Raw genomic sequence first — 72,089 nt, forward strand, 5'->3', positions numbered from 1 at the left:
AGATACGAGGTAGACAGAGGGAGCCAGTATATGGAACCCGAGAAGTGTCTTTTCCTCGTGTTCGTCACGCTAATACACCTATAAAACAATACAATTTAGTGAGTTAGTGATTACACTACTCACGCTATGTGTTAGGTAAATCGCCTTTTCCCGTCGCAAGTAATACGATTAGAGCGGATCCCAACACCTCTATCGAGAGTGTTTAGCCATAAGTCTTCATGAGCCTTTCTACCCGCGGTCTTCGTTCCGAACTGTTCTCAAATCTTTCCAAGCCGGAGAGTGAACCTTTCCCAGTATAAAGTTAACTTAGTAGGAACGACTCCCATCTTATGGCTTTTCCGATACTCACACTCCTACCTTGAATACCCAGACTACATCATAGGGATGTAGGTCGACACTCAGGCAACCAATATCCGTGGCACGGGAAAAATTTATGCCTAATATAGTAAGGACAGATACGTCCAGGGTTAACCATCGTCTCACACCAGCGGTGTTCCTTTCCGTGTAGGAAAAACCATGACTCCGAAGAAGCGTAACCCATCCGCCGGCAAGAAACCAACTCTCCTATTCGATGAAGCTACTTTCCAAGCTGCAGTCTCGACAGCCGTTGCAGCTGTCATGGCTCAACTGAATGCTAACAACGCCAATGTTAGCAAGAGCCCTAGCGGGAATTTCGATCCTAGTAGTGGACAGCAGCAACCAACCTTTGTGTACCCAGCCACCCAAGAACCTCAACCAAATCCACTGAAGAGAAAGTTCAAGAACGAGGAGGGAAGTACCTCGGCTCAAGGATCTTCCGAAGGGCAACGAGCTGAGACAGTCAATACCCCTGCCAGCCCTTCCATCCTGACTTCAAGAAGACCATACCTAGGAAGCCTTCCCCACTGTAGCAAGTGTAGCTACCATCATCATGGTATATGCCGGGAACTCTTTTGTGCTAGGTGCAACATGAAGGGGCATACTACTCGCGTCTGCAGAACCCCAGTTGAGTTTATTACATCAACCACCAATGTGGCGGCCAATCCAGTTTGCCGTCTATCTGGTGAGATTGGACACTTCAAGAAGGACTGTCCAACCGAAGGAAACAACAAATACACTGGAGGAGTCTAACTCTAATGCTTGGGGAGAAGCATCAAGGAACCCGGTAGATTTTTGGTACATCTCTCAATCTCAGATAACTAACCGAAAACATTAAAAGGCTAATTCTAAATGAAAATACTTCCCCATTAAGGAGAAAGTCGCAGCACTGTTATAAAATTTAAAATTTCATCAGGTAAAACTATAATGGATATATATATATAAATATATATATATATATATATATATATATATATATATATATATACGTTACAGCCATGTATAATTGAGATGGATAGACCTAGAGTGAGTGAATGCCGCCTCATTTCCTGTTCCTTGTTTGGTTGTGGATTTAAGGCGGATTCTCTCAGTCAACAGTCCTCCCCACCTTAATTATACATGACTAGTATATGTTAGGCGATTATAGAAAGGCCTCGTGAGAATCCATTCATGAAAGGTACTCTACTCAGAAACACTCAGGACCCTCAATAGTTCCGCGTCGACTCTATCGGTCCAAGTATCCGCAACAGTGATACACGGGACGAAACCCGAGATGCCTCGAACTTGTGTGCCCGTTCGGCACATGACCCTATCGATCCTCATTCTATAACATGTCGAAGTATGCCAACTTCGACGCATCTATCAATCTGATGGGTTTTGGTCATAAGAACATCCTATGTGCTCATACAAACCCTAATGCTTGGATCTAGGTTTCTCTATTGTACATGCAATTCATCCAAGACTATAAACCCTAGATCTAGCATATGATAATCAATATAACATATAATTAGGGTTTAGATCATACCTTGATTGTTATGTAGCAATAACAATCTCAAATCCTCCTTGTATTGACTTTAGAAAGCTTAGAGTCACAAATGTCACTCCTCTAATGGTTCACAAACACCAAGAGCAAGAGGATGAAGAAGAGAAGGGAAGGAGGCTCTCAAAAACGTGTGGAAACCCTAGACCATTAGTTCACCACGTTTTTGGAGCATAAGGGTTCTATATATAGTGAGGCTATTAGGGTTATCTAACAAGAAAACCCTAATTTGGATGCTTAAGCCCTAAGCAACCCATGGACTCCTTTCCTTAAGGCCTTGGACGATTTCTAATGGGTTTTACCCATAGAATTCGTCCACTCCTTAATATAAGGCAATCCATAGCCCAAATTGCAATTATCTTATAATTACAATTCCAGTCCCTTAAGTTTAATTAATCTCTTTTAGTCACAAAACTAATTACCAATTAATTCTTGACTAATATTAATTAAACAATATGATTTCTCCTTTAATATATTATTCTCATAATATATTAATAAATCATATTTAATCCTTTCTCTCCATAATTCATCCTATCAAGTTGCTTTGGTGAAGGCAACCCAAAAGGACCATGCACCATCGGGTCAAGAACATACCAAAATAGTTATGGACTTAGACACTAATCCAACAGTCTCCCACTTGGATAAGTCTAATAACTATTCTTCGTATGACTTCAGATCCTGATCTGCAATTGTAGCTTTCCAAAGCCGATGTCAACTCTGATCCTATCAGATACGCATGTCCTTTAGATAAGGGATCATATATTCCTTCATTCTAGATATCGTATAAGACATGATTTCTAATCATTCTCTCTGTACTATCTCTCGACTTCCGATTTATGAAGACTGACTAATTGAACAAATCAAATTAGCCCTAGCCCAGCCAAGCATTTACGTTTGTCATCACTAAATCATCGAGGGGCCCAAAGATATCGCTTTTATTCTACTTTGAATAAAAGGAACGGATAAACTTTGATTCAATGCTTGCTTGCACTTACTCACCAAATGACACACAACAATATGTTTTATAACACCAAGTTACTGGTGCATTTACATATTATCAATGTGCAACCGATTTGCAAGATACAACTCACACATCTCGGTTTCAAGAATATAAGATGTTATCGTCTCACCAATCACTCGTGATACAATTCATGGAGTGATCCAAGTGAGTGTGGGTTTAATCCATTGCTCAAATCATATTCATAAGCACTCATGAACGTTGCAGCAAACATTTGCTTATGTCTAATACTCTTTAGACAACCCACACACCAATTCACGACAGTCTTTATTCATACCTACTTCCAACATATGAACGACTGTGGCCCGTTTGAATAATTTGACTGTTCTAAACCAATTAAATTATTCAGGAAGTCAAAACATGCAAAGTGAAACACAATAATAATACTAATCCCATATGGCCTCAAACCTTTGAGCATAAATAAAACACCTTTTATTTATCACTATATCGATTACTCATTATTTGTTGTTTCGGGTAATCAACTTTTTACTTGAATTATTACAACACTTGTCCCATGCTCTTAACATGCACACAATGTTTACCTATGGTTCTTACTTTGTGAAATAGATCAAATGAACACATTTCCAATCATACTCATTTCACAACTCCCACTCCTTTTCACAAGTGAAAGAATATCAAATTCTTGCCACTTATGGAATATGCTTGAATTCTAATATTTTATGCAATGATCCTTTCGTAATGTCATAGCACAAAAGTCACAAAGACTATTGCCAACGATATTACAAAGTCCTCTATCGGATATTGTTACAATACAATTCCTTAGAAATGATGTCTCTCACTCAAAGTACATTCCTTTGAACATCCTTTTGCATAAAATTTCTAATCTAGACATAGATTCTTAATATCTAACTCCCAATATGGAAACCTTTCCATATTTGCCATATGACAACTCATTCTCAATAGAATCTTATCTATTCATAATAATGTCAATATGGTTCATCCAATATCATGCTTCCAACTACTCACAAGCGACCAATCCTCGGCGAACTTTGGATTGTCCTTTGATAGTTGTTTAATTACCTTAGTCAAAACCGATTCTTGTCCTTTTCCCTCAAAATGCGCTAGACATTTGGAAAATTTTAGAATGTTCAAATATTATAGCATTTGCAATCGATCCTAAACCTGAAGCGTATGGGACACGATGCATAATGTCTTACACAAAGATTCGATACTTTATCAATCTTCTGCCATAATATTTTATGTGTTATGTTCTCAAAATTCGAACTATGAAGAGGAATGACGTAATCATAATCGAAATTTGTGAGCACACTATGTTTCCTTAACTAAATTATTAACATTCCACAACCTAAGCCTTTAGATTTGAAATGAAGCATAATATTCTCTCCCTTAATTATAGCAAAACAACTATTCAACCTTTACAACTTTTCAAAGTATGACTTTTGTTTTTATATAATTAATATTTCTAACTTGCAATACTTTCCATAATAATCATGCAATCATAACATTTATGCTCCCACTATCATGATAATTATTATAAAACATAACACTTATGCTCCCACTAGCTTTGACATGTATTCAGAAACAACTTAACTTTCAGAAAAACAATGCTTATTGAATTTCTTAAGTTCATGTTTCTAATACCTAATGCTTTGATAATCCTTTATCAAAGCTTATACACCTTTCCTTTAGATAGCTCATATGTGTGTCTAAACAATTCAGACTAATTGCCAAATCTCACAATTCGAATCATGTAAAGGGATACCGTAACCATAATTGAATTCGAGAATACAATTTTTCACAATCACTATCTTTTTAAAATCTTTCTTAGTGAAAGCATTTCCTCACAGTCATTTTCATGAAGGAGGGAATCTTATGACACTTAGATTTTAATGGTATATGTGTTCCTATCCATGTGAATTTGTCAAAACCAAAGTTTACGACAAATTCAAACTCATATGGATTGAACTTTCTTAATCTTGATTTCTTGCCTTATGGTAGCACAGCTGCCCACCATGTCTTCCAAGTAGTTAAGCAGCTCACCCTTTCCTATCAATGTACTTTCCATTGATCAAGGTGCCTACCTTTTATGCGTTCAAATGAGAACTCATAGAACTCACATGCATAATTGACTCAATTGGAATGGCACAGAAACAAAATAGTGTCAACACGATAGGTTGTAAACCCCAACTCGTGTGCTAGTGATGATCGATAAGGTTTATTTTGATTTGTTCTTGAAACCTTTCAAGACCATTAAGACTCCCACTGACTCCTTGACATATAAGATTCTCTTGTCAATAAACATTTCTTGACAAACAAATATTCAAGAGTTAGTGTAGTTTAAAACACTTCATAAATTGGTCCTAGTTGGTCTTTGTCTTATCCAAGACATCACAACTTTCCACATTTGATGAATGTCATAAACCTTCTTAATACTTATCACTCAATTTCACAATCTTAACTCTAAGACTTGTTTTGGAACGAAGTATGATTGACTTCTTGATTTAAACCATTTCTTCAATTCTTGATTCCTCTTCTTAGACATACAATTGTACTAAGACCCACTTAGAGGATCAATTGAGATATGGTTCTTAATCATTAAGACTTATCATAAAGCATAAAAGGTACTCTCCCTTCTTCTTAGAATGGAGAAACTTTTATCTTTCTGCCTACTTGATTCTTCTTATTCGTTCTGCTATTGATTTAAACCTTTTCAATCAATTCATAATTACACTTAATCTTATAAGTATAATCATATTTAGTAAACCTTTAGTAAATCATGACGAATATCTTTGTTACTCTTATGGTGGACTTGATCAACACGCAACTTTGTGTACTCGATCTCCTAGTCCTTCACTTGACACTTTGTCAATGAATTAGTCTAATTTCCAAATATGAAATTTCTCATTCATCGTGCAACCAAGTTGCATGATTCCAAGTTTCTGTCCAATTGATGCTTGGGTGATGAGAAACTCTCCCTATTTGGTAAATTCTCGACATTTCCACAAATAATATAATTAAGAATCAAATCCATTATTGCTAATAATAGAAACATCCAAACATCAATTTTTCATATATGTCATTGCAAGGATAAATAAATAATATAAAATCAAAATTTATTTTATTGCGGAAAAAATTTGTCCTTACAACGCAATTCATTGAAAAACTATGCTAATACATATTTCTTAGCAATCTAATTCTAACTCTAAGTAGTAGCTCAAGAATCTAATCTTCAAGTAATGCGATCGAAATCCATTTCTTCATGGTTAGATTCTGCTCACTTCTTCCCTTAAGCTTCCTTTCTTTTCTTCGATCCTATAAAACATCAATTGTAATCTTATCACATTATGTATTAAGAATCTAGAATACGAGCTTAAAAGAGTTAGTCAATGGATTTTACCTAAAGCAAAGCCATACGTTTTGACTCTCCCATCTCTTAGATCTCTTAGGTAAATAGGGCAGCTTCGTCTCCAATGCCCCTTCTCTTGGCAATAAAAGCAAATTGACTCTTTTGGAACAGGACATGGAACTACTTCAAACATTGCCTTTCTCTTATGATCAAACTTTTCGATCATAGCATGTCTTTCGTTGCCATTGTCTATATCCATAGAGGTCTTGAAGGCAGATTCACCAATCAAATTTGCTTTTCTATTGCGCCAAACCATTGCTGATTCAGCAGCAATAAGCATATAGGTGAGATCTATAAGGGTCACGTCGCAGTTCATCATATAGTACTCTCTTACGAACTCACTATATGAGTTAGGAAGTGACTGAAGAACTCAGTCAACAGCCATCTCCTCACATACAATGGATCCCAACATTCTTAACCTATCAATGTGTGGCTTCATCCCTAGGACGTGTGCACACACCGACTTTCCTTCTTTATGTTTACTTGCCAAAAGGGCTTGAGTGAGTTTGAACTTTTCAAGCCTTCGAACTTGTGGGTTAGGGAGAATAATTGGAGGAGGTGGAGGAAGAGAAGCATGATCTCTTGTTCCTCGATCGAATCGTGGAATATCATCTTCATGCGGAATGCTTGTTCCACGGGATTTGGGAAGACCATAGTTGCCATACTTTGACATCTACAAAACGGGAGAAAACAAATTCAAGTTAGTTGATTGATTGAGTCCTTAGTAAATCACCCAAATGAGATACTAAGGCTAGGACCCAACACAATATGCTACAACCTAGAAAAGGGATGCTGTAATCTAGTTGCAGAATGTTTGAAGGTAAGTGAATGACGATTCACTAATTTCCACCATGAAAAACAAAAAAAAAAAGAAATTTAAGTTTTAAATTTATGAAAACTCCTAGATCCTTTGAGATTCATTGAACATTTCAATGGCATGTTTAAATCTCGATATGCCCCTCTAGTTTGTGACTGGGATGTCGAGGATCACAAAGCGGGTGTGAATAACCATGCAAACTTACATGGTGCCCTCACATGTTACAGTCACCCATTCGATGTGCCGGTAAACCACACACGCTCCACCGAACTATGACAAACATTGAGTCACCCTTTGCTACCTTTTCTTAGAACCATTTAGTGTGCCAGTTAACCACACACGCTCCACTAACGTCTTCGCAAGGGCACAAAGTGTAATTTCATGGAATTGCATCAATTCACTTTTGCCTAAGTAACTAAGATTGGGAATTTGTAGAACATTTAGTTACTTTTGTACTTCATTATACTTATAATGGAAGGTTTTGTCCTATCCTACCCGTTCGGCTAACGACCCTCCACTAGTCAAGAGTGCGGTGGGTAAGAGTGGATACCCATTCAATCGCCATTTTATAGGCAATTTCCTTAAACACCCCTTATAGACCAGCTACGTGAATGAGGCCTACTAACGGTAAGACTGACTTTTACTCATACATATATATAATGTTAGACTTTTAATGTTATATATAGTATATGGTGTATTTTACACTTTTAAAATACTAGGAGGTCAAATTTAACAATTATACTTTTAATTCAATTAAATTGTAAACATAAAACTTTTATGGATTTATTAAACCTCTTTTAATTATACACCTTAATTAATTCATAAAACCATAAGGGTGTGATTTGAACTTTTCAAAACAATACTAGGGTTTTAGAATTTAACATTCCTAAATTAAACTTTTAATCAACTTTTAAATTCCAAAACTTGAGGGCAAGTTTTGAAAAATTTCAAAACATTTTGGTTTAGAATTTAAATATACATCAAAATTAAACTTTTAATCAAAATTTAAATTCCAAAACTTGAGGGCAAGTTTTGAAACCTTTTCAAAACATTGGGGATCAAATAACAAATAATCTAAATTAACATTTAATCACATAATTATCCATATTTGATTTATTTAATAATTTCTTGCAAAACAATTTACCAATTTAATCAAAATAATTAATCAATTATCACATAAGGAAATAAATATTTTATTAATTGATAAATATCTTCAATTAGATCAAGAATATACTCAAATATATCATAAAATCGGATTTATATTGATCTAATATGATAAAGGCAAGTATTTCAAAGATAAACAGCAAGAAATCCCGATATTTGCTCTTTCTGACGCTTGGACTCGCCGAGTACCCCCAATGGACTCGCCGAGTCCACTATGGGACTCGCCGAGTCCATCGGACAGATTTACAAAAATCGAATTTTTTAACTTGAACAAACATACAAGGCATCAATACAATAGAAACCAATCAAGGCTCTGATACCACTGATGGGTTTTGGTCATAAGAACATCCTATGTGCTCATACAAACCCTAATGCTTGGATCTAGGTTTCTCTATTGTACATGCAATTCATCCAAGACTATAAACCCTAGATCTAGCATATGATAATCAATATAACATATAATTAGGGTTTAGATCATACCTTGATTGTTATGTAGCAATAACAATTTCAAATCCTCCTTGTATTGACTTTAGAAAGCTTAGAGTCACAAATGTCACTCCTCTAATGGTTCACAAACACCAAGAGCAAGAGGATGAAGAAGAGAAGAGAAGGAGGCTCTCAAAAACGTGTGGAAACCCTAGACCATTAGTTCACCACGTTTTTGGAGCATAAGGGTTCTATATATAGTGAGGCTATTAGGGTTATCTAACAAGGAAACCCTAATTTGGATGCTTAAGCCCTAAGCAACCCATGGACTCCTTTCCTTAAAGGCCTTGGACGATTTCTAATGGGTTTTCCCCATAGAATTCGTCCACTCCTTAATATAAGGCAATCCATAGCCCAAATTGCAATTATCTTATAATTACAATTCCAGTCCCTTAAGTTTAATTAATCTCTTTTAGTCACAAAACTAATTACCAATTAATTCTTGACTAATATTAATTAAACAATATGATTTCTCCTTTAATATATTATTCTCATAACATATTAATAAATCATATTTAATCATTTCTCTCTATAATTCATCCTATCAAGTTGTTTTGGTGAAAGCAACCCAAAAGGACCATGCACCATCGGGTCAAGTACATACCAAAATAGTTATGGACTTAGACACTAATCCAACACAATCATGGTTCGACTTCGTGCAACCATGTGTAAATCCCTAGTGTTGTATAAAAAGAACTTTCTCCGTAGCCATTTAGTAAAATAAAGGTTCTTCCGAACCTAAACATAATAAAGATAATAAAACCTAAATGCGATCCGTCAGTCGTCCTTCTTATCTCAAACCTTTCGAAGTACCCAGGAGAAGGGTACCGCGCGCTGTCAACCAACCCTTCTTAGACAGATAGAAACCAAAGCGAAAGACACTACAAGTATTCCAGAAGACGATAACCACCCGAAGCATACTCTGTAGATCCTCCAGAAAGACCCTTCGCACCTCGCAATCAGGTTCGTGAATCAAGAGGATAGAACTCATGGGACTGACCACTATAACTGAGTATATGCATAAGGGTGGTATATAATTGAGATCAAAAAGATTTAAGATGTGTGTTTCCTCCCTACTCCCTGTTCCTCGTTGGGTTGTGGGTCTGGGGTGGAGTCGCACAACTAAACGTCCTGCCGACCTCAATTATATACAGCTTGCATACACCAAGTATTAGTGGTTAAGCCCAGTATGAGCTCTACCACGAACCTCATAGTAAGACCCTTCATCCTATCCCATGGAATGGGAGCTAGAGTCAAGAGAACCCCTGCGGGTTGAGCTATTATAATGACCACAAATCCGAAATTTGTTGCCATCCCGGTTAAGCCAACATAGTAGCTAACACCCTCAATTGGTAAAGAAATCTGAGTCGTGAGAGTCAAGGACATTGACTATGACCATCTATTCACGCTTAATTCCCCGAATTAAGCATCTCAGCAGATATCCCGGAAATCCGAAAGCTGCGATGAGTAAACTCTGAGAAGAGTGGATGAGGAGATTAAAGTTCCGAGTGACGGAACCCTATACTCACTAGATTTGACATAGACCGAGAAAACTCAGAACCTTCGGAAGAGTGGTTGCAGAAGATGTTCGCACTACTCAGGCACTTCGTCCACCCCGTTACCGATGAGTAGTGCCTAGGACACTCTGCCCCCTTACGTGGAAGAAGTCACCGTCGCCCTGTAGACGATGGACTGCATTCTCCGAAGTGAACACTAGAATACCGAGAACCACAGGATAACCTCCGCAACCAAGAATACTTGATTAAAGTGCGAAAGTAGGTTGCGTTAACCCTTATAACCCAGATCCCGAAGAGATTATAGATTTGACACCAGTCTAGGTGTTAGTCGATGGGTTATACAAGAGCACGCGCTTTCTGCAACTGAAATAAATCAACGCCTTGTAGAATAGGGCATATCTGAGAGATTCACGGGACTAATAGGTGTTCCAAGAATACTATCTCGCACAGAAATAGTAGAACCACCTCCCGAGATAGTCCAACACTTCGGAAAATCTCTAAGGATTGAGTTAGCCCTGAGCAGAGCCTGCTGTTCATGAAACAGCAAGGCAAGTAAGAGCATGATCCTTTCCCGATAAAAATCATGCCGTGAAAGCGCCAACTAGATGATGATGGGAAGTTTAAAGACTTCTAAGCACTCGTCTGGTGAAACTCTATCTTCCCGACCCTGAGAGTTTCCGTTAGAAACATCTCAAGAATCAGAAGTGCAGGTTCATTTTGCACAAGATTGAGATAGACACTCTGCAGCAAATAGATACCCGTAGACATGCAATCCATCTGATGATCTAGAAAACCTCTAAAAGCCAACTGACAGGAAACACGAATCCAAGGACAACCCGAGCTTTCTAAGAACCAACCTGAAGGACTACACCCCAGTATGAGAGGACGTTTGGAACTTCGGAATGGCGATCACGCCAGTGATGATCTCGCCATAGAATTACACTATGTTCTAAGTACTGAAGAGCTCTACCCTTCTGAGAGTTTAGGACCATCCGAGATTCTTCGCAAAGATTGGTCCAACCCTCGTCAGACCACTACTACTTTCGGAAATTCCACAAGTTTCACCCCATATCAATCCACTTCTTAGACTTGATAAATGATTGTCGACGCCACTCTTGGTATCCCACTCATCTTGATAGAAACCATTGAGAACCCTAACTTCATAGACACACCTGTAGAAAATCGCTAACTGCACGAATCAAAATCCGCATCCCGTAAGTGAAGGTTGTTAGAACGCCAAGCATAGGCCAGAGTTCACTTGGGAGTGCAAGGACCAGCCGAATAGGAAGTACCCTCATACCTCTACCCGATTGTTTGTGATTACTTACTTGCCTAAACCTGAATTTCGGGACGAAATTCCCTCTAACGGGGGGATGATGTGACAACCCGAAATTTATTCTGTCATTGTTAACCCCTCCTTCCGTTAATAAGCCTCGCTTTATTAAACTGTTCGTTAAACTTTTGGGCTAGTTAATTAATTTGGGACTTTTATAATGACTTGGTAAGGGTTGAAACAAATTAGAAACACCCTCATAAATCCCTTGAAAAGTTTTAGTTTCAACCAAGTCAAAATACGACCATTTAATCGGGTGCGACCAAAAGCCTTGTGTAACGGCAGTATCGGGTAGATTTCCATTGAGCCCCAACTCAAGCCCCTATATAAGGGAGAGTAAACTTCATTTCCACCCTTTTCACTCCTTCTCTATACACTCTCTCTCTACAACTTGTTTTCGAGCCAAAAACGCCCGTTTCGAGCCCCAAACTAGTAAGTAATCTATCCTAACTTGTTGTATAGCTTAGTTAACATGCAAATTCGTGTTTAAGACATCAAATAGGGGCAAGATTATGTGTTTACAGCCCAAGAATACTCTTGGGCCGTGAACACCCTTAAGTGGGGTTTTTAAGCCCCAAAACCCCTCTAAACTACCCCTAGGGCTTAGATATGACTTGTGGACTTACACCTTCGAGCTTAGAACACCAAAACCTTATTATATGGAGAGTAAAATTGAGTTTACAGCCCATGAACACTCTTGGACCGTAAACCCCTCTTCATAGGCCTAGAACACCCTTTGAGGTGTTAGAAATGCCCTCAAACACCTCCTATGGCCTTGGAAAATGTCTAGAAGCAACCACCATTGAAGTAAAGGCATTAAACATCAAAGAATCATTGGACATAGGAGTTTATGGCGGTAAGCCCCCCTAGAATTGGTCCATGGGCCGTAAACTCCCAAAGAGTGCCCAAATGATGCCCTAACTTCTTCATTTGACTTGAAAAAATGCATAGAATTGGTCCTGAATTAACCTTTTAAATGTTTTTACATACTTTTATGGGGGGGATACAATTTAAAACATGCTAGTTATAATATCAATCATATGTGATTAATAACCCGCGTGCACAAGGATTTATCACACTTTCAGCTGTTTTACCAAGTATAACACTATAGATGGTTTCCAAAACGTCTTTACTTATTTAAATCTTTTCTCAAATTGTCTCTCGCGCCGTACGTCTTACTTCAAAACTAGTTACCACGGTGTTTTAAATCAAGGTTTTTCTTCACTTGTATTATTTTATCAAATTATATTCAAAACTTGTTACTAGAGTTTTCAAAGGGTTTCCAAAGGTTTTCAAGCTTGTTTTACAAAATGATATCAGTTCGTAATTTCTTTAAGTGTAAAGTTTTTCCAAAATTTTTCGTTAAAGTTTTCTTCTATGCTTCTATACTTCTGCTTCGTTAAATGCTTCTACTTTGTTAGATGCTACTACTTCGTTATGCTTCTACTTCGTTAGATGTTTCTACTTCTTTAAATGCTACTACTTCGTTAAGTGCTTCTACTTCGTTAAATGCATGCCTGTACTTGTATAGTTATATAAATAATGTTTAAAGGACTTAAGAAGGCTAGTTCGACCTATTTCCTTTTCCTCGTTTGGATGTGGTCTGGTGGGATCGGATATCCATCCGAAGGTCGTTTAATCATTAATTATATATCATGTATACATATATAGACATAAAAGCTCTCTCTCTCTCTCTCTCTCAGCGAGTTCATTGCCTTGGGTATTAAATGCCTCCCTCTATTATTCATGTTTCTGGAACCCTAGTAACTATTATAGGAATAGTTAGGAGTCTCTATCTCTATCTCTCTCTTTTACTTTAGAATGTGACACACTATTTCCCTCTACGACGCTTCATTGCGCCAATGCCGTGTAACCAGAGTCTTCGGGAAGGAGAGCGAACATCATGTGTATAGATCTATATGGTACTGACACTCCCACACCCTGACTACTAGCTACAGTCCGCGCCGGCAAGGCCCATGGGTGACATGAAGCCACTACTATTGCCACTACCTCTACGCGTGACCTGGAGGGTCATCGGATACTCTATCGTCGATCAGCATGGTTACATACGAGTTCACATTCACCCTTTGTTTTAGACCTTGCTAGCTGTATCGTTCATTTGATACTGTCTGGGGTCTGTGTTTCTTTTGTTAGACTGAGCCACGCGTATCATTCATTTGATACTCTCCTGGAGTCTATGATTTCTTTTGCCTTAGTCAGCAGTGTTTCTGCTAAGGCATATGTCATTTTCCCTTAATATTTTTCTAGTGATATTCTCCTACTTTCTTTAAAGTCAAATACCGTATTTTGGGTAACGATTGTATTTCAGGGAAAATTTCTCTTTAAAAACATAACATTGTCGAGTCTTGGTAGAAGACTGCTTTTATTTAGAAAATATAGGATTTTCTAGAAAGGACACTAATACACCGTAGATTCCAAACTACTACTTTTTATAAAGTTATTTTGAATAAAATACTTACTTACATAAATGACACTAAATACTTATGAACTCACCAGCATTTATAAAAATGTTGATACTTGCTTTCAAAATAACTTGTACTCTCAGGTCAGCAATAGACAGGTACATCTCAGGCGCTTTTGGTGAAGGTAGTTTAGTACCTAGCTGCAACTATATTAGTTTCTATATTACTTTGATGTTTCTATGTATTGTAACTTATGTAAAACTATTACTATTAATGCAATGGTTGTTGTACTTTGATTACTATATTGCATATGCTGTGACACTTGACATGACGTCATCCACCCCAGAACGTTTCCGCCGTTCCGGTTTTGGGGTGTGACACATAACTCTAAAGTACTCTATCACATAACTCTTTTACCACACTAGGTAAAGTATAGTGAGAAGACTCACCTCAGATGTCTCGGTAAATCTCTGACTCGGTAGAAATATGATCTAGCCTCCGCCTAATCACATAAAGTAAATATTCTCATAAATATAACTCTCGAGACTAGACTCAACCCTCTCTTAGCACCCTCAGAAGGGTAAAAGACCATTTTACCCCTCTCTTGACTCAAAGACCCCATTGTTGACCAAACCCTAAAAGTCAACGAAAGTCAACGGTCAAACTTTGACGCAACTCGTCGAGTGCACTTTGGCGACTCGGCGAGTATACACATGTCCACTAACTCTTTATTCTCGCTTGGCATGTCGAGTCCCTCCCCTTGCTCGACAAGTCACACCTGGCATGAATCGCGGGGCCACCCCGACTCAACTCGCCGAGTCTCAAGAACAACTCGGTGAGTTCCGCCTTGAACTCCAGTCCTCTAATCCCCCTCTGAATCACTGAGTTATTCCACCAACTCGGCAAGTCTACTCACTGAGTGATTTACATGAAACCCCAACCCTACTCGCCGAGCCTGATCCTTGGACTCGGCGAGTTCATGCCATGCACAAACTCCATTGACCTCCTGAGGTCAGATCTGTTCCTTTAATCCATAGATCTGGCATTCCCAAGCATGAAAGTCACGTAAAGTTCAAACCTTGACACTCTTATATCATCTAGATGGCATCATTTGGTGATTTAGCTCCAAAAATGACATCCTAAGTCCATGGCCCCCAAAGTAACTCATAAAGCTCCAAGGGTTAAGGTCTCTGGACCTCTTTGAGTCCAGATCCAAAGCACAAACTCGAGAAGGGACCAATTGCTCCACATAACCATCCTCTAAAGGGGTTAGAAAACCCTAACTCTAAGAATCAACACCAAAACTAAAGAAGGTACAAATAAATACCTCAGATGAAGCCTCTGAACTCTGAAGTCACTAGAATCGCACCTTCGTCAGCCTCCTCTTGCCTTCACCTCCTTCTTGAAATTACACCAACAAAATGATCAACAATGGCCTCTCCTTCCTCACAAACGCTCTAGATCTCTTAGGGTCTCTCTCTGGGGTTTGGTAGCCGCAAATGACGGCCTTAAGGGCCTTTAAATAGGTCCCAAACCCGGTAAATTAGGGTTTCATTAAACAGCATGGACTCGCCAAGTCCACTCATGGACTCGCCGAGTCCAGTCGTGAACCCGGATGAAAATCTGCGACCCTACTCGGTGAGTCTAAGCACCAACTCGCCGAGTTCCTCCACAAACTCCAAAAATAAATGAATAAAAATAAATGTTACATTATCGGTCGATAGGGCCGAAGGGGCAGTCATGCCCATCCATGCTAGATAGATTATGCGATATGAGCTTTGTGGTAGTAGTAGTAGGGGGTGAAATAGTCCCCATCATCCGGTCGAGAGGACCGAAGGGGAGACCAGCACCCAGATATGCTAGTCAGTATCTGGTCAAGAGGACCGAAGGGGAGGCCAGCACCCAGATATGCGCTAGTCAGTATCCGGTCGAGAGGACCGAAGGGGTAGGTCGGGCACCCAGATATGCCTGACAATATATGTATGTTATGTGGTTATATGGTATGTGGTATAGTGGGGGAAATCATTAAGCTTCGTGCTTACGGTTTTCAGTTGTTGTTTCAGGTACCTCTTCAGTCAAGGGGAAGGAGCTGGCACGATAGCGGCTCATCACACACACGCTCTTTGTTTTACGCACTATGAGATATTCTCGGATTTGTACTCTAACATTATTATGTTTCACGTTTTGGATTATAGTTACGAGACATGTTTTTATTAAATGATATGATCGTATGATACTTTGTTACAAACGTTTTGCAAATCACGTAATTAAAAATGAAATTTTTAGCCCGTATTTTTGGGACATTACAAACATAGATCAATAAAATCCCACATAACATGTATAAACACATAGATCTACACATAAGACTTGTATTCTCCCCCTAAAAGCAATTAAAAACCGAAAACAAGGGGGTATGAACTCACCTTTTCTTGTTGTTCTCGGTTTTGAAGAAGAATGGAAGAAAATGGTATGGTTTTTCGGCCCTAGTAAGCTTCTTGAATGATTTTGGACTCTATGAAGCATAGATCATGAAAAGACATGAGTTAAAAGGAAATTTTTGGAGTAATTAAGAAGCTAAGCCATGGGTTTAAGCAAAACTTACAAAGGATTTTGAAGTAGGTGAAGAAGCCTCTTGATAGCACCCACAATTTCGAAATTTTTGATGGAAGGAAGAGGAATTCTAGAGAGTGGTTGAGAAAGAGTTTTTAAGAATGTGTGTATGTTCCTTGGCCTTGATCTCGGCCGATTATAAGAGAAAGAGAGAGAGAGAGAGAGAGAGAGAGAGAGAGAGAGAGAAGTATTGAGGTGATGGTTACATGGAGATATGAGAGGTTTATAGATATATGTTGTGTATAATGCATTGTTATCCTATATATAAAAATAAGGTGGCATGGTTTAAGTTAATCTCCCATTTATTTTTATTTGTTTATTTTTTTATACACATGGGCCGAGAATGGGTTAGAAGAAAGGAGGTGAATTAATTTGGCCCATTTCTTTCCTTGGTTCGAAATTATGAAGCCCACAGAGAAAATTTTCGGCCCATTGGGCCTTTAAGTGTATTCATGGCCCAATTTTGCATAAAAGAATGGATTTATGGTCCCTTAAGGTTATTGGATCAATTATGGCCCAACATGTTAAGTTTTATGAATATGGGTCCAATTAGAGCCCATTTAAGGGTTCTAACCCTAAGATAGTCGAATTGGAAGCTTATTGGTCCATTAGACCCAATAAGGAATTCCTAGTTCATAATGAACTTAACCCGGAATTCGTAGAGTTTCCAACTTTCATATTGACTATTTGAAACTTTCTGTATAGAGTTTTGCACTTTACTTGATGAACCTTGATGGAATTTGTTGTCATTGATTTAGCATAATGTTTGATATCCATAAGAATTACATATATCACAACGGATGATGTTTACAGGAGTACAAAATTTCCTAGCTAAATTGCTAGTTGTGACACCACTACACAAGTAACTCATCTTTCCGAACTCTCTAAATTTTAATTAAAAAACTATTAAAACATTTACTAAAACAACAATTAAACTGGTTAAATGATAACTGAAATCCTAAAATGATAATTAAAATCATAATATACAAGTAAGAAGGAGATTCGGTTACTAATTCTTCACAAGTGAACTCTCTATGGGGCAACATGTCTAACATGTCGTGGGTGAAAGGATGTAAGGTTATTATTGACAGGTTCCAAAAGAAGATTTCTAAATGGAAAGTTTCGAACCTATCTATTGGAGGTAGATTGATGCTCATTAAATTTGTTCTAAGGTCTCTTGGTATCAATCTTATGTCTCTATTTCTTATGCTTGTTCGAGTTGCAAAAATTCTTGAAGTAGCATGTGCAAACTTTTTTTAGGGAGTGGATGAGGACAATCGAAAAATGCATTGGATTAAATAGGATGTCGTTCTTGCTGATAGAAAACATGGTGGGTTGGATATTGGTAGTTTAGTTGCCTTTAATCTTCCTTTTATTCAAAAGTGGCGGTGAAGATTTTTAATAATGACAACCTTCTTTGGGTTAAAGTCATTAAACAGCTGTTTTGTTCTAATGGGGGTTTTCGCAGCTCTGACTATACTGGGTCTGACCCTTGGTCTCGTGTTTTGGGTTCCAATGCTCGACTTTTAAACCGGGGTTTAGTGGTTGATTCTATATTCAAGAAAATAGTTGGTAATGGGATGTCTACAGAATTCTAGATTGATAGATAGATAGATTGGAGATTCCTTGGATTCTAGATTTCCATGAATTTTCAAGTTAGAGCAACATAAAGAATATATGATTGTTGATAGAAAAGTAAATTGAGACTGGAACCGGTCTTAGAGACATTAATCACAAGAGTGAAGAAGTACAATTTTTGACCCTTATGGAAGTTATTCAAAATGTTTCTTTGAATCATCAAACGGATAGGTGGTGTTATGAAATTGGTGAAGATGGCTCATTTATGGTTGGAAACTTAAAGGAGGTGGATTGATGACGTGGTCTTACCGTCTTTGGATCAAGAAACTAGATGGAATCATTTTGTCCCTAAAAAGGTAAATATTCTATTTTTGAGGGTTTTAAGGAATAGAATTCCAACTCAAATTAACTTAACAAATAGAAATATGGATGTTCATTCATGTTGTGCCCAATTTGTAACCTTGGCAAAGAACAATTTGATCACCTTTTCATAAGGAGTGAAGTGGCAGCGAGAACTTGGAACGCTATATTTTCTTGGCTTGATCTTGATTAAGTGGGTATATATTTGGTTGTTGGCTTGTTTAATACCATGAATAATAGTTTAATGTCATCAAGGAAGAAAATGGTGGTTGATTGTACTACGACTTGGTATATTTAAAGGTTTAGAAATAATGTGGTGTTGAAAAAGTGAACGAACAGACAAAAGAAGAGATCAAGATGACTACCAAATTCATACCAGAATCCTTGATTGTACTAGCTTAAAATCAAGACCACAATGAGAGACATTCGATCCTAGAATTAGCTCTATCCCACCATTGACTCAGTTCAAGAGTTTTTGTTTTTATGGTTTGCAAATTGGAACCATAGATGTTCATTTTGATTGGTTAAATTGGCTTCAAAATCCTCTGGATTTTATGTTATTGTTTTTCTAGCTCCTTGTTAGTTTTGTTTTTTATATATGGTTGGCCAATAAAAAAAATTTGTGGGTTCGCAATGGTCACGAACCCGCAGACGGGTGGAACCACAACACCGGTGGCTTTTCCGGCCAAAATCAACCGACACCATGCACTCTCATATGCCTAATTTCTTCTCCCTCCTATATGTAACAAACTTCCTCTAATTTTCAACTACCAAGAACACACGGAAGTGAACTAAGATAGGTTTGTATCATATAATACCATTTAATCACATGACATGCTGATACAATAATCTATTGCGAGAACATATTAATTAACACCAATTCAGGGACATCTCCAATATTCCTTTCATGTAAAGATACAATTTATAATACATTTTTTTTTAAAAATAAAAACAATAAACAAACAAACAAACAAACACCCCCTCTATTTCAAGATTTATATTTCTTCACTCATTTCCAAAGGAACTCTATATGGGTTCTTGAATTCTTCAAGTGAAGGAACAACCCTACCCGCATACAAACTCTTCACAATCCAATCATACGGCACCACCGGAATCTTTTGCTCCACCGCACATTGCTTCAACTGACGTGAAATACCAATTTCACCCTCCACAACAATCGCCCCAATCAATACCCTATTACTCTCAAGTCTCTTCACCAACCAATGAAACGACTTGAACACCAACCCCCCTCCATGCCTCACAACTTTCTCCATTTTCATACAAAAATCATGCTTCCCATGAAGCATAATCGCAATATCTTGGAAAATCAATCTTCTATTTGGCATCCGAATCCCAATTATCATGCTACAATTAATCACATGTTCTTTTAAAATCATGTATTTCTTATGTGGTAAGATTGAACCTTCGTTGACCGAGTCAAACAGCCATTTGACTTTGAGAATACACGCGTTGACTGCACACCCGTATAAAAACTTGGTTGTGAGTAGCCTTTTGGGACTCAAAATCACAGGAAGTCGATATTTTGAGATTTTTTTTTGTCTTCTAGAAGTTGAAGATGGAGGAGATGGAATATCATCTAAAACTATGCCACCGTTTTTTTGAATTAGATTTTTTATTTCTTTATGTTTCTTGATTGAAAACCCCGTAATTAAAAAATTAAAATCTTGAAATAAACGTGTTTTGTTGCATGTGAATGTGACTCGTGTTTTTTTTGTGTGAATAATTTCGGGTTCTGAAAAACGGACACGTTTTCTCATTGGAACTACACAGCTTTTGATGTTGGACTTCACCTTTCTGAAAACCTCGGTTGGAAGTAACTCCGGATTTTCTTTATTTATAGTAGCCGAGGGTAATTTGGTCTTTTTCTCGACATCATCTTGTGTAGGTTGTTTGTTCACTGAGTATGGATCATAAGGGGGATGTGGTAAGATGCTGTAAGTTTTAAGTGAGGACACGTGTCTTCGTATAGTAGGACTTGAAATATTCTCACAAAGGGTATTATTGGTATTTTGGGGTGAGACACTTTTTGGATTATTTTGGTGAAGGGTATTATCAGTATTTACGGGTGAGGCACTTTTTGGATTAACTTGGTGAAGGGTATAATCGGTATTTTGGGGTGAGACACTTTTTGGGTTATTGAGATTAACATGGGGAGGGGTATTATCGGAAGAAAAGCTGCAAGGAACAACAGAACACAAAAGGTCCTCCATTGGGGACACACTAAGAGGCATATCAGGGGCAGTATCGGAAAGAAAATTACTGTTATTGGTAGTTTTGTGGTGTGTATCTATATCTTTAGGAGGTATGGTTGACTGAGAAACAGTATTATCCTGTTTTTGTATGGCTGAATTCATATCAGGGGCAATATCGGCAGATTCCGAAAGAGAACTCGATTCATTTAAAGCAAATGGTTCAGGGATTTTGTTGTCTGTAACTGCATCTTCATTCTGAAAACCAATTAGCAAGAACATTGTAGTTATTAAGTCCATTAAGTAAAAAAGAAAATATGTTCCCAAAATAGCCCTCACCTTGCATTTCCAACCACCAAACCAACGGCTTTGAAATCTATCTGGAATCAAATTTGTCATCTTATCTTCGTTTTCTAATACACAGAATACAAAAACAAGATTAATATACTACACAAATCACTATATATATATATATATATATATATATATATATATATATATAGGCATTGTTTGAGGAAAAGATTGCTTAAATTGACTTAATGCATCATGTAATTTATGTTGAGTGACTTAGATTTTGTGTTAAAAACTAAAGATTAGGAGAGATATTTGTGCAAAAGTTTTTCTGCACATTAATTCACAGATTACATGTATATATATTAAATTAAATTAAATCTAGTCTAATAAATGAAGGTTTTTTTTTTGTCACTTGTCATACTCTCATTCAATTTGCCAAATGTCATTTTGTGGCTATTTTGAATTAATTTTTTTTCCACATGTCATTTTATGAGTTTTTGTATTTTATTAAACTCCACATAATATTTTACTATAATAATTGCAATAAATGTAGTAATAAATAGATATCAATTTCATTAATCAACTTACCTTTTAATTTCAAAATTCCCAAAATTAAAGCTCATTAGTTTCTTTTGTTTATTTATTTAAATTATTTGTTTAAATTTAGAAGATAAAAAACATTTCCATTATAATAAGGATTACCAATACATCCAGAAGCCCGAGACCCGAAAGAAGATTTCAAAATTGTTTGACACAATGTCAATGGCCCATCAACCTGCTAAACATAATCAGCTTTTTTTATATCAGCTTAACAACAAATTTAATAATTTATATATAAAACATATAAAATCTGTTTGGGGATCTTTGATTTACCTCTTTTGTGGAAATAACAGGTTGTTCAACTGAACAACTAAACATGGGATCAAAATCACACCCAAGATCATTAGCATTCTCTGTAGTCCCTAATGCTGCATAATCATCATGTTCTTTATGTGTATCACCTTCAATAGATTCCAAAACAATTTCTTTTTTTGATAATATCTCTTGTTTTGTGGAAATAGAACCAAATTCAGCTTCTAGGGTTCCATAACTATCTTTAACATGAGATATGGATTCATAACCATAACTATTCACTGTTAATCCCACATCTTCATATGCTTCTGCCATGGTCAACTCATCCAAATCCGAAAGAAAGTCAACCTCATACTCATTGTCATTGTTTTCCTCAAAATCATCATTAAGTTCCTCCAATCGTGCCTTTTTTACCCTTATTGCAGCTTCAAGAACAGATGAAGGGGTTGAAAGCTGTGAGCTTGGTTCATCTTTTAATACCTCATGGATTATTAATGCTTCTGATGCTGCAACAGCTAGTTCCACTGCATCTGTGATATCAACTTTATGAGATTTGGGGGTTTTCCCATTTTGCCCCTTTAAAGGTTCATGACTGGAAAATCCTGAATTGCCCTTCTGTGGGATTGGATTTTGGGTGTTCTCCTCAGGGGTAACTTTGGAATCTGGAAGTGGAAGAGGTTGTGGTTGAGATTTACTTGGAATTGGATTTGATAAATTTTGAGATTCTTCATTTGATGATAGATGAAGATGGAATCGAATTTCATGCTGAGAAGTGAAACTGAAACTGTTAAAATTTAAATAATAATCTTAAGGAAAACAAAGATGAAAATGATGAATAGAAACTTACATTGCTAGAACATGAAGGAAAATTCATGGTTGAGTTGTCTTCTCCAGATAAAAATAAATGGAAACTCTTACACACACCATTATCAGACAGATTCTCATTTTCTCTAGTATTGATGTTTTGCTGAAGGCATCCAATGTCCTAATCATTATAATAATAAACATCCATTAGATATATGTGCATATAAAGAAGTAATCAGAAAGTTCAAAACATTCAATAATTTTGAACAACGCTCATAAACTCCTACCACTTTACTGATTAATCAAACACATGACTTCTAGAGGTGAAAACTTGCCTAGAAGATTCAGATTGACGAAGTGTATTTCTTTTGATTTGAGATAATAAGAGAATGTCAAAGTAAATCAAAAGGAACAAGTATGTTTTGTATAGGTAGGTGTTTTCAGTTTAACGAGAATCGTGAAGTATTACACTGAATTGAAAGGTGGAAAGTGAAACTAAAAAGGGAAAACAAGAAGAAAAAATATACATCCAACCTCGAGCCTTTGCCCTGAAGAACATTGAAATGCTTGATTGCTCGCCTCCCTTATCGAAGAAGACTGAAGCCAACCCGGAAGCCATGCTGCTTCCTGTAATAAGATAGGAGAAATATTTTTCGCATACTCAAATCTACAACCATGTATCAAACCTAATTTTCAGAACGAAAAAAGAGATCCATACAATAAAATACACGATAAATGAGAAGGAAACATACCTCGGAGAAGTGAGGAGGATGAAACCCTAGTAAGCTCTGCATCGTGTTCTACGGTGTGAGTCCTTGGCGCCAATATTTTCAGGTCGGAGCGAATGGAGGCGGGGTTAAAGAATTGAAGAATTATTTATGGAATTGAGTTAGAACTTCTTTTCAATTTATATAATCATGTTTCTTACAAATCTATAAATTTATTGGATATGATACGATGTGTTTGAAAATATAAATATATATTAAACTATTTCTAAAATACTTACCTCAAATACGGCTGGGTTAGAATTACAAAGGAGGTTTTTTGAAAAAAAGAATAATTAATTTAGGCTAAATGCTATAAATACCCTTTCTTTTTCAATTTCACCCTTGTGACTTTTTTGTCTTTTTTTTAACTTCCTTTTTTGTTTTTTTGTTGTTTTTTTAAATTTTTAATACTATATATATATATATATATATATATATATATATATATATATATATATATATATATATATATATATATAACAATGTTGTTAAAATCGGGATCCTATCTAGGATTGTTTTAGGGTTTGTAAGATCTGGATCTTAAGATCCCACAAAATAAAATATAATTTTATTTTATAATTTTTAATCATTAAAAATATTTCAAACATTCAATCTTTCATTCAAAAGTTATAAAAAGCTCAAAATATTTGTCATAATCACAATACAAAATGATAAATGTTAAATTGGTAAAGGGTAAATGATATAAAGTGATAAAAAAAATTTCATTTGCAAAAAAAAAAAATCAAGGGAAGGTAGGATCGGATCGGATCTAGATCCTACGATCCTACCTGCGATCCTACCCCAAATACGATCATTTTACAATCCGGATCGTTTTTCATACCTAGGATCGTAGGATCGTACGATCCTACGCTTAAGATCGCGATTTTGACAACAATGATATGAAGCTTAGGAATAGTAAACTGCACATTTTTTTGGCAGAAATGGTCCTTGCACTTTGCTTCTCATTCTTTACCTATTTTGACATTTTTGGTCCTTGCAATTAATATTTTTACATTTTTTAGGAACCTTTTAATATTTAAAGTTTGACCACAAAACTTTAACGGTTTGACAACTTTGATCCTTTTTCTAAAAATTTGTTAATTCCCACCTCTTTAATTCTGTAACCGTTTTGAAACTTCTGATCCTTGCAGTCAAAAGTTTTATATTTTTTCATAAAAACATAAAAAAAAACGGTCCGGGGCAAAGTCCGGGCTTTTCATCCTTGCACTTTCTATGTTTGTCATATTTAACGATTCGGAAACAATATTGAAAACTTTTGGTTCCCACGTAGCGGGGGTAACCTTTCTAGTTATTATTATTAATTTCAATAACCGTATAAAATTCGGACAACATTTTAAAATTCAGAAGACATAATAACATTCGAACGACATAATAAAATCTGAACGACAATATAAAACGGAACAAAAACAAAGTTTGTCTTTATTTATCATTGATATAGTAACTGGTTCGGTATTACATTTGTGTGATACGTTATGTGGATTGAAAACAAACTTTACTTTTGTTCCATTTTATATTATCGTTCGAACTTTATAATATCGGCCGAATTTATAATGTTGTCCGAATTTTATATGGTTATCAAAATAATAATAATAATAATAATAATAATAAAACAAAAAAAAGAGAAAAAACGATGTCAAATCATAAGTAAAAGATTGATTAGATTGATGTTAGGGGTAGAATTGGTTAAGAAGGGTACTTATAGTACAACCTTTAATTTATTTTGATTTTTTTTAAAGTTGATTCATATATAATAACAATTTTCTTCCGAACACTATATTTTGTAATTGATATTTTAGAGTTGTATGTTTAAGCTTTTTTTTTTTTTTTTTTTTTTGTCACAAACTAAATTTTGTAAAGATGTGTTTTTTTTTTAAGTTATCGGACGGTCTAACACTATAATAAATTAGATCAAATTCATACCTACCATTTTTATTATCATAAAATATCCACCTACTTTTTACGATTTCTCACCAACCACTCAAATTTATTGGATTTCTCACTTACATCAATATTTAGAATCTTTTTAAATCCGTTTAGAGTCGAACATAATTCAAACCAAAAGTAATTCATAACATATTTCAAAACAAAAGCCATTAAGTTATTCTCTAAAAATGTCATTCGACCGGTCAAAATTCATTTCTAGCGATAGCCATCATTTAACCTCATACAATAAGCTAAGGTCTTTGGGGCATCTCTGAAACTAAGGGGAAGATGTTAGAAGCCAAAGAAGCAAAATGCATAGAAATAAATGTGGAATATAAGGTGCTCGGGCAACAAATGCATGATAAGCTGCGAGTCATTGGAAACAATAAAAATCTATCCTAATAAATAAGAATTATTTTACCATATGTCATTCTCTCATTCAATTTGCCACATGTCATTTTCTCATAATTTAGAGATATATTTATTTTCCACTTGTTATTTATTTCATTTTCCATTTCTAATATATTATTAATTAGTTTCCATAAATTAAACCTACCATAATGATATTAATTTCAAATTTTAAATTTTAAATTTCAATTTCAATTTCAAATAAATTTACAGTTTAAACCTTTGTGTTTAACATTTTGTTATAATTAACATGTTTAGTATACGAGTCTGATAACTAAACAATAATTTTAATTTATTTATTTTTTGCATGTTTTTTTTCTTATAATTTTTATTTATTTCAAATTTCAAATTCAAATAAACTTCTCATTTAATCGTTTCTATTTAATATTTTGTTTTAATCAACCCGTATAATATACGGGTTTCACAGCTAGTGGGATAATGTATACGAAGAAAGAAATCCAAGCCACAATAAAGAAAGTCGACCGTGAGATAGCAAGTCATTTTAGATTACATACAAAAACAAAATTAAGCAATAATTGATAAAGAGAATATTTAGGATTTAGTGTGTTAAATTTTTTATTATTCAATATATTAATAAAAACTTGTAAATCTCAAGGGGTTTAAAGTGTAAGATTTGAATTTCAAATCTTATGGATAATTCCTATTTATTCCATTTGATAGATTCCATTAGAATTATCATTTGATGCTCGTAATCACCTCAAGTGTATTAGAATCACTTTGATAAATGGATCATAGCAATAGTCAATTAAAATTAAAAATGTCTAATATAATGATAGATGATTTTGATCCATAAGGATTCGAGGTTATGAATAAATGTACAAATTCTTACAAATTAGGCCGCCAATTCCCGAATACCATCCTTAGGGATGGAATCACACATTCTATAGGTGTTATGGTGATTCATTGGTTATTACTTACAAAAGAAATAACATCAATACATAAACAAAACTAAAACTTAATGACACCTTGAATTCCTCTCCATAACTAGTGTTTATGGCTTCAATCAAGTTAATCAATCTAAAAAAACCAAATAATTAGAGTTTGAAGCTTAGATTTATGAACTAAAGGTTAAATTCAAATAGAAAATCTATTTAAATACTTAATTTCACACAAACTTCATATTTTCCAAACCCTAAATCGATCTAAAGGTTGAGAAGAATATGTTTTATACCTTTGAATGCTCAAATGATGAAAACCTAGCTTCAAGTATTATAAAACCCTTTGATTCTACTTCAAACACTCTAGATCTTAAGAAGTCGTGATGATTAACCATCTCCCCCTTTCTCTCAACAGAATACTACCTAATAGCATTAGGTATGAGTCACGTGATAGCACCAAATTCATATGTCACCTCAACCATAACACCAAGGGGGAAATGGTATTCCTCATGTTATAACATGTTAAGAGGTAGAGAGAGAAAGAATGAAAATGATTTGATTGGTTGATAAAGGCAACAACAATTAAACTTCTCGTTGCATCTTGTCTTCGTCACAACGGGATATGTCATAACACCCTCTTAACAAAGAAGGGGGGATGATGTTCATCTTGTTATCACTAGGTTATAAGGGGCCACATCAGTAATAATATTACTTCTCGTTGCCCATTTTGTATGCTCTAATAAACAAAGGGTGAAGCCAGTTACTCTTATAGCTTTAGTGTTTTGGCAACTAAGGCCCATCATCTACTAATGCTTTCATTTAGACTACTAGTTGACCTAGATGCTTGGTCAACAATTCATATGATTTGAAATTTAACTTCGTACCTGTTAAATTTATTATCTTTTAGTCTCTAGATCAAGATATGATTAACTGACACTAATTTCACAATTATTATTTATATTGCTAATGTATTATTCATTTAAGACATATAAACCCATTTTATTTATTTATTTCGTTTGTTTATCTTATTTTATATTTCAATTTGTAACACCCAACTTTTTATAAAATTTAATACTATGGTTTTAAAACATTTCCTAGCAACATTCATCAAAATATGGTCCCAAAATTTTCATCGCAAAACAATTTGTAATAGTTTACAGAAGACATAAATTGGGTGTTAGAAATGATACAAACAAAACCATCGTAAAAACAGTGAATATGCATATGTTACAAAGACCGCGTCCGGTTTTTATCCTTCACAAGTCGAGTGTTATCAATACAATCACAATCTTCTAGCACTTTGTATCTAAACTTGGAATGCATGACATTAAATAAAAAATATGTAATGCAATAGTTTTTCGTGAGCTACGTAGGTTTAGACACAAAAATATTATTGATCGTTTGAAAAATATTTCATTTTGTTCCACTTCATGCAATGCATGATCACAATCAAACCAAAATCTTATGGGCCTTCCCATTTCTTGCCTCTATATTGACATACGGTCCTTCGGTTATGTACTCAGCTAAACCTTAGGGTTAATCATAATATGACACCTTATCATCTTTACCAATTATCAGCTTCACCAAAATAGGAAGAACAAATCTACACATTAAGGTATCCCTTGACATCTACATCGGGAAGGTATATGGTCCGAGTAGATGCATCCCTTATCTTGTTCTTCGAACATACATTACTTTATATTATGCATTCACATTTAATGTATGCATGATCACCGTTTTTTGTTTGAAGACTCAATCACATACATATGTCATGTTCTATCTAGAAAACATTAATAACTTGCATAATATAAACAATTTATCATATAAAAATATTAAAATAATTTAAAACATTTATCGTAAACTCATATCATACATTTGACTTTCATAATCACATACAACCGATATCTACTCTTGTAAAGAGTTTATTTTTTCAAGTCATTTATTTTCCAAACTTTAGTTTACTCTTTTAAAAAGAGTTCACATGATTGTGGATCAAAACTTTTTACTTTCAAGACTATTTCAAATGCTTTCTAGCTCTTTTAAAAAGTTCGCGGAAACCAATTCTAATGATCATAATAACTTCAAAGAATCATATTAACACATACTATATCAATTTAATTTGGTACTCTAGATTTACCAACCTTTTCCGTTTTGACCAAAATATCCTTCTACATTATAAACCTATTTCATTTATTTATTTCATCTATTTATCTTATTTTATGTTTCAATTAATTAATTAATTTTGTTTTTATTTTTATTTTTACTAAAATAACATAAATTATTCTGAGCCAAAAATCAAGGTGTTACAACGACTTATAATATGGTTAACGATAGAATTGAGCGTGGGCTACGACAAGGTGACCCACTTTCCATGTTATTTTTTATCCTTTCCATGTAACGTCTTTGTGTCTATTATGAAAGCAATATTGAGAAATGCTTTTTGGGAAGTTAAGATTGGTGATAACGATTTGAGATGACACATTTCTTTTATGTCGATAATGTTGTTATTGTTTGTGAATGGTAAAATGCAAGATATATGATGTAAATTGTGAGATGTTTTTCTTGGCTTCTAGATTGAAAATCAATTTACATAAATGTAAGTTGATTGGTGTGGAGTGACACATGAATTGGAACATTTCACGCTTACTATTGAGTGCTCGACTATGAGAATCAATGATCAGATTTACACGACTTAATTCACCTTTTATTGCATCATACCAATATGTGTTTTATGGATTTGTAACATAGATCATAATTGTATTTTTTGTTTCTTTTGTGAGACCTTTTTTCGATAATAACACTTTGAGGGTGGAACTCTTATGTTCCTATCAATGGGCTTCAAACAAGCCAAGATCTACCAACTTTAAGCATTGCAAAACAACTTTTCATGCTTTTCAATATCTAAAACCGAATCTACAAATCTTCCGCAAGCAAATAATATTACATAGCCAACTTGTTTACACGACAAAAATGATCCAAACAAACACCACTCAAAATCGCAACCTCACCCCCCTCATATATACATACACCAACAACCACTTTAAGCCCAACCCGAATGCACCAAAAAGTAGGGTTTGGTTTAGACCCGATGCCACATAAGAAACGGGCTCAAAGTGTTCATACCCTTACTACCACTATTGTGTATCTTGCTAGGGCTTTTTACAAAGAGAATACCAAATCACAAAAAGGAACAACCTTTTTAGAAGTTAGTAATAATTAGTAAGCGGTTGATGATGGGTCGGGCCCACCCTGAATTGGAACTTCCGCATCATCATCATAATCCGTTTGATTTTGACAACATAAGTCTATGTGTTGTTGATCATCGGTTTCTTCAAAATCGAATTTATTGAACATGAGATTGGCTACAGCTCTATCGATGACGTTTGTTTTTGATTCGGAAGCTTCTGGTTCTACGACCCTGAGTGCCATAAGAAGATGCGACTATTAGGATCATCATTGATTCTCAAAAAAAAAAAATTGTTTCTTATAAGATATTATAACATTATATTTTTATATAAAAATCCAATTTTAGCAATGTTATCGATATACAAAGTAACATTTATTGCTAAAACCAAGTAGGTTTTTCACGATAGAATGTCGTAATATGACAAATTTGGAAGAACAATGTTACAATTTGATGGATTTTTCATACTACATGGTCTTATAAAAGAAAACGAAAATGTAATTAAGCGGATTTTCTAAAATACAATTTCTTAATATCAAAACCATAAAAATAAAATCTCTTTTCGTTTTTCATCACGAAAAAAAAGGAGCTTAATTTTTTTTATCAAAACCACCCAAGATCCAAAACAAATGAAAACCCATTATTAATCAAAAATGTTAAACTTAAGAGGACAAAAACGTAATTTCACACGTTACACATACCTCATTGTGTCATCATTAGAAGTCAGCATGAGTTCTCCATCTTGGCACGAGTTAAGTGATTGTTTAGAGCTTTCTGCTAAGCGATAGAAAGCATCTCGAAAGCAAATTCTAGTTTTATCATTGAACTGTTGAATTAAATACAATAAAAAAAAATGTTATTAATTTTCTTCAAAAGTTTGAAAGAAATTTGAAATTCCAATTGTGCCCTTATTAGTCTCTCACCTGTGAAGTCACCCTTTCGAGATCTTTCAATACTGATTCTTCCGTTAAGTTCTCATCACTTGTATACTGCTATAAAAAGTTAAAAACAAACATCAGCAATTGTATATCAATAATTACATTAAAAAAAATAAAAAGAAGAGTTAATTATACCTTCGGCATTTGACAAGTAGTTGAAACTTCTCTATTACCCCAATCGGTTGATGGAGAGAAAGCATGTGTTTTGAGATATTTCGAGCTTCCAATGCTTTGCCCATGGTTTCCAACGTGTGAATTTACCATATTGTCCTCAAACATGTTAACATTGTTGTCAAGAATCATGTTTTCATGTTCCTCGGTTGAATCTTTAGTTGGATCTTCTTCAAGTAGTGAACTACTGCAAAAGATACAAGAAAGTAGACCATGAGAATCCAAACATAACTTCTATTGAAATAAATTAAATGTATTCCATTTCCATTTTTTTTTCTATTGCAACATTGGAATTTCAAGATTTTCTCTTATTAGAAGATTATATTTTTTTTTTCAAAGTATATGATGTTGTAATAGGAATAAATGAAAGAAGGATGCTGAAATAAACATGTCAATGAAAGTATGCTTCAATTTATTTCATTTAAACCATTTAAAAAAATAATGATAAGAGACATTTAAATCAAGAATCTTGATGCGAAAAGTTGAAAATGTACAAGAAAATGTCATCCATGTGATTGATTCTGGCTTCTTCCTCTTCAAATTGTTGAAAATCTGCTTGATCATTCCATAAAAGCGAACCACCATTGTTGTAGAGTCCTTGGCTCATGCTTGAAGTGTTGGATTTCTGTCTTTCGTTATCTGAATCCGCCATGTCAATTGAAGTGTAAAAGTTTTTTCCACCATTGAACGTGAGTTCTTCACGTGTCATGTTTATGTTCTTTTTCGGAAACGATGAACCTCCAAAAGCGTTCATTCCCCATTGCGACCAGTTTTCACCAGATGATATCATCTCTTGTTGTTCATAGTCTTTTGGAACAACAAGATCTTCGACGTCGTTACCAAAATACCACTCCATAGTATCTGTCATAAATCCAAAAACCGAAAAGAAAAATCCATCAAGATCTATAAGATCAGAATCGTATTAGAGAATTAATTCATGTTCTTCAAAAACCCAGCTTCAAAAAGCTTGATTTGAACAGATCTTAAAAGCTCGTTTGGATAAAACTTATTAACACTAAAGTCAAACTAAAATCATTAGTTTATAGGCTCAAAAAGGAGAAAAGAATTAGTTAATTAAGATTAAAGCAACCAAATTGGGCATATACGAGAGCAGCTGTCGATCAAATAAGGAAAGAAAAACAAAGCAGTAAATTGCGAAATTGAACACAACCCACATGAATGGAATCGAATAAAAAATGGATAAGAACTCAAAAAGAAAAAAGAAAAAAAAAGCGATCGAAGCTGGTAAATCAAAAGTGTTTTTGATTTAAGAGATAAAGATTATGAGGAACACCAAGAGGGGATTAAGAAACAGATCAAAACAAGTGATTCGAACCGATAAATCAAAAGGGTTTTCGAAGTCAAATCAAGAAAAACTTGCAAAATCGATACGAAAAGATGCTGAAATTAGAAACCAGATACAATCAAGCTGAAAACAAGAGATTGAAACCGATGAATCAAAAGGGTTTATGGAGGTCAAGTAGAAAGATAGAGATAACGAAGAACATAAACCAGTATATCATGAAAATTTTAACACAACTCACCTGAATAAGAGTCGAATGAAGAAGAAGATAAAATTAACGAATCAGATCAGGAAACAAAAGGGTTTCTTTGAATCAAGGCGGCTGTGGTTTTGGGTTTTTGGGGTTGTGGGTGGGAAATTGCAGGATTGTGGACTGTTGATTCTTGTGTGTTTGTTTGTGGGGTGAAGAGAGAGAGAGAGAGAGAGAGAGAGAGAGTAAGAAGAGTTGTTTATTTGATGGTTTGTGTGGTGTGAGATTTTGTGGCTGAAAATGGTGGGAGAGAATTAGTGGTTGATAGCAGAGGTCCATCTAAATCTGCGATCTCCTTTATCCACGTAGGTTTATGTGGGACCAACGACGAGAACTCCAATAAATCTCTTTTTTCCTGCATTAATGCTGTCTCTTATCTACTTATCTTAGGCTGTAAGGAGGTGTATTCCTCTCACTTCTCTATTTTTACTTTACGCTGTAATCTCTTCCCCTATTATTAATCATATCTCTTATCTTGTTATCTTAGGTGCTTTATGTTTTTTTTCCGAGGAGAGATTGCTTATAAATTTTAATTATTATTTTTATATCTTTATAAATTATAACATTTAAATCTATATATAAATGATTTACGTTAGCTTTGACTGTGTTTATTTGGTCATTTAACTCATTTTAAGTTTTAAAATGTCACTAAACTTTTGGCTTTGCGCTTGTCATCTAACTTTTGGTTTGATCATTTAAATTTTGGATTTGTGCTCATTGGTCATCTAACTTTTAAAATTATGTTCATTTAGTCATATAACTTTTTAAATTGTGCTCATTTTTATAGTTTTATTTTAAAAGTTTAGTACTAAATAAACACAATTTTAAAACTTAGGTGACTAAATAAACACAAATCTAAAAGTAAAGTAACCAAACCAAAAGTTAGATAATTAAATGAGCATAAAGCCAAAAGTTAGATGACATTTTAAAACTTGAAAAGAGTAAAGCGACTAAATGAGCACAAAACCAAAAGTTAAGTGACAAAAAATGACCTAAACTCATATTTAAATTAAGTTTATTCGTTTGTTTTATCACTCGTTGTATTGTGATAACTATGTTTTTTTTTTCTAATAAAAAATTTAATATTAAAAAACTTATCTAAAATCCAATATATATATATATATATATATATATATATATATATATATATATATATATATATGTGTGTGTGTGTGTGTGTGTGTGAGAGTGAGAGATCATTTCAAGTTTCCATAATATCCTTATAAATTATAATTATTATTTTTATATCTTTATAAATTATAACATTTACATCTATATCTACGTTAAGTTTGTCCGTTAGTCTTCTCATTCGTTGGATTGTGATAATTATGTTTTTTTTTTCTAACAAAAAATGTATAAAATAAATCTAATATCGATATATATATATATATATATATATATATATATATATATATATATATATATATATATATATATATATATGATTATTTCAAGTTTCCATAATATCCTTATAAATTTTAATTATTATATTTATATTATGGTATGTAACACCCAAAATCAGGAAGACCAAGAAAAGAAAGGTTAAGCTCTAAATCAAGAGTCAACTCGTCGAGTCCAGGGAGGAACTCGACGAGTCGGAGTGGGATCCGGGTCATTGAGTAAGTGACCAACTCGGCGAGTCAGCGAGTGGACTCGGCGAGTCTGGTCTGGGCGAGAAAAACCCTAATCCCAGAGGTTGTGCCCTATATAAAGCACATTATAACCCACCCTCATCCTCTTTGCTCCCCTTTTGAGTTCCAAAAACCCTAGATTTGAGTGAGCCTTCATTATTTGAGAGAATAGAGCCTTGGAAGAGAGAATCTTGGAAAGGGGCTTGAAGATCAAGGGCTTTGCTGCAAAGGAGTGGTGTAGATTCGGGATTTACTTCAGTTGGAGCTTTCATTTGAGGTAATAGTCTGTTGTTTGGGCTTATGTGCATTTAGACCTATCTTATGTTTGAGTTTTGGGCATTTTGATTATGGATGAGATCTATTTCGAGTTTGGAGTAGATCTGAGGTTTCTACCTCAGATCTAGGTTGGTAATAACCCAGAAAGTCATAAAGTTTAGGCAAATAAGTTGTTGGTGAAGCCCCTTTGTTACAAACCCTATCCCTAGAGTGTTCTAAGCCTATAACTCCTTGGTTACACGTAAAGTTTGCCACTTTACGTGGGGGTTAGGCTCTAGAGGAATGGATCTATGGATTTGAGCCCCTGCATGGCTCGAAAAGCCACTTTATGGATTAAGAACTGAAGAGACTCGGAGAGTCACATGGGTGTACTCAGCGAGTTGGATGAAGTTAGGCAGCAACTCGACGAGTTGGAAGAACAACTCGGCGAGTCTATTGAAGATTGCCTTGGACTCGGCGAGTCTGTTCTTGGACTCGGCGAGTCAAGTCGCGAAACCCCAAACCCTTCGAGTTAAGACTCGGATCAGTGAGTTGAGTGGGGACCCAGTGAGTGGACAGGTCAGGACTCGGGAATCAGTAGACTTGGCGTGTCATGGTCTGACTCGGCGAGTCGAGTCGCGAATGAAAGGGATTTCAGAGCTTATGAACTCGGCGAGTCAGTAGGCTGACTCGGCGAGTAGGGTCAACCTGGAAGGTTGACTGTGACTAGGACTTTGACTTTGACCAGAGTTGACTTAGTTGACTTTTGAAGGGATGTCATACTAAGTATCATTTTGATATTGGTAGTTTAGAGAGCTAGAGGAGCAGCGACTCAGAAGGTTGTCGGTTAGCAGCCTGAGGGTATCAGCAGAGCTTAGTAGTTCAGGTGAGTTTCCTTCAAGTAGGAACGGGTCTAAGGCCACAATGTCGGCCCGTTTAGCTAGCAGTAGTTTTTGCACTTCGGTCCGATGCAGTAGTTAGTATGTTTGATGCCTTCGTGGCTCAGACAAGATTTATGTGTTATGTGTTCCAGGCTACGTCCCGATGCAGTATGCAGTATATGTGTTCATGCTAGTTGATATGTTTATGTTATGTTATGTTTAGTTAATTATGGACTTCGGTCCGATGCAGGGGCAAGGCCCCAGTTAGTCCGGACTTCGGTCCGATGCAGGGGACAAGGTCCCAGTCAGTTTCCGGACTTCGATCCGATGCAGGGGGAAAGGCCCCAGTTAGTCCGGACTTCGGTCCGATGCAGGGGACAAGGTCCCAGTCAGTTTCCGAACTTCGGTCCGATGCAGGTGGCAAGGCCCCAGTTAGTCCGGACCTCGGTCCGATGCAGTGGGCAAGGCCCAGTATGTGCTTTATATGTTATTGTATGGTATGTGGTAGTTTGGGGGAGCTCACTAAGCTTCGTGCTTACGGTTTTCAGTTTTGGTTTCAGGTACTCAGTTTTCAAAAGAGGAGCTCGGAGAGGTTGCAGTGCACACACCATAGTTAGTTAGCTTGAGAATGTTTTACTCTGATAATGAGATTATGTTTTGAATTAATACTCGAAAATAATGTTATGACTTATGATACGGTTTTATAAATATGGTTTTAGTAATGTTTTAAAAGAAATTTTTTGTCGTGATTTTTGGGTCGTTACAAGTTGGTATCAGAGCCTTGGTTTGAGGGATTCGGACATACTTGAAAGTGTGTCTGGACTCAAACTAAGGAAACGGTAAAAGGTTTTCAAAAGAAAAACATTTTCGAAAGGAATTTTTGGTAAAAAGGAGTTTGAGAAAAGAAAAGAGTTTTAGAAAAAGCGAAAAGAATATTTAGAAAAGAAATAACTTGAAAAGAGAAAAAGGGTGTGGTGCATGCAATCAGCCAAGCTCAAGTAAGTACTCCCAAATTACCCATACAAGTTATGATTATCAGTTTCAGTTTCAGTTTTAGTTCTAGTTTCAGTCTCAGTTTTAGTTTCAATAGAATAGCATGCTAGTATAGGACTAAGGATCTAGGAGGATGCCTTATGTGCCTTCTTATGTGTTTCAGCCTTATGAGAATTGTATGCTAGTATTGAGTAGACAACAGTAGGATAGCCTGTTTAGGTTATACCTGATAGTATGAGTTCAACATTGTATGCTAGTATAGTTTCTTGAGAATAGTTTGCATGAGTATGTTTCCTTTATCCAAATGCTGCTTGCTTTGTGCTTAGTGGGACTCTGAATGATGGGGGTACGTATCTTTTACCTTCCTGTCAATTATTATTAATGATATTATTGTTATGTTGCTGCATTGTTATCAATAAGCATAAGTGTTGGGGTATTATATTACCTGCTTGTGACTGAGTTTTATGTCATCTGCATACCTTGGAATTAGAATGGTAAATTGGAGGTCGTCCCCTCTAGATCAGGTTACTTCAGATGCGGTGACTGTAGCATGTATGTGTAAGAATCAGTAATGCCTCACTACTTTCGAAAGGTATCATTCGGGATTGATTAGTTAAATCCTTAGTAGTGACAATTTAGAGCTTCTAGTGAGGTAGCCAGCGGACAGTAAGGAAGTGGGTTGGGGATGTGCACCCCAAACGCAGGTTCTCAGGATGCTGTCCCTAAAGCAAATATAGTTAAGGATTGAAGGGTGCTCAGTTAGATAGCAAGAATGGTTCGGATCTGGTAAAAGTTAGTTGGAGCGCCGACAGAGGTAAACGTAGGCGGACAACAGATCGCCCTTTTAATGGAAGGAAGGTTAGGGAATCCTTTCGACCAGTGAGCAGTAAGGAGTTAGCCGGATCCAAGTGGGGGAGAACCCTCCGAGTATACAAGGGTAAGAGCAAGCAGTTCCAGAATGAGTACACGGCCTCTGAGAAGAAAAGATAGTAGTGCAACGATTGATGGATTGAGAAGTTTAGAGTTGGGAGTTTGAGGAACTTCCCAACAATGAGTTCATGTGATCGAGATGGTTAGTAGCTGGTTGGGAATTCAGGGTTGGAGGACCGCCTGTAGGACTCTAGTGAGTCGGAATGAGGAACTTTAGAACAGTTAGCAAGAGATGCTTTCGTGTTAGTAGTCAGTGGCAGAGACGGCATGCAGGGTTGTGTGGATTCAGGAGTTGGGGGTTTTGGAAACTTCCCAACGATAGTTTCATGTATCCGGATTAGTAGACGGTTGGTTTGGGAACCAAGCCGAAGAATTCCTCGACGGACCGCTAAGTGTATCAAGGATATAAGATGTCGAGGTTGATGCAGCATTCGATGACTGAGGGCTGGTTTTTGAGAAATCAGGATGAGGAATCACTAGTAGGACTAGGGATAGCCAGGATGTCCTTGGAATAGTAGTAGAGTGTTGTAAGTCTGCGGGGGTAGCCATAGCATTCACTAGCAATCAGATAGTAGTAGAGTGTTGTAAGTCTGCGGGGGTAGTCGTAGCATTCACTAGCAGTCAGATAGTAGTAGAGTGTTGTAATTCTGTGGGGGTAGCCATAGCATTCACTAGTAGTAAGATAGTAGTAGAGTGTTGTAAGTCTGCGGGGGTAGCCGTAGCATTCACTAGTAGTCAGATAGTAGTAGAGTGTTGTAAGTCTGCGGGGGTAGCCGTAGCATTCACTAGCAACCAGATAGTATTAGAGAGTTGTAAGTCCGCGGGTGTAGCCGTGGCCTTTATCAAGTTGGTAGGCAGCATGAGCGCGTTGTTGGATGCGGGGGAAGCAGTAGTACCCACTAGTTCGGGTGCAACAGTGAGGATATGGGAATCCACGGGTTATATTTCGGATTTCCCAAATGGTTCAGTTATGGTTAAGTCGGCGATTTGTCAGTAGATCGTCACCTCAGTTATGAGATCAGGGAAGCAGTGGACCGCTTGGGTTCGTGTATGTTAAGGGCTACCGTTAGTCTGGGAGCCACCATTTTTAGCATTGGATTTGATGATGTCAGGATTCGACGTATGGACCCGGTTGGATCGGAAGGTTGTTAGAGTCACGGTGTCAGGATAACTAGTGGAAACTAGTTCCAGAGAAACATTTCTTTCAGAAGTTGTGGGAGAGACTAAGTAAGGAGTCCTTAAGCTCCACAGTTGAGTTGGAACTCAGTGTTGCAGATAACCGATGAATGATTGGAGACCAGGAAGGTCTTGAGATGTTGTGGGAAGTAGCCATATAGCCAGTTCAGTGTTTCAGCCAGTTCAATGCTTCAGCCAGTTTAGTGTTTTAGTCAGTTCAGTGTTTTAGTCAGTTCAGTGTTTCATCCAGTTCAGTGTTTTAGCCAGTTCAGTGCTTCAGCCAGTCCAATGTTTCAGGTAGTTCAGTGTTTCAGGCAGTTCAGTATTGCAGGCAGTTCAGTGTTTCAGATAGTTTCAGTGTGATGGCCAGTATTAGTATTTGTGTTGCAATGCAAGTGTTGACGGTATAGTTGGTCGATTTGAAATGACAAGTCCCTCTCAGCAGGATCAGTTGAGTCTTCTACCAAGTATAAGTGATCTGCAAGGATAATTAGGCAAGTAGCCTTTCTTTTCTGGATGGAAGGCTCAAGTTATTGGAAGTTAAGTAGTCAGATGAGAGATAAGCAGGCTGCTTCTAGCAGCATCGATTCAGTATGAGTGGTAGAATGGGTAGAACAGTTATAGATAGTCGAGGTGTCTTCAGAAGTCGCTGAAAGCGACTAGGAGATTGCGATGGGGTGTAGTAACCGGTAGGATTCCGGTAACCCAAATATGGAGACATCAGTAGGGACCAAGGTGGTCTCGATTCATCCGGAAGGCGGATAAGGGACAACAAAAATTTTCAGTCAGTGGCAGTAATGGAAAGCAGACTATGGTACAATTCGACTAGTTGATTGATGGGTACTCAACACTAAATAGCGAAAAGTTTCCAGTGCATAGCTAGTGGTAAGCAGTAAGTGGGTTGTGAAATAGTTGGCTGTGGTGGACTTCGAGGACGAAGTCTAGTTTAAGTGGGGGAGAGTTGTAACACCCAAAATCAGGAAGACCAAGAAAAGAAAGGTTAAGCTCTAAATCAAGAGTCAACTCGTCGAGTCCAGGGAGGAACTCGACGAGTCGGAGTGGGATCCGGGTCATTGAGTAAGTGACCAACTCGGCGAGTCAGCGAGTGGACTCGGCGAGTCTGGTCTGGGCGAGAAAAACCCTAATCCCAGAGGTTGTGCCCTATATAAAGCACATTATAACCCACCCTCATCCTCTTTGCTCCCCTTTTGAGTTCCAGAAACCCTAGATTTGAGTGAGCCTTCATTATTTGAGAGAATAGAGCCTTGGAAGAGAGAATCTTGGAAAGGGGCTTGAAGATCAAGGGCTTTGCTGCAAAGGAGTGGTGTAGATTCGGGATTTACTTCAGTTGGAGCTTTCATTTGAGGTAATAGTCTGTTGTTTGGGCTTATGTGCATTTAGACCTATCTTATGTTTGAGTTTTGGGCATTTTGATTATGGATGAGATCTATTTCGAGTTTGGAGTAGATCTGAGGTTTCTACCTCAGATCTAGGTTGGTAATAACCCAGAAAGTCATAAAGTTTAGGCAAATAAGTTGTTGGTGAAGCCCCTTTGTTACAAACCCTATCCCTAGAGTGTTCTAAGCCTATAACTCCTTGGTTACACGTAAAGTTTGCCACTTTACGTGGGGGTTAGGCTCTAGAGGAATGGATCTATGGATTTGAGCCCCTGCATGGCTCGAAAAGCCACTTTATGGATTAAGAACTGAAGAGACTCGGAGAGTCACATGGGTGTACTCAGCGAGTTGGATGAAGTTAGGCAGCAACTCGACGAGTTGGAAGAACAACTCGGCGAGTCTATTGAAGATTGCCTTGGACTCGGCGAGTCTGTTCTTGGACTCGGCGAGTCAAGTCGCGAAACCCCAAACCCTTCGAGTTAAGACTCGGATCAGTGAGTTGAGTGGGGACCCAGTGAGTGGACAGGTCAGGACTCGGGAATCAGTAGACTTGGCGTGTCATGGTCTGACTCGGCGAGTCGAGTCGCGAATGAAAGGGATTTCAGAGCTTATGAACTCGGCGAGTCAGTAGGCTGACTCGGCGAGTAGGGTCAACCTGGAAGGTTGACTGTGACTAGGACTTTGACTTTGACCAGAGTTGACTTAGTTGACTTTTGAAGGGATGTCATACTAAGTATCATTTTGATATTGGTAGTTTAGAGAGCTAGAGGAGCAGCGACTCAGAAGGTTGTCGGTTAGCAGCCTGAGGGTATCAGCAGAGCTTAGTAGTTCAGGTGAGTTTCCTTCAAGTAGGAACGGGTCTAAGGCCACAATGTCGGCCCGTTTAGCTAGCAGTAGTTTTTGCACTTCGGTCCGATGCAGTAGTTAGTATGTTTGATGCCTTCGTGGCTCAGACAAGATTTATGTGTTATGTGTTCCAGGCTACGTCCCGATGCAGTATGCAGTATATGTGTTCATGCTAGTTGATATGTTTATGTTATGTTATGTTTAGTTAATTATGGACTTCGGTCCGATGCAGGGGCAAGGCCCCAGTTAGTCCGGACTTCGGTCCGATGCAGGGGACAAGGTCCCAGTCAGTTTCCGGACTTCGATCCGATGCAGGGGGAAAGGCCCCAGTTAGTCCGGACTTCGGTCCGATGCAGGGGACAAGGTCCCAGTCAGTTTCCGAACTTCGGTCCGATGCAGGTGGCAAGGCCCCAGTTAGTCCGGACCTCGGTCCGATGCAGTGGGCAAGGCCCAGTATGTGCTTTATATGTTATTGTATGGTATGTGGTAGTTTGGGGGAGCTCACTAAGCTTCGTGCTTACGGTTTTCAGTTTTGGTTTCAGGTACTCAGTTTTCAAAAGAGGAGCTCGGAGAGGTTGCAGTGCACACACCATAGTTAGTTAGCTTGAGAATGTTTTACTCTGATAATGAGATTATGTTTTGAATTAATACTCGAAAATAATGTTATGACTTATGATACGGTTTTATAAATATGGTTTTAGTAATGTTTTAAAAGAAATTTTTTGTCGTGATTTTTGGGTCGTTACAAGTTGGTATCAGAGCCTTGGTTTGAGGGATTCGGACATACTTGAAAGTGTGTCTGGACTCAAACTAAGGAAACGGTAAAAGGTTTTCAAAAGAAAAACATTTTCGAAAGGAATTTTTGGTAAAAAGGAGTTTGAGAAAAGAAAAGAGTTTTAGAAAAAGCGAAAAGAATATTTAGAAAAGAAATAACTTGAAAAGAGAAAAAGGGTGTGGTGCATGCAATCAGCCAAGCTCAAGTAAGTACTCCCAAATTACCCATACAAGTTATGATTATCAGTTTCAGTTTCAGTTTTAGTTCTAGTTTCAGTCTCAGTTTTAGTTTCAATAGAATAGCATGCTAGTATAGGACTAAGGATCTAGGAGGATGCCTTATGTGCCTTCTTATGTGTTTCAGCCTTATGAGAATTGTATGCTAGTATTGAGTAGACAACAGTAGGATAGCCTGTTTAGGTTATACCTGATAGTATGAGTTCAACATTGTATGCTAGTATAGTTTCTTGAGAATAGTTTGCATGAGTATGTTTCCTTTATCCAAATGCTGCTTGCTTTGTGCTTAGTGGGACTCTGAATGATGGGGGTACGTATCTTTTACCTTCCTGTCAATTATTATTAATGATATTATTGTTATGTTGCTGCATTGTTATCAATAAGCATAAGTGTTGGGGTATTATATTACCTGCTTGTGACTGAGTTTTATGTCATCTGCATACCTTGGAATTAGAATGGTAAATTGGAGGTCGTCCCCTCTAGATCAGGTTACTTCAGATGCGGTGACTGTAGCATGTATGTGTAAGAATCAGTAATGCCTCACTACTTTCGAAAGGTATCATTCGGGATTGATTAGTTAAATCCTTAGTAGTGACAATTTAGAGCTTCTAGTGAGGTAGCCAGCGGACAGTAAGGAAGTGGGTTGGGGATGTGCACCCCAAACGCAGGTTCTCAGGATGCTGTCCCTAAAGCAAATATAGTTAAGGATTGAAGGGTGCTCAGTTAGATAGCAAGAATGGTTCGGATCTGGTAAAAGTTAGTTGGAGCGCCGACAGAGGTAAACGTAGGCGGACAACAGATCGCCCTTTTAATGGAAGGAAGGTTAGGGAATCCTTTCGACCAGTGAGCAGTAAGGAGTTAGCCGGATCCAAGTGGGGGAGAACCCTCCGAGTATACAAGGGTAAGAGCAAGCAGTTCCAGAATGAGTACACGGCCTCTGAGAAGAAAAGATAGTAGTGCAACGATTGATGGATTGAGAAGTTTAGAGTTGGGAGTTTGAGGAACTTCCCAACAATGAGTTCATGTGATCGAGATGGTTAGTAGCTGGTTGGGAATTCAGGGTTGGAGGACCGCCTGTAGGACTCTAGTGAGTCGGAATGAGGAACTTTAGAACAGTTAGCAAGAGATGCTTTCGTGTTAGTAGTCAGTGGCAGAGACGGCATGCAGGGTTGTGTGGATTCAGGAGTTGGGGGTTTTGGAAACTTCCCAACGATAGTTTCATGTATCCGGATTAGTAGACGGTTGGTTTGGGAACCAAGCCGAAGAATTCCTCGACGGACCGCTAAGTGTATCAAGGATATAAGATGTCGAGGTTGATGCAGCATTCGATGACTGAGGGCTGGTTTTTGAGAAATCAGGATGAGGAATCACTAGTAGGACTAGGGATAGCCAGGATGTCCTTGGAATAGTAGTAGAGTGTTGTAAGTCTGCGGGGGTAGCCATAGCATTCACTAGCAATCAGATAGTAGTAGAGTGTTGTAAGTCTGCGGGGGTAGTCGTAGCATTCACTAGCAGTCAGATAGTAGTAGAGTGTTGTAATTCTGTAGGGGTAGCCATAGCATTCACTAGTAGTAAGATAGTAGTAGAGTGTTGTAAGTCTGCGGGGGTAGCCGTAGCATTCACTAGTAGTCAGATAGTAGTAGAGTGTTGTAAGTCTGCGGGGGTAGCCGTAGCATTCACTAGCAACCAGATAGTATTAGAGAGTTGTAAGTCCGCGGGTGTAGCCGTGGCCTTTATCAAGTTGGTAGGCAGCATGAGCGCGTTGTTGGATGCGGGGGAAGCAGTAGTACCCACTAGTTCAGGTGCAACAGTGAGGATATGGGAATCCACGGGTTATATTTCGGATTTCCCAAATGGTTCAGTTATGGTTAAGTCGGCGATTTGTCAGTAGATCGTCACCTCAGTTATGAGATCAGGGAAGCAGTGGACCGCTTGGGTTCGTGTATGTTAAGGGCTACCGTTAGTCTGGGAGCCACCATTTTTAGCATTGGATTTGATGATGTCAGGATTCGACGTATGGACCCGGTTGGATCGGAAGGTTGTTAGAGTCACGGTGTCAGGATAACTAGTGGAAACTAGTTCCAGAGAAACATTTCTTTCAGAAGTTGTGGGAGAGACTAAGTAAGGAGTCCTTAAGCTCCACAGTTGAGTTGGAACTCAGTGTTGCAGATAACCGATGAATGATTGGAGACCAGGAAGGTCTTGAGATGTTGTGGGAAGTAGCCATATAGCCAGTTCAGTGTTTCAGCCAGTTCAATGCTTCAGCCAGTTTAGTGTTTTAGTCAGTTCAGTGTTTTAGTCAGTTCAGTGTTTCATCCAGTTCAGTGTTTTAGCCAGTTCAGTGCTTCAGCCAGTCCAATGTTTCAGGTAGTTCAGTGTTTCAGGCAGTTCAGTATTGCAGGCAGTTCAGTGTTTCAGATAGTTTCAGTGTGATGGCCAGTATTAGTATTTGTGTTGCAATGCAAGTGTTGACGGTATAGTTGGTCGATTTGAAATGACAAGTCCCTCTCAGCAGGATCAGTTGAGTCTTCTACCAAGTATAAGTGATCTGCAAGGATAATTAGGCAAGTAGCCTTTCTTTTCTGGATGGAAGGCTCAAGTTATTGGAAGTTAAGTAGTCAGATGAGAGATAAGCAGGCTGCTTCTAGCAGCATCGATTCAGTATGAGTGGTAGAATGGGTAGAACAGTTATAGATAGTCGAGGTGTCTTCAGAAGTCGCTGAAAGCGACTAGGAGATTGCGATGGGGTGTAGTAACCGGTAGGATTCCGGTAACCCAAATATGGAGACATCAGTAGGGACCAAGGTGGTCTCGATTCATCCGGAAGGCGGATAAGGGACAACAAAAATTTTCAGTCAGTGGCAGTAATGGAAAGCAGACTATGGTACAATTCGACTAGTTGATTGATGGGTACTCAACACTAAATAGCGAAAAGTTTCCAGTGCATAGCTAGTGGTAAGCAGTAAGTGGGTTGTGAAATAGTTGGCTGTGGTGGACTTCGAGGACGAAGTCTAGTTTAAGTGGGGGAGAGTTGTAACACCCAAAATCAGGAAGACCAAGAAAAGAAAGGTTAAGCTCTAAATCAAGAGTCAACTCGTCGAGTCCAGGGAGGAACTCGACGAGTCGGAGTGGGATCCGGGTCATTGAGTAAGTGACCAACTCGGCGAGTCAGCGAGTGGACTCGGCGAGTCTGGTCTGGGCGAGAAAAACCCTAATCCCAGAGGTTGTGCCCTATATAAAGCACATTATAACCCACCCTCATCCTCTTTGCTCCCCTTTTGAGTTCCAAAAACCCTAGATTTGAGTGAGCCTTCATTATTTGAGAGAATAGAGCCTTGGAAGAGAGAATCTTGGAAAGGGGCTTGAAGATCAAGGGCTTTGCTGCAAAGGAGTGGTGTAGATTCGGGATTTACTTCAGTTGGAGCTTTCATTTGAGGTAATAGTCTGTTGTTTGGGCTTATGTGCATTTAGACCTATCTTATGTTTGAGTTTTGGGCATTTTGATTATGGATGAGATCTATTTCGAGTTTGGAGTAGATCTGAGGTTTCTACCTCAGATCTAGGTTGGTAATAACCCAGAAAGTCATAAAGTTTAGGCAAATAAGTTGTTGGTGAAGCCCCTTTGTTACAAACCCTATCCCTAGAGTGTTCTAAGCCTATAACTCCTTGGTTACACGTAAAGTTTGCCACTTTACGTGGGGGTTAGGCTCTAGAGGAATGGATCTATGGATTTGAGCCCCTGCATGGCTCGAAAAGCCACTTTATGGATTAAGAACTGAAGAGACTCGGAGAGTCACATGGGTGTACTCAGCGAGTTGGATGAAGTTAGGCAGCAACTCGACGAGTTGGAAGAACAACTCGGCGAGTCTATTGAAGATTGCCTTGGACTCGGCGAGTCTGTTCTTGGACTCGGCGAGTCAAGTCGCGAAACCCCAAACCCTTCGAGTTAAGACTCGGATCAGTGAGTTGAGTGGGGACCCAGTGAGTGGACAGGTCAGGACTCGGGAATCAGTAGACTTGGCGTGTCATGGTCTGACTCGGCGAGTCGAGTCGCGAATGAAAGGGATTTCAGAGCTTATGAACTCGGCGAGTCAGTAGGCTGACTCGGCGAGTAGGGTCAACCTGGAAGGTTGACTGTGACTAGGACTTTGACTTTGACCAGAGTTGACTTAGTTGACTTTTGAAGGGATGTCATACTAAGTATCATTTTGATATTGGTAGTTTAGAGAGCTAGAGGAGCAGCGACTCAGAAGGTTGTCGGTTAGCAGCCTGAGGGTATCAGCAGAGCTTAGTAGTTCAGGTGAGTTTCCTTCAAGTAGGAACGGGTCTAAGGCCACAATGTCGGCCCGTTTAGCTAGCAGTAGTTTTTGCACTTCGGTCCGATGCAGTAGTTAGTATGTTTGATGCCTTCGTGGCTCAGACAAGATTTATGTGTTATGTGTTCCAGGCTACGTCCCGATGCAGTATGCAGTATATGTGTTCATGCTAGTTGATATGTTTATGTTATGTTATGTTTAGTTAATTATGGACTTCGGTCCGATGCAGGGGCAAGGCCCCAGTTAGTCCGGACTTCGGTCCGATGCAGGGGACAAGGTCCCAGTCAGTTTCCGGACTTCGATCCGATGCAGGGGGAAAGGCCCCAGTTAGTCCGGACTTCGGTCCGATGCAGGGGACAAGGTCCCAGTCAGTTTCCGAACTTCGGTCCGATGCAGGTGGCAAGGCCCCAGTTAGTCCGGACCTCGGTCCGATGCAGTGGGCAAGGCCCAGTATGTGCTTTATATGTTATTGTATGGTATGTGGTAGTTTGGGGGAGCTCACTAAGCTTCGTGCTTACGATTTTCAGTTTTGGTTTCAGGTACTCAGTTTTCAAAAGAGGAGCTCGGAGAGGTTGCAGTGCACACACCATAGTTAGTTAGCTTGAGAATGTTTTACTCTGATAATGAGATTATGTTTTGAATTAATACTCGAAAATAATGTTATGACTTATGATACGGTTTTATAAATATGGTTTTAGTAATGTTTTAAAAGAAATTTTTTGTCGTGATTTTTGGGTCGTTACATGGTAATTGCATGCTAGATTAGGGCTAAGGATATGCTCTGGATTTCATGATAAAAGAGATGCCTTTATATGCTTGATTGTTGGAGCTTTTGAAATTTCATGCTAATATGGATTTCAGATGATCGAATGGATTGGCCAGATATGTGATGCCTCACTGCCTAGGAGGATCGGATGTTATGCTAGATTTGGAATTTGTAATTGATAAGTGTATGCTTTAAAAATTGTATACGATTAGGATCATATAGCCTTATAATGGCTGATTTTTCCTTAATTTCTATTCCGTGTCTGGTTGTGGTCCTAAGGTAGAATCTTTTATTCGATAAACTATTTGATCATGTATTGTGTATAATTTGCATACATTAGGAAACCGACAGTAAAAGTAGAAGTTCCTAGCATGGTAGTAGCAAGTTATTTAGGATCCCCTTTGTTTGTTTCATGGCCTGGAGTGTTACTGCACGAATGCTGCTTGCTTGGTGCTTTGTAGGACCTTTAGTGATGTTAGTTTATTATTAAGTGAATAAGATATGTCACACGCTATGAAGGTTAAATAATCTTAGAGTGATTGATTTGACCCTATTGTACAACTCTTGTCTGAGTCCAACCATTGTAGGGTTGAGACTTTTACTCGAAGGATTATCTAAGATGTGTTGCATGTGATTGTATTAATGAAGTAGTTAACTAACATTATTTTGAGTTCTTCAGCAGTTGTAACAACCCAACTCCCAGGTATAAATTTAATGGTTTATATTCATTTTGACAGGGAAAATCGACGATTTGGAGGCCACAACTCATCGAGTAGAGATTGAGATGGCCACATGAATTTTAGAATCAACTCGGCGAGTTGGAGGACCCCAACTCGACGTGTAGGATCTGAGTGTGAAAACCCTAATTTTCAAGGTTTGCACCATATTTAAAGAACTTATAATCCATTGTAGCCTCCCTCATCGTCATTTCAACCAGAGAAAATGATAGATCAAGTTTGGTACCCCAATTGGGTGTGTTTGAAAGCTTAAAAGGTGACTTTTGGGGAGTTTTGGAAGGAGACTTGAGGATTGAGAAGCTTGGATCAAGAAGAAGGTTGTAGATCCATCACCTCCTATGTACTGGCGATCAAACTAAGGTATAAAGTTAATACCTTGACTTCTTAATACTTAGATCTTCTTTTGGGAGTGTTTATGGCCATTTTTGGGGCATAATGGAGTCACACTCGGTTTTGAGCTTGTCACAAGGACATGGTTTCAGATCTGGACTCCTCTAGGTTCCCATAGTCATAAAGTCATCAACTTTATCGAGCATCGATGTGACATCCCCATTTTCACGGCCAGAAAAGACCGATTTTGTTTATGCTTTATAAAAATCAGAGTACCTCTTTTAATAAAAATGTTGCGGAATTTGTTCCCAGTAAAACATGATAAATACGTTATCAAAGAATTTCCGAAGAAAAGTATTTTTAATTCGTTTTAAACATTTGGGATATCATCGTTAATACAGAAACATAAGCATAAACAAAACTTACATTTATTTACACTAGTGATCTACATCTCTTTAATCTCTTAGTGTAATATGACTTCATCTCAACACCTGTGATATAATAAACTGAGTGGGTCAGGTTGGGAAACCTGGTGAGTACATAGGGTTTTCAACCCACAATAATATAATTATTATGTTTAAACAATCAAAAAATCGACCCAATAACCCATCCCCATTATCTTCTTTACTCTTAAGGATCTATCCTAAGAGTCATCTATCCCGCATTCATTCATTCTGAAGTCCTTTGCTTCCAGAGTTATAGGGATGCCACTAAATCCATAGCTGCCAATGCTCGTTCGTAAAGCACTAATTCCATAGTTGCTGGGTACTAAATCCATAGCTACCAGTGTTTATCTAATAGGTACTAAGTCCATAGCTACCAATTCCTAACAGGTACTAAGTCCATAGCTACCAGTGTTTGTCCAATAGGCACTAAGTCCATAGTTGCCGATGTTATTTGTTAGGCACTAAGTCTATAGCTACCAATGTTTACTCACATCATTTTTATCTCTCATCATTCATCTACCCATCTCATACCCAACATACTTGTATATTTAAAATACGTATATAGTTTAAATCATTTAAAACATGTATAAAAAAACGTTCATCCAGCATAGACAGCAAGTATTCAGATAATATGCACACATAGCACGTAGTTATATAAACAACTAAAAACCCCTTTATAATACTATTTTAAATAGATTTAACGATATTTGTACTAAAATAATATCGAAAGAACTCAACACTAGTCTTATAATGACCGCATCGTCGATACCTTTCTAATGATATATACATATGTATATATATATATATATATGTGTGTGTGTGTGTGTGTGTGTGTGTGTACGTATATATGATTTATACTTTATTTTAATACGTAAATATGCTATTATAATTTGTAACTCGTTCATACGAACTCCGTTTTTGACGTTATTTATATCCACACGTAGGTGGAGACGTACTTTACAACTTTCATTTAGACTCCGTCGGCTAATTTTGACTTTATTTTTAAAGTTATATTTTTAATAGGATGGGACATGATTGGTCCGTTAAAATCTCATAACTTCTTCATCCGATGTCCATTTTCATCTGTCTTTTTATCGTTACGCTACTAATAACGAGATCTTCGATTCTCGTTTAGGTTGTGTTGGCTAAAAACCGCTCGATCTAATATTCGAATTTCAGGAAATCCGAAACTTCGAAAAATCATAACTTCCTCAAACGAAGTCATATTTGGGCATTCTTTTTATGGACGCTTTCGGTTTAATGTATTCTACGACTTTCGTTTAGATCGCTAAGGCTAAATCTTGCTCCATCGTAAATTCACTATTGACGTTTCCCGGTATCGTGCCGGTTCCGTCGCGAAACTTCGACGGGTCATAACTTCTTCGTTATAACTCGGATTTTGGCGGTCTTTATATGTACGGAAACCTTGTAACATATACTAAAACTTGGTTAAGATTATTTATTCTAAATAATATTTTGCTGAAAAGTCATTTTCGACACTTATTGCCTCTAAATTGACTAGCCCGGATCTCCAGGCGTTACAATCGACCCTTTTCCATCACCTAAACCCTTTCTTGAGCTTAGTTTTGAGTGTTTTAGATATGTGAGGCCTTGTATGCACGTAAAGTTAGCAACTTTAAGTGGTAACTTCATCCTAGGAGGTTAGATCTGAAGTTTGGAGCACTGGAATCGACTGAAATGAGTTTAAGGTGTAATGGCTGAAGAAATCGATGAGTTGGCCGGCAACTTGACAAGTTGAGTTGAATTTTTCCAATTTTATGAGAATAGAAGGAACTCAATGAGTCCTATAGATGCATTCGACAAGTTGGGTCAACATGGATTGCTGACTTGAGTGTTGACTTCCGTTGACTTTTAGGGTTTGGTCAAGTGGAGGACCTAGGAGGCAATGGAGGGGTAAAATGGTCTTTCACCCTTTCTGAGAGTTAGTAAAAAAGTTAGCTTAACATCTTTAGAGTTGTTGTTATAAATTGTTAACTATAGATAATTATGATATGTAGGCGGAGTTTAGACTAACCGTTGAGTACGAGACCTACTTGCTTTACTTACGAGGTGAGTCTTCTCACTATACTTACCTGAGTGGTAATACTGTGTAACCGGAGGGTCTTATCTGAGTTACTGATCGAAGGGTCTTACATGCTTATACTGAGTATGTGATATTATGCATTTTGTCTTTGTGATTTATGTTGTATATTATTATGTTCCTTATTGAGTTAGGACTGGAGGGTCCAAACCGAGTTGTGAGACCGGAGAGTCTTTATTGAGATACCAGAATCGAGGGTCCATCCCGAGCTGTGAGACCGGAGGGTCTTCACTGAGACACATGACCGTAGGATCCTTATCGAGTATAGCCATGAGGGACTAATTCTTTGTGTGTGGTATTTTGAGGAACTCACTAAGCTTTGTGCTTACAGTATTGTGTGAAATGTGTTTCAGGTACATCTCAGGATCATGGGAAGGAGCCGACATTATTGTACACACCAGCTAGTTGATTTGTGTTTTTTGAGGATTCAGGGATATTAAGAAACAATTTATTGTCTTGTGTTTGAAACAAATTACAAATTTGGTTTGAGGAATGTTAAAAATGTGTTTGTGTGGATTTAAAAAATGAAAATTTTATTTGAAAATTTAGAGTGTTACAAGTTGGTATTAAAGCCTTGGTTTGAGGGATTCAGATGTACTCTCAGGTATATTTGGACTCAAACTGAGGATTTGAGGAATTTTTCTAAAAAGAAATGATTTTCTTAACGAGTACAAATTTTTAAGAGGAAATGAGATGAAGCAGTGTGTACAATCAGCCAGAGCCCGAACTATGATTTTCCCAAAAATACCCTTATTTGATTATATTATGAGATGAGATGCTCATGAGATATTAGAGTTGCATGTTAGATGATATGCTAGGTACTTCAGGAATTTAGAGCTAGAGTTTCTTGGTTCATGATGCCTTAGCCTAGGGGGATGCTATTGATTGATATTATCTACTATTTGCTCTGTGTGTGTGCTGAGTAGGAGTACATAGCAGGAACCTTTTTGAGAAAGTTTTGAGTCGATGAGTAATCTAGGAGAGATACCTAGATGTGCATTGAGGAATCTACTAAGAGAGTACTTCGATATCCTTGATGGATAGAGTACTTGTGAATTAGGATCCTTAGAGGAGGACTTGGGGCGACTATGAGTTGGTGTGGAAGGTAGTATTGGGCTCGTACTACTGAAAGCATTGGATGTGTATGCGAACCAAGTAAGAACCTTAGGATGCTAAAGATCATGTAGGGGGTGGGTAATTGAGTGTGCGCTTGAGCCAGTCCCTGATGATTTTTGTGCTTGTGTTTCAGAGAGACTATGGTGATTACTCGTAACAACCCCAGGGGTGGTGATACCAGTGACGAGGAGATCTACAGGATCATTGTTGAGGAGTTGGCTGCAAATATCAAATAGGCCATTCCAGAGATGTTTGGGTCTATTAAGACCACACTGATTGAGAGTTTTGATGAGCGGTATGCTACTGTCAGCGTGGCTATTGATGCTGCAACTACCATAGCCCTGGCAGCTGCAAGGCCACAGAGGGGTGACTTGTTATTTCGAGAATTCAGCAACACGAAGTCGCCAGAGTTTGACGGGACCCATGACTCGATTTCTGTTGTAAGACGGATCTCTGAAATCGAGGAATGTTTCTATACGTGTTCATGCCCAGAGCACATGATAGATCGGTTTGCATTGAACCAACTTCTCTTGGGAGTGAAGGATTAGTGGAAGTTCATGACGAGTGATTTTACTCCTACAAATCATGTTGCAGTGACTTGGGAGAGGTTTACCCAACTGTTCAGAGACGAGTATGTTCCCCAGGTGGAGAGGGAATGATTGGCCCAAGAGTTTCTGTCTCTTAAGCAGAAGACAGAAATACTGACAAAGATTATGAGGATGTTTCATGAGAGGGCGTTGTTCTGACTTGAGCATGTGTCTACTGAGCAGGCATGTGTGAGCTGATACTTGAGCATCTTGAGGAGGGATATCCAGGAGTTCATGGAGAAGTCATTATATCGGACATTGGATGAGTTACAAACCAATGCCAGGAGGAGAGAGATTGAGCTGGAGATTCAGACCAGAGAGGAGGGAGAGTCTCGAGGGAGAGACAGGAGACCAGTACAGTCGCAGCTGACGATGAAGCGGGCTAAGCCCACTGATACGAGAGCAGGAGACCAGAAGGGCCACACTTGTGGCAAGTGCGTCAAGAGTCATGAGGGATCTTGCCGAGTAGGGATTTGCTACAAATGTGGCAAGGAGGGGCATATGGCGAAGGACACCCCTAAGGGATTTTCGGTTTGATTTCATTGCAATCAGACTGGCCACCGGAAGGCCGAGTGTCCTCAACTCACTCATAGATCGGCTTAGGCTTCTGCTCCTGCTGCTTTGTGTGTTACTGATGGACGGACGAGGAAGGTTGAGGCTCCGAGAGCTCGTAGGAGAGCTTTCTAGCTGACTGCGGAGGAGGTCCGCGCAACACCTGACATTGTTGTTGGTACGTATCTCCTTATCCATGTTATTTTGAGATTTTTTTATGCTTATATTGTGTTTCATAGGTACTTTTCTTGCGAATTTTGTATCTTCCTTGGTGTTATTTGACTCGGGTGCGAGTCGATCTTTCGTGTCCTTATCCTTTAGTCATCACATTAGTGTTAGACGCGAGGCGTTGAGTCGACCGCTGAGGGTTTCTATAGTCGATGATCATGCGGTTCTTGCCACTAATGTATTTTGGGGATGTGTTTTAGATATTTTTGGTGTTGAGTTTCTGATAGATCTGGTGCCGATAGTGATGGGTGATGTTTGTGTCATAATGGGCATGTATTGGTTGAGCCGGTTTGGAGTCGTGATTGACTGTGAGCGTCAGACAATGACCATACAAGACCCTATTAGGGGAGTACTTACCGTTTATGGCAAGGGAACTAGATCGGGATCAACTATATACTCTTCCGCCAGGGCGAGGCAGAGTCTACAGCAGGGGTGCATGAGCTTTTTAGTGTATGTGATGGATACACGGGTTACCACTGAGAGGCCGAGTTCTGTTTCCGATGTTCCAGTTGTATGTGAGTTCCTGGACGTTTTCCTCTAGGAATTGCCGGCTGAGCCACCTCTGAGACAGGTGGAGTTCCGGATTGATCTGATTCTGGGGGCGGCGCCTATTGCCAAGGCACCTTATTGCCTTTTCCACCCGAGATGTAGGAGTTATCCTCACAGCTGCATGAGTTGTTGGGAAAGGTGAGCGCTGATCCTTTTTGTCAAGAAAAAGGATGGTTCACACCGAATGTGCATCGACTACCCGGAGTTGAACAAGTTGACGGTCAAGAACCATTATCCACTAACGAAGATGGACAATTTTTTTGATCAGTTGCAGGGGTCATCTTGGTTTTCCAAGATTGATTTGAGATATGGGTATCATCAGATGAGGTTCTACGAGGAGGATATCCAGAAGACGGCCTTTCGTACTCGCTATGGACATTACGTGTTTGTGGTGATTCCTTTCGGGCTCACCAATGCACTGACAGCATTCATGGACCTCATGAACCGAGTGTGTAGGCTCATTTTGGAACGGTCAGTGATCGTGTTCATCAATGATATTTTGGTGTACTCGAGATCTAGGGAACATCACGAGGAGCATCTTTGGGAGATTCTTAGGGTGTTGAGGATGGAGAGGCTTTATGCCAAATTCTCCAAGTGTGATTTCTGGTTACAAGAGGTCTAGTTCTTGGGACACCTCGTTAACCATAATGGGATTTTGGTCGACCCAGCCAAGATAGATGAAGTTATGCGGTGGGAGGTGCCGAGATCCCTATCCGAGATCAGGAGTTTTCTAGGTCTGGCAGGTTACTATCGGAGGTTTATTATAGATTTCTCCAAGGTTGCTGTTCCTCTCACCAGATTGACCTAAGAAGGGGTTACCTTAGTTTGGGGGCCTGAGTAACAGGCTTCATTCGAGACTTTTCGCCAGACATTCTGCAAAGCACCCATGCTAGCCCTATCGGAGGGTGTAGAGGACTTTGTAGTCTACCGTGATGCATCTATATCGGGAATGGATACCATGTTGACACAGAGAGGGCACGTGATAACATATGCATCGAGGTAGCTAAAGCCTCTCGAGACAAGGTATCCTACCCATGATTTGGAATTGGGGGAGGTGATATTCGCCCTCAATATTTGGTGCCACTATCTTTACGGTGTCCGGAGTACCATATACACGGATCCTAAGAGCCTGAAATACCTTATGGATCAGCCCAACCTGAATATGAGACAAAGAAGGTGGTTGGATGTAGTGATAGACTATGACTGTGAGATTTTGTATCACCCTGCAAGGCTAATGTGGTAGTCGATGCCCTGAGTCGTAGAGCAGCGAGTGCTCGGATCTGAGATGTGTGTATGAGTATGACAGTGATGACTCCGGTCTTAGATACCATCCGAGAGACCGAAGCAGTGGCCATGAGACCAGAGAACTGTAAGAGAGAGTGGGTGATTGGGCAGATTTCTGAGTTTGAGACTGATAGTCGCGGGCTTTTGACCTTCCATGAGCGGATATGGGTTCCATTTACAGGTGGGGCTTGACGTATTTTGATGTAGGAGGCCCATAGGTCAAAATTCTCGATCCATCCTGGGGCCACCAAGATGTCTTTGGACTTGAAAAAGGATTATTGGTGGCCCTATGTGAAGAGAGATGTGGCATGGGTAGTCGAGAGATTTTGACCTATCGTCAGGTCAAGGCAGAGCACCAGCATCCCCATAGCCAGTTGCAGCCTTTGGAGATTCCCCTGTGGAAGTGGGAACAGATCTCCATGGATTTTATTACCAAGTTACCGAGGACTGCTCGAGGTGTCAATGCAATATGGGTGATTATACATTGGTTGAGGAAGAGTGATCACTTCCTGGCTATAAGTGAGAGCTCTTCTGCAGAGAAATTGGCCGAGGTCTACTTTCAAGAGGTGGTGGCACGACATGGGGTGCCAACATCGATAGTGTCATATTGTGATGTGCATTTTACTTCTAGGTTCTAGAAGAAATTTCATGAGGAGTTGGGTACCCATTTTCATTTTATCACCGCATACCACCCACAGACGGACGGGCAGAGCGAGCAGACGATTCATACACTCAAGTACATGCTACACACATGTGTTATGGATTTCGGTGGGAGTTGGGACACTTATTTTCCCTTGGCTGAATTTTCATACAACAACAACCATCACTCCAGTATGGGTATGCCTCCCTTTAAGCTTTTATACGGGAGGAGGTGTCAGACTCCCATATGTTGGGGAAAGGTAGGGTAGAGAGTGATGGGGAGCATTAAGATAGTGCTCAAGACGACAGAGCAAATCCAACAGGTTAGATAGAGACTGCTGATGACCCAGAGTCATCAGAAGATTTATGTAGACTGGAGACGTTCCAAGCTAGAATTTTAGGTCGGTGATTTTGTCCTCCTAAAATTATCCCCATGGAAAGGGGTGATCCGATTCAGGAAGCGGGAAAGATGGGCCCTAGATACATTGGTCCTTTCAGAGTGATTGCTCGAGTGGGTAAGGTAGCTTATCGTTCTGAGCTGCCTTCAGAGTTGAGCCAGATCCATAACACCTTCCATGTATCCCAGTTGAGGAAGTGTGTAGCCGACGAGACGACAGTGGTCCCATCAGAGTACATTCGGGTTGATAATAGCTTGAACTACATTGAGAAGCCAATGGTGATTTTGGATAAGAAAGTGAAGGTCTTGAGGAATAAGGAGGTGCCCTTGCTGAAAGTTCAGTGGCAACATCAGAGTGGATCCGATTGGACTTGGGAGCCGGAGTCCGAGATGCATGAGCAGTTCGAAAGCTATTTCTAGAAAATGACTTCGAGAGTGAAGTCTGATTCTAGTGCATGAGAATTGTAACATCCCGACTCCCAGGTATAAATTTAATGGTTTGTATTCATTTTGACAGGGCAACTCGACGAGTTGGAGAACACAACTCGTTGAGTAGAGACTGAGAGGGCCACGTGAATTTTAGAATCAACTCGATGAGTTGGAGGACCCCAACTCGACGAGTAGGAGCTGAGTGTGAATTGCACCCTATTTAAAGAACTTATAATCCATTGTAGTCTCCCTCCTTGTCATTTCAAAAAGAGAAAACCCTAGATCGAGTTCAGTGCCCTCTTGGGTGTGTTTGTGAGCTTAAAAGTTGACGTTTGGGGAGTTTTGGAAGGAGACTTGAGGATTGAGAAGCTTGGATCAAGAAGAAGGCTGCATATCCATCACCTCCTGTGTATCGACGATGAAACTGAGGTATAATGTTAATACCTTGACTTCTTAATATTTATATCTTCTTTTGGGAGTGTTTATGGCCATTTTTGGGGCATAATGGAGTCACACTTGGGTTTGAGCTTGTCACAAGGACATGGTTTCACATCTAGACTCCTCTAGGTCCCCATAGTCATAAAGTCATCAATTTTATCAAGCATCGACCCTTCTCCATGCCCTAAATTCTTTCTTGAGCTTAGTTTTGAGTGTTTTAGACTTGTGAGGCCTTGCATGCATGTAAAGTTAGCAACTTTAAGTGGTAACTTCATTCTAGGAGGTTAGATCTGAAGTTTGGAGCACTGGAATCAACTGAAATGAGTTTAATGTGTAATGGATGAAGAACTCAACGAGTTGGCCGGCAACTCGACGAGTTGAGTTGAATTTTCCTGATTTTCCGAGAACAGAAGGAACTCGACGAGTCGCATAGATTCACTCGACGAGTTGGGTCAACATGGACTGTTGACTTGAGTGTTGACTTCCGTTGATTTTTAGGGTTTAATCAAGTGGAGGACTTTAGAGGCCATGGAGGGGTAAAATGGTCTTACACCCTTTCTGAGAGTTAGTAAAAGGGTTAGCTTAATGTCTTTAGAGGTGTTGTTATAAATTGTTAACTAGAGATAATTATGATATGTAGGTGGAGTCTAGACCGACCGTTAATTACGAGACCTACTTTCTATACTTATGAGGTGAGTTTTCTCACTATACTTAACTGAGTGGTAATACTGTGTGACCGGAGGGTCTTATCTGAGTTACTGATCGAAGGTTCTTACATGCTTAAACTGATTATGTGATACTATTCATTTTCTCTTTGTGATTTATATATTATTATGTGCCTTTTTGAGCTAGGACTAGAAGGTCCAAACCAAGTTGTGAGACCGGAAGGTCTTTACTGAGATACCGGACTCGAGGGCCCATTCCGAGCTGTGAGATCGGAGGGTCTTCACTGAGACACATGACCGGAGGGTCCTTATCGAGTATAGCCATGAGAGGCTAATTCTTTGTGTGTGGTATTTTGAGGAACTCACTAAGCTTTGTGCTTACAGTGTTGTGTGAAATGTGTTTCACGTATATCTCAGGATCGCGGGAAGGCGTCAGCATAGTTGTACACACATGCTAGTTAATTTGTGTTTTGAGGATTCAGGGGTATTGAGAAACAATTTATTGTCATGGGTTTGAAACAAATTACAAATTTGGTTTGAGGAATATTAAAAATGTGTTTTTGTGTGGATTTAAAAATGAAAATTTAATTTGAAAATTTAGAGTGTTACAGCAGCTAATGGCAGGGTGAGGTCGGGAACCTAGGAGAGCCTAAGAAGTGTTTTAATGGGTATGGATGCACTATTTAGCATGTATTTAGTGTATTATTTTGAGAAGGTGACCTGGAGGAATTGGGATAATTCTTGAGGAAAGTTTGGATAGATGTGGAAGGTAGTATTAGGCCGGTAATATAGAAAGCATAGGATCCATACTCGAATCGAGGAGAGTCACGAAGAATCTTGGAAGCCTTTGGGTTGAGGTTTCTTGAGTATGTTATAATCACTTGTATGATTACTTTTCTTAATGGTAATGAGCATGTGTGGAGGAGGTTCAGGTTCTGGTTCTGGCTCTGGTGAAGGTACTGAGTCGATTGATGAACAGATGTAGGAGTTCATCTCATCGGAGATCACCCGCGGTATTTCGGAGTAGACTCTTACGATATTCAGATCAGTCAAGGAGGGGATTATGGAGATTTTGGATGAGTGTTTGGGCGCGTTCCGCATTGAAATTATTACTATTATGGGAGATTACATTCTTTCCTTCCACAACTTTCGTGCTTGTGGAGCTCCCGAGTTCTTTGGGGAGAAGGACCATATTGCTAGGAGGTAGCAGATATGGTGAACGATTTCCAGACAAGTTTCTTCCCCGAAGGGTCGAAGGTCAGATTTGCATCCCATCTTCTGAGGAGATGAAGAAAACAAGGTACCATGATATGTTACGAGACAATATCAGGGAGTTTGTGAGCTTTTCATCTTATCAGACTTTAGATGACATGATTGCTAGAGCCTGAGAGCAAGATATTGATTTGGAGCACATGGGAAAGAGGAATACGGAGCAGGGCAGGCAGCTGTGGGTCCTACGAAAAGACCCAAGACTTTTTATCAGCGGTTGAGGGGCCAACAGGGACAAGGTCAGTGCAACACGTGTGGTAAGTAGCATGATATGGTTTTTCGATCTAGGAGTATGGGTTGCTACAAGTGTGGCAAGGTTGGTCACGTCAGCAGAGATTGTCCCCAGGGGACGAGCTCGTTATGTTTTCACTGCAACCAAGTGGACCACAAGAAGACCGAATATCCAGAGTTAGGAGATGAGAGGGTACCTACTCAACCACTTTGAGGATTACTGATGGTCACGAGGATAGAGTGGAAGTTCCTGTGATGAGGAGCCGAGCATTTTAGTCACAGTTCGAGGGGATCCGAGTTCCATCAGTTGACATCGCAGGTATGTGATGTATTCAATTCCTTCATGCTCTTATTAACTATGTTTATGGTTGTATGTTTGTGTATGAGACACTATGTGTGGTTTATCTATGTCTCCAGCTAGAAATTAGAGTTTTCTTCATGATGGTCTAGACATTTTATCAAGAGAATATTCATATGCCATTTTGCATATCGAGAGCCATATTTAGGGGATATTTGGGTGAGTTGGTTTTGGGTTTCGATGTGGGAGGCACTGGGCATCATCGGATCAAGCTTAAAATGTGAAAAGATCAGCAATCTATTTGATCTTTGGTGGTATCAACAAGAATTCAATGAATCCATGAGGTGGGCATGTCGGGTATGAATGCAGGATATGTAGGAGTTCTTCATGGTTTTGAGGCAATGAGGAATTGGTTTGATTGTGGTTGTAAGATCGATAGTTCTCAAGTTCATACCTTCGTATTGTGGTCAGTTGTAGGTTCACATAGGAATTGGTCTAAGTGCAAGTAGGTCGTGGAATCAGTTGGATACTCATTTCAATAATTAAGATGTTTTTCTTCATCATCCGATAAGTAGCCAAGGAATTATAGTGGATTTAGTGGAAGGTTCTTAGGGATGTGAGTTCCTTGACATGTTGGGGTGTATTCATATAATTTTGGAGTGTTGTGTGTATGTATGTTTACTAGAATTGGCTGGTCATGGAATGTTGGTTCTTGTAAGCTTAGGTTGTCGACAACTTCGGGTAGTAAGGTTGCGGGATGGTTTGGAAATCCACCAATCTTGTGGGTAGGAGAGCGTAGTTGGATCCAAGTGGGGGAGAATCGTTTGGACTAGGGGTTGCTCAATAATGGATATTCAGGTTACCTTACGCATCAGTAGTGACACATGGTGGGTATGTGATCAGGAAGGGGTCATGGGTTGTGTTAGAGCCTCTCTGTGTAACATCCCAAAAATTCAGATAAAATTTTTATTTTTAAATTCATTCCATTCGTATGATAATCACATCAAACAGTCGAAAGTATATCATAGTAGAATATTATTTGAGTATAAAATCCCAAAATCACGAGTTGCAGAAAACATAAGTGGATACAGTGCGATCAGGCAGGGCCCTTCCCTTTCGAGCTGGAAGTACCTAAAACATAAAATGAAAACTGTAGGCACAAAGCTTAGTGAGATCCCCTAAAATACTCCATACCGTACATATATAACAATAAAAGCATATTGGGTCTATTTCACCCCCTTCGGTATCTTTCAACCGGTATTGGGTCTATTTCATACCCTTCAGTAGTTTTCAACTGGTACTGGGTCTATTTCACCCCCTTCAGTATCTTTCAATTGGTACTGGATCTATTTCACCGTTTGGTATCTTTCAACCAGTATCCGGTCTATTTCACCCCTACCACTACACATATAATCATAACAATAAGAGTCACAGAGACATTAAGCAGATACATGTACAACAAGTAAATGTCACAAAGACAATCATCATACTACAAACATAATCTAGTGGGCCAACATTAGTGTCTCACATCCATGGCTACAGTGAAGGAAAATCACCTCAGAATGAAGATATTAAATCACACTCGAGCTACTGACTCGTGAAATCCTCTCACTCTACATCACAAGTAATAAAACCCTAATTAGAAATTAGGTCAATAACCCATCCTGAGAGTCCAAACCCTAAATCTTGGATTTAAGGGAAAATGACTACTTAACCCTTGTTTTACTAGGCCTAACCTACCAAGGCCCAAATACACTTAGTCCCAAAGCCCAAAGATATACCATTTCTAATATGGGCCTAATTCTAAAGGCCCAACACATAAACTTTCACGACCCAACAAGGGCCCAAAGTCCTTAAGTCCCCAAAATGGCCCAAAATAAATCCCAAGTTCCTATTGATGAGTATGCTAAGCGTACCATCAGTATACTCGACATACTTGGAAGCTTTGCATCGACGGGACCCTAAGCGCGTATGCTTAGCGTACAGATGCTTACGCTCTACGTACACCCCAAATGTCTAAATTCCTTTTTGAGGTCGTAATCAGTTAAGACCTAACGTCCAACTTCATATCTAGGCTCCTTAAAATGTATTAAACCATAAAGTTGCAAGATTTATGCATTTGTATATCTTAAGAGGGTCAAATGTTGGACTTTATTACACTAACTTCATGAAACCACCTTCAACCCTTGCATGGTTTAACTTAAACCATCAAGACTCCATTTTTATGCTCAAGGAATACTAAAAACCCTAGGATCTATCATTATAACATTCTAGAGTAGCTCATATTCTCAAGAAACACTTTAACGACCATTTAATGAAGAAATAAGCCCTAAACTGGAACTAACACATGGAATCATCAAGGTAGGAGCTTTTTACCTCTAAAAAGCTTGAAATAGTGAATAACTTTTGGATCTACTAGCTTTCCCATGTCTAATGCTTATCCATTAGTCTTTTTATTCTTCTTCATTAAGCACCACACACCCAAAACACATGCACATGCTCAATCTCTTTAGAAAAATGGATTAGCGTTTCGAGGTTAGCTCAAAAAGGCATGGGAGGTTGAGTTGGTGAATGAATTGAGGGGATTAATGAGCTTAAAGAGGGTGCAAACCTTAAAACGTAGGGTTTTCCGCTGGCGTGCATTCGCTCTACGTACACATAGGTACAACCAACATATGTAGGGTCACCCCGCTTCACGTATGCGTCAGAGTGCACCGTACATAACTTGTGTATGCCAAAGTTTTTACCTAGCAATTCGAGTGTTACAATTCCGCCCCACTTGAATTAGACTTCATCCTCGAAGCCCACTGCCGCAAATAACCTAGGGTAATGTTCCTCATCTCTTCTTTAGGCTCCCATGTTCACTTAGAGCCCTTCCAGTGTTGCCACTGCACCTTAACCAAACCCACAACCTTGTTCCTCAGGGTTTTCATCTTCTAGTTAAGTATTATCATCGGTCTCTCAATGTAGTTCAGACGGTCATCCACCTGAATTCCACTAATGGAACCACCGCATAATCATCAACCAAACACTTCCATAGCTGAGAGACGTGGAAAGTGTTGTGAATCTGAATGAGCTCCTCCAGGAGATCCAAACAATACGCCACCTTACCCACTTAGGCTACAACCCTGAAAGGACCAATATATATGGGGCCTAGCTTACCCCGCTGACACCTTTAACAACACCATATCCATGAGCTGGAACTCTAAGTCTGACCGGTGTTCATCTTCGTAGCTTTTCTTCCGACTCTGTGTTGTCTGAAGTATTCCATGAACCTGATGAATCATGTCGGTCATCTTGAGTACTACCTCGGTACTCCCTATGACCCACTGACTGACCTTACCCAACCATATCGGGGTCCTACACTTCCTCCTGTAGAGCATCTCAAAAGGAGGTCGATCAATGCTAGCATGATAACTATTTTTAAATGAAAATTCCACTAATGGAAGATACGTATCCTAATTACCACCGAAATCTAGAACACATGCCCGTAGCATATCCTCCAATGTCTTGATGTTCGGCTCACTCTTACCATCCATCTGTGGGTGAAAAGCCGTGTTGAAGTGAAGAATAGCACCTAACTCCTCATGGAATCTCTTCCAGAACCTAGAGGTGAACCGAAAATCCCTATCTGAGACCACAGAAACCGAAGCCCCATGGCATGCCAAAACCTCCCAAATGTAGATGCCTGCCAACTTCTTCACTGAGATACTCTCTTGGATCAGGATAAAATGATCGCTCTTTGTCAATCGATCCATGATGACCCATCCTGAATCCACACTGTGCACCGTCCGAGGAAATTTAGTGATAAAATCCATCGTAATCTCTTCCCGTTTCCAAACGGAAATATCCAATTGCTCTATTTTTCCGTGGGGTCGTTGATGCTCGGCCTTGAATTTCTTGCAAGTCAAGCACCTCTCCACATACTATGCAACATATTGCTTCATACATGGCCACCAATAATCAGGTTGGAGATCTCTATATATCTTTGTCGCTCAAGGAGGAATTGAGAATCTTGTCTTGTGAACCTATTCCATCAAAATCTTCTGCGCACCACCCAATTATGGAAACCACACCCTCTGATGAAGGGTCAATTTCCCTCGGCTATCATAATCGAATGAAGCCAACTGTCCCAAAATGCACTCACTCTTTCGTTGCTTTTCCTTCATTGCCTCAATATGAGCTTCTAAAATCTGCTCTAATAAAGGGGTAATCACTATTGTGAGAACAAGTAATCAATGTACGCTTAATGTAAGGTTCCAATCAAATTTGCTAATACCAGCTAAGACTTGAATGAGATATTCAACAAAGTATTCAAGATAATAAATGAAGAAAACTTAAATTATAATCAATTCAAAGATATTTAGGGAACAAGAAGAATGTTGTAAAAGAACTTTCACTTGAAGGAAAAGTGAAAAAGAGATGAAGAGAATATTTGCTATTTTGTGTGTAAAACTTTAAATCGTTCACTTGTCATTAATTGAAGAAACAATCACTCCTTTTATAGTGCAAGGAGGAACATAGTACAAACCACGAAACATTCCTAGGAGTGGATAATACTCAGTGTTTGACAAATTGATATCTATAAGATACATAAAAGTAAGTCCTATGAACTATTACATCATTCATAAGACAAAATGGATTAAATGCTAAAGCAAGCTTCTGATCTTGGAATTGCCCTTCATCTTGGAATTTCTACTCATCTCAGACTTAGCTGGCTGTTTGTAACATCCGGAATTTTAGGTATTATATTTATTCATTTTATTTTTAGTTTTGTGGAAGAAGTCGGCGAGTTGGTGCGTAGACTCGCCGAGTAGAGACGCGATTTCTCACCCGGATTAATGACCGGACTCGACGAGTCGCATTGGTGGACTTGGCGAGTCTGCGCTGTTTAATGAAACCCTAATTTCTCAGGTTTAGGGCCTATTTAAAGGGCCTTATGGCCGTCATTTGTGCTCACCAGCCCCCAGAGCGAAACCCTAGTGAACTTGAGCATTTGGAGTGAGAGAAGGAGTCATTGTCGACCTTGGAGGTGTTGTCTAGCAAGGGAAAGGAAGCTATAGCCAAGAGGAAGCAAGAGGGTTAACTTTCTGAAGATCTGAGGTCCAGAACATCACGTTTGAGGTACTATTTTCGAACCATTTTCTGTTGAGGTGATGTTCATGTTGATTTAGGGCTTATTGAGCCCTTTTGTGACTAGATCTAGTTCCCCCATGGTCCCTTAAGTAAGTTAGGTTCTGGATCTGGACCCATGGAGGTCCAGAGTGCCTCTTTGTCCAAGCTTTATATGAGTCTATGGAGGTTTTGGTTTGGGATCATTGTGTGTGAGGTTAAAACACCATTTATGAGTCAATAGGTGTGATATGAGCGCCAAGACATAAACTTTACGTGATAAATAAGCTTGGAAAGACTGGATCTATGAGCTAGTGGAACAGATTTGACCTCAAAAGGTCATTTGGGGTTATGCATGGAATGCACTCGTCGAGTCCATTGGCAGACTCGACGAGTTGGAGCGAGTTGTTCCGTGTTTTCGAACCAGGGGTTGAGTAACCGAGTTGGGTGAGTGACTCGGTGAGTCGGAAGGGATTCAGGGGAATCCGGTCCCCGTAGGGACTCGGCGAGTCCACGCCAGACTTGGCGAGTTGGGTTGACCGTTGACCATTGACCAGAGTTGACCGGTGTTGACTTGATAGAGTTAGTCAACCCTAGTTGGGAAAGTGTTAATTAGAGACATATTTGTGTTATAGGAGGACTATAGCTCAGGAGATCGAGCACTAGTGATTTCAGTGATTTACGAGTTACCGAGATACGCGAGGTGAGTCTTCTCACTATACTTTACCTTGAGTAGGTAATTAGAGTTATGTGATACAGTGTTGTATGCTATATATGTGTTATGTGTTGCACTGCATTATTCTATGTGATTTATGTTGTGCATGCTACAGAGTTAGAACCGGAAGGTTCCCAGAGATAGAGCCTGAGGGTTCATAGAGTTGGGTGCACGGACCCAAAGAGTTATAGCCTCGAGTGGATAATATGTGTTATATATATGGTATTTTGGGGAACTCACTAAGCTTTGTGCTTACAGTGTTTGGTGTTATTTGTTTCAGGTACTAGTGAGGATCGTGGGAAGGCGCTGGCCTGATCAGTACACACACGGGATTTTTATGTTATGAGATCTTGGGATTATTATATGCTATGAATTTGAGTTTCAAACAATGATGTTTTTATGAATAATAAATGAATTATGTTTTTATAAAATGCGAAAAATTGTTTTGAAATTTACGGTGTTACAAGTTGGTATCAGAGCCTTGGTTTGAGGGATTCGAGTACACCTTTGGGTGTATTTGGACTCAAACTGAGGATTTGAAAAATATTTTCAAAAGAGAACCAAGTTTCTAAAAGAGTAAAAGATTTTTAAAAACGCAGAGCAGAGTTGTGTGTACGATCAGTCAACGCCCGAACGGTGATTTCCCAAAATACCCTTATGTTGTATGTTTATGAGATTGATTTGATGTATTCTTATGCTAGAGTGGGCTAGGTATTCCTATTAGGACTAGAGAGGCCTGATTTGTGATGCCTTAGCCTAGGGGGAGGTGAGCTGCTATGAGATGCTTGAGAGTGAGTAGGTAGCAGTGAGGAGCTTATGAGAGATCTGTTAGAGAGTGGATTATGCATAATAGAGTACTTGGGACTTGGGATCCTAGGAGGAGGAATTGGGGCGTATACTGATACGGTGCGGACATTAGTATTGGGCCCGTACTACTGAAAACACCGGGGCAGTGTACAGTCCAAGTAAGAATCTTCGGGATACCAGGGATCAAGGAGGGATGAGTTATCGGGTGCGAGTATGCTTGAATGAGTTTCTAATATATCGTATGTTGTATTTCAGAGGTAGATCATGGTAAGGACACGTCATATGCCAGAGAGCAGTGGGGCTAGTGATGAGGAGATCCGTCGGATCATCCAGGAGGAGGTGGTTGCGGCCATCAGGGCAGAGATACCAGAGATGTTCGGGTCTATTAAGACCACGTTGATTGAGACTTTTGACGAGCGTTATGCTGCTCTTTCTGAGGCTGCTGTTGCAGCGGCCACCGCAGCCGTCGCTGCTGCTAGGCCGTAAGGGGGTGACTCGTTGTTGTTCAGGGAGTTCAGCAACACGAAGCCACCAGAGTTTGATGGGACGCAGGATCCGATTGCAGCGATGAGATGGGTATCTGACATTGAGGGGTGTTTCTATACTTCCTCATGCCCGGAGCACTTGAGGGTTCGGTTTGCGCTGAACCAGCTTTGCCTGGGAGCGAAGGACTGGTGGAAGTTCACAACAACACACTATTCTCCAGCAAGCTTGCTTCGGTGACCTGGGAGAGGTTCACCACCATGTTTCATGATGAGTATGTTCCCTCGGTGGAACGAGATCATTTGGCACGGGAGTTTTTGACCCTCAAGCAGGGTACGAAGTCTGTTACGGTTATCACCAGGATGTTTCATGAGAGGGCGATGTTCTGCCCTGAGCACATGTCCACTAAGCAGGCACGTATGAGCTGTTATTTGAGTATATTGAGGAGAGACATTCGGGAGTTCGTGGCGAACTCCTCGTACCAGACATTTGCCGAGCTTCAGGCAAATGCCCGGAAGAGAGAGATCGAGCTAGAGACTCAGGCTAGGGAGGAGGCGGAGTCTCAGGTGAGGGATCGGCGACCGGCACAGTCCCAGCCGGCAGCCAAGCGGGTCAACCCCGCTGATTCCAGAGCAGGGAGCCAGAAGGGCCGCACTTGTGGAAAGTGTGGCAAGGGTCATGATGGAGTTTGTAGGGCGGGATCTTGCTATAAGTGTGGAAAGGATGGGCATATGGCTAAGGACTGCCCCAAGGGGTTTGCAGTGTGTTTTCACTGCAACCAGACCGGACACCAGAAGGCCGAGTGTCCGCAGCTGCGAGGGACAGCACAGGGAGCTTCTCAGGGGTCTGCCCCTACTGCTGTTAGAGTTTCTGATAGTCGGCTGGTGAAGACCGAGACGCCGAAGGCTCGGGGGAGAGCCTTCCAGTTGACTGCGGAGGAGGTCCGCGCAACGCTCGATGTCGTGGCTGGTATGTATTCTTTCATGTGCTTATTGTAATGTTTGAGATTTTGTGCTTATTTTATGTTATACATAGGTACATTTCTTGTGAGTTCTGTACCTGCTTTGGTGTTTTTTGACTCGGGTGTGAGTCGATCATTTGTATCGTTGGCTTTTAGTCAGCACATCAGTATTATTCGGGAGGCGTTGAGTCGACCTCTGAGAGTCTCCATCGCCGATGAGAGAGCAGTGTATGCCATGGAGGTGATTCGAGGGTGTGTACTCGAGATCTTCGGTGTAGAGTTTCCTATTGATTTGGTCCCGATTGCGATGGGGGACGTCTGTGTCATCGTAGGCATGGATTGGTTGAGCAGATTTGGAGCCGTTATCGATTGCGAGCGGCAGCTGGTGACTATACGAGACCCATGTGGGGGAGTTCTTACGGTGTACGGCGAGGGTACCCATCCCGATTCAGCGTTTTGTTCGGCTGCTAGAGCGAGACAGAGCCTACAGCAGGGCTGTAGTGGTTTTGTAGCATATGTGGTGGATACGAGAGTTGGTGCAGAGAGATCGAGTACGGTTGAGGAGGTTCCGATAGTGCGGGAATTCCCGGATGTCTTCCCCGAGGAGTTACCAGGTGTGCCTCCCGTGAGGCAGGTTGAGTTTCGCATTGATTTGATTCCGGGGGAAGCTCCTATTGCCAAGGCGCCCTATCGCCTTGCACCTCCAGAGATGCAGGAGTTATCCTCGCAGCTTCAGGAGCTGTTGGGGAAGGGGTTTATTCGGCCGAGTAGCTCTCCGTGGGGAGCACCGATCCTTTTTGTGAAGAAAAAGGATGGTTTGCACCGAATGTGCATAGATTATCGAGAGCTGAACAAGTTAACGGTCAAGAACCGTTATCCTTTGCCGAGGATCGATGATTTGTTCGATCAGCTACAAGGAGCATCTTGGTTTTCCAAGATTGATCTGAGATCTGGATATCATCAGATGAGGGTGCGCGAGGAGGATATCCAGAAGAATGCGTTCAGGACTTGTTATGGGCATTACGAGTTCGTGGTGATGCCATTCGGGCTCACCAATGCGCCTGCAACATTCATGGATCTCATGAACAGGGTATGCAGACCGATGCTGGATCGATCAGTGATTGTGTTCATTGACGACATTTTGGTATATTCGAGATCCAGGGAGCAGCATGAGGAGCATTTGCGAGAAATCCTCAGTGTGTTGAGATCGGAGAGGCTTTATGCCAAATTTTCCAAGTGCGACTTTTGGTTACGAGAGGTGCAATTCCTTGGTCACCTCGTTAACCAAAAGTGGATTTTGGTCGAACCGGCCAAGATCGAGGCGGTGTTGAGTTGGGAGGTGCTGAAATCTCCTTCCGAGATCAGGAGTTTTCTAGGGTTGGCCAACTATTATCGGAGGTTCATCAAGGATTTCTCCAAGATTGCTGTTCCTCTCACCAGGTTGACCCGGAAGGGTGTGGTGTTTAGTTGGGGCCCAGAGCAGCAAGTCTCATTTGAGACTCTTCACCAGAGATTGTGCGAAGCCCCGGTGTTGACTCTTCCAGAGGGGATGGAGGACTTCGTGGTGTATTGTGACGCATCGATATCTGGGTTGGGCGCGGTGTTGATGCCGAGGAGGCACGTGATCGTGTACGCATCGAGCCAGCTGAAGCCCCATGAGTCAAGGTATCCCACCCACGATCTAGAGTTGGGGGATGTGGTGTTCGCCCTCAAGATTTGGCGCCATTATCTGTATGGGGTTCGGTGTATGATATACACGGACCACAAGAGTTTGAAGTATTTGATGGATCAGCCAAACCTGAACATGCGTCAGAGGAGATGGTTGGATGTGGTATAGGATTATGATTGCGAGATCCTGTACCACCCGAGCAAGGCCAATGTGGTAGCCGACGCCCTGAGTCGTAGAGCAGAGAGCGTCCCGATTCGGGATATTTGTATGAGATTGACGGTGATGACTCCGGTGTTGGACACCATCAGAGGGGCTCAGGTTGAGGCAGTAAGACCGGAGAACCATAAGAGAGAACGAGTTATCAGTCAGGTATCAGAGTTCGTAACCGATAGCAGAGGGCTTATGACCTTCCAGGGTCGGATTTGGGTACCGTTTGTTGGAGGAACGCGTACCATCTTGATGGAGGAGGCGCATAGATCGAGATTCTCGATCCATTCCGGGGCTACTAAGATGTTTCTGGATCTTAAGAGGGAGTATTGGTGGCCCTGTATGAAGAGGGATGTAGCGTGGTTTGTTGAGAGGTGCCTAACCTGTCGTAGGGTTAAGGCCGAACATCAGAGACCGCATGGTAAGTTGCAACCACTGGAAGTCCCAGAATGGAAATGGGAGCAGATATCCATGGATTTTATCACCAAATTGCCGAGAACGGCGAGGGGTGTTGATGCGATTTGGGTGATAGTAGACCGTTTGATGAAGAGCGCTCACTTTCTCGCCATTAGTGAGAGTTCTTCTGCGGAAAAGTTAGCAGAGGTATATGTGAGAGAGGTGGTATCGCGGCATGGGGTTCCGATCTCAATTGTGTCAGATCGAGATGTACGTTTCACTTCTAGATTTTGGAAGAAATTCCATGAGGAGTTGGGTACGATACTGCATTTTAGTACCGCATACCACCCACAGACTGACAGTCAGAGCGAGCGGACGATTCAGATGCTCGAGGACATGCTCCGAGCATGCGTGTTGGATTTTGGCGGAAGTTGGGACACGTATTTTCCCTTAGCAGAGTTATCCTACAATAACATCCATCATTCGAGCATTGGTATGCCACCTTTTGAGCTGTTGTATGGGAGGAGGTGTCGGACTCCCATTTGTTGGGGAAAGGTAGGGCAACGAGTGATGGGTATCACAGAGACTGTGCTTCAGACGACAGAGCAGATACAGTGGGTCAGGCAGAGATTGTTGACCGATCAGAGCTGCCATAAGAGTTATGCGGATAGACGTTGATCCGAGCTTGAGTTCCAGGTCGGTGATTATGTTCTCATGAAGGTATCTCCTTGGAAAGGATTGATTCGATTCAGGAAGAGAGGCAAGCTAGGGCTACGGTATATTGGGCCGTTCAGAGTGATCACGAGGGTGGGCAGGGTAGCGTATCACTTGGAGCTACCTGCGGAGTTGAAGCGGATTCATAATACCTTCCACGTGTCTCAGTTGAGGAAGTGTATAGCCGACGAGTCGGCGGTAGTGCCGCTAGAGGACATTCAGGTGGATGCGAGCCTGAACTACGCGGAGAGACCAGTTGCGATTGTGGATCGGAAGATCAAGGTTCTGAGGAAGAAGGAGGTGCCTCTGGTATAGATTCAGTGGCAACATCGGAAAGGATCCGAGTTGACCTGGGAGCCAGAGCGTGAGATGCGGGAGCAGCATCCGGAGCTATTTCAAGGATGAGACTTCGAGGGCAAAGTCAGATTCAAGTGGGGGGAGAATTGTAACAACCGGAATTTTTGGTATTATGTTTATTCATTTTATTTTTAGTTTTGTGGAAGAAGTCGGCGAGTTGGTGCGTAGACTCGCCGAGTAGAGACGCGATTTCTCACCCGGATTAATGACCGGACTCGACGAGTCGCATTGGTGGACTTGGCGAGTCCGCGCTGTTTAATGAAACCCTAATTTCTCGGGTTTGGGGCCTATTTAAAGGGCCTTATGGCCGTCATTTGTGCTCACCAGCCCCCAGAGCGAAACCCTAGTGAACTTGAGCGTTTGGAGTGAGAGAAGGAGCCATTGTCAACCTTGGAGGTGTTGTCTAGCAAGGGAAAGGAAGCTATAGCCAAGAGGAAGCAAGAGGGTTAACTTTCTGAAGATCTGAGGTCCAGAACATCACGTTTGAGGTACTATTTTCGAACCATTTTCTGTTGAGGTGATGTTCATGTTGATTTAGGGCTTATTGAGCCCTTTTATGACTAGATCTAGTTCCCCCATGGTCCCCTAAGTAAGTTAGGTTCTGGATCTGGACCCATGGAGGTCCAAAGTGCCTCTTTGTCCAAGCTTTATATGAGTCTATGGAGGATTTGGTTTGGGATCATTGTGTGTGAGGTTAAAACACCATTTATGAGTCAATAGGTGTGATATGAGCGCCAAGACATAAACTTTACGTGATAAATAAGCTTGGAAAGACTGGATCTATGAGCTAGTGGAACAGATCTGACCTCAGAAGGTCGTTTGGGGTTATGCATGGAATGCACTCGTCGAGTCCATTGGCAGACTTGACGAGTTGGAGCGAGTTGTTCCGTGTTTTCGAACCAGGGGTTGAGTAACTGAGTTGGGTGAGTGACTCGGTGAGTCGGAAGGGATTCAGGGGAAACGGGTCCCCGTAGGGACTCGGCGAGTCCACGCCAGACTCGGCAAGTTGGGTTGACCGTTGACCATTGACCAGAGTTGACCGGTGTTGACTTAATAGAGTTAGTCAACCCTAGTTGGGAAAGTGTTAATTAGAGACATATTTGTGTTATAGGAGGACTATAGCTCAGGAGATCGAGCACTAGTGATTTCAGTGATTTACGAGTTACCGAGATACGCGAGGTGAGTCTTCTCACTATACTTTACCTTGAGTAGGTAATTAGAGTTATGTGATACAGTGTTGTATGCTATATATGTGTTATGTGTTGCACTGCATTATTCTATGTGATTTATGTTGTGCATGCTACAGAGTTAGAACCGGAAGGTTCCCAGAGATAGAGCCTGAGGGTTCATAGAGTTGGGTGCACGGACCCAAAGAGTTATAGCCTCGAGTGGCTAATATGTGTTATATATATGGTATTTTGGGGAACTCACTAAGCTTTGTGCTTACAGTGTTTGGTGTTATTTGTTTCAGGTACTAGTGAGGATCGCGGGAAGGTGCCGGCCTGATCAGTACACACATAGGATTTTTATGTTATGAGATCTTGGGATTGTTATA

The 72,089-nt window shown here is 39.6% G+C and overlaps 2 protein-coding genes across 5 annotated transcripts; both read right to left on the reverse strand.

Annotated features, from left to right (window-relative positions):
- Window positions 1-19,461: 19,461 nt before the first annotated feature.
- LOC145103184 (uncharacterized) lies at window positions 19,462-23,643 on the reverse strand. Of its 3 annotated transcripts, none has more exons than XM_079040757.1 (7): window positions 23,504-23,643; window positions 23,286-23,378; window positions 22,795-22,932; window positions 21,969-22,712; window positions 21,798-21,870; window positions 21,141-21,214; window positions 19,462-21,059 (listed from the first exon to the last, which is right to left on the reverse strand). In XM_079040757.1, the coding sequence occupies exons 1-7, from the start codon at window positions 23,543-23,545 to the stop codon at window positions 19,587-19,589; spliced, it is 2,637 nt and encodes an 878-aa protein (XP_078896883.1). In that variant the 5' UTR covers window positions 23,546-23,643; the 3' UTR covers window positions 19,462-19,586. The 3 variants fall into 3 exon arrangements, with proteins under 3 accessions (XP_078896883.1, XP_078896874.1, XP_078896890.1); XM_079040748.1 differs by having other exon boundaries at window positions 21,798-21,873; XM_079040764.1 differs by having other exon boundaries at window positions 21,798-21,873; window positions 23,286-23,418; window positions 23,504-23,592.
- Window positions 23,644-29,639: 5,996 nt separating this feature from the next.
- Window positions 29,640-32,824, reverse strand: LOC145103205 (protein LNK3). Of its 2 annotated transcripts, none has more exons than XM_079040774.1 (6): window positions 32,607-32,824; window positions 31,557-31,923; window positions 31,027-31,249; window positions 30,877-30,942; window positions 30,655-30,779; window positions 29,640-30,187 (listed from the first exon to the last, which is right to left on the reverse strand). In XM_079040774.1, exons 2-6 carry the CDS (start codon window positions 31,916-31,918, stop codon window positions 29,986-29,988), a joined length of 978 nt encoding a protein of 325 aa, XP_078896900.1. In that variant the 5' UTR covers window positions 31,919-31,923; window positions 32,607-32,824; the 3' UTR covers window positions 29,640-29,985. The 2 variants fall into 2 exon arrangements, with proteins under 2 accessions (XP_078896900.1, XP_078896898.1); XM_079040772.1 differs by having other exon boundaries at window positions 30,877-30,945.
- Between the last annotated feature and the right edge of the window lie 39,265 nt (window positions 32,825-72,089).

Source organism: Lactuca serriola, chromosome 1 (genome assembly GCF_051521515.1).
Source record: "Lactuca serriola cultivar US96UC23 chromosome 1, Lser_US96UC23_V15, whole genome shotgun sequence".
In the NCBI taxonomy this organism is placed as follows: Eukaryota; Viridiplantae; Streptophyta; class Magnoliopsida; order Asterales; family Asteraceae; genus Lactuca; species Lactuca serriola.

Coding starts and splice junctions, on each gene's coding strand:
- LOC145103205 (XM_079040772.1), bottom strand. CDS start 31,918: ATGGAGTGGTATTTTGGTAACGACGTCGAAGATCTTGTTGTTCCAAAA. Junction 31,250..31,556: donor CACATGGATGACATTTTCTT/GTACATTTTCAA, acceptor TATCTTTTGCAG/TAGTTCACTACTTGAAGAAG. Junction 30,780..30,876: donor TCGAAAGGGTGACTTCACAG/GTGAGAGACTAA, acceptor TTAATTCAACAG/TTCAATGATAAAACTAGAAT.
- LOC145103184 (XM_079040748.1), bottom strand. CDS start 23,545: ATGCAGAGCTTACTAGGGTTTCATCCTCCTCACTTCTCCGAG. Junction 23,379..23,503: donor ATCCTCCTCACTTCTCCGAG/GTATGTTTCCTT, acceptor ATCTTATTACAG/GAAGCAGCATGGCTTCCGGG. Junction 22,713..22,794: donor TTCCTTCATGTTCTAGCAAT/GTAAGTTTCTAT, acceptor TTCACTTCTCAG/CATGAAATTCGATTCCATCT.